We start from the raw sequence: 71,082 nt of genomic DNA on the forward strand, positions 1-71,082 counted from the left end.
TATATATGCTTCCTATATAGCAATAATATTATATATATATATATATATATATATATATATATATATATATATATATATAAATAACTCTTTTCTAAAAATATTGGCATATAATTGAATTAAGATAACATATATATTGAGTAAGTATCTCTATTGAATTAACCATAACGGTTAATAAAATATAATGACATAAATTTCACCTAATTGTAGCAAGTATCTCTGTTGAAAATATTTGTTAATTATTATCGTGTATAGTTAGTGTATGTGTGTATATATATAAAGAGTAATAGTGAATTGTTACAATTATTTATCATTTTGAAAATTCGTACCTCAGATATAGATCTTCTTCTGTTTATTATTTTTTATACTTAATGGTTACTAACTACGATTCTAAGTGCTAATAGCCTTTATATTTGATTTGTTTTGTAGTGTGATAATAACCAATATATTTGTTGGTGGATTTAACTATTACTATATTATTTATGATCACATTCAGTATATATGTCTGATTTATTGAAAAAAATATATCATTAAAATCGATTAATAACTATTTTAGAGTTAATACAATTAACACTAGATTAAAAAAAACAAATAATACATAACATGTTACTTTTTTATTAATCAAATTATTATAATTCAAAGTAATTTTAAAAAAATAATTATAAATTATAATTTCAATCTTATCACGTGCATGGCACGGGTAATTACTCTTGTTATTAGTTATTTAGTCCATGTCAATGGTAGATATTTCCCTTTTGACCAATGAAGAACGCACTAGAAAAAATATATAGCGAAGGAAAACAGTTGTATTATTTGTGGTGTATTTCTTAAATTTTTGTTTTTTGTGTTTTGTGATTGTAAGGTGGTGTGAGACACGTGAATGAGCATTAGTAATAGTTTATTTTTTAGTAACTTTTTTTTTGGGACTTGATTTTTAGATAATTTATCTATCAAATTTTTTTATTAAGAGTAATTTTGGTCTTTCCTTTTATTATTATGATGAATTTTTTATGGTGTTGGCAGAATAAATTTGTTTTTAAAGTTGATGATATTATTAAGAAGGAGAAGATTGCTTTTTTTTTGTTATTTAGCAAAGAATTTTTAGTATGTTCAAACTGAAATGGATCGAGTTAAAAACGTAGTTAGCCATTATATAATTAAGAGACAGATTAAATTTTTTTTTGTTAAGTTAAACACAAACAATTTAGTTCTACATAATAAAAGAATAATTTGTAGAAAAATTATTATAGACATGAATAGAAGGTTTTTAGCTGATTTTTTCAACAGAATTTTAAAGAATTTTAATAGGTATAAATTATGCTGTAAATCTTGAGTATAATTTTGTGCAAATAAAATGATTAATTATGATCATAATTTATTTTTTGATTGTCATGTAATATTATTTAATTTACCTTCTTATATTTCTTTTTATTTTCATGCTGATTCTATCAACATTTTATTTTTAAAAATTGTTGTTTTTTAGTTTATTTTTTTTTTAATTTTAAACCCGGTTATTAAAAAAAATCTTTACAAATGAAAAAATAATTTTTGGACTTTAATTTGATTTTCGTAGTGGATATACTTCTAACAAATATGCATTGATTGTGAAAAATCTACACAACAATGATGATTATTTTTAAATTAATAATTTTTTTTTAAATTTTAGTCTATTTATCTCAAATTTAATTATATTTATTTTTTAATATAAAAAATACTCATTTAATTTAATTTGTAAGTATTATATTCTATAATTATTTTTTAATGATGAAAAAGAATATAAGTTAGTATTGTTTGAAAAGATAGAAGAACACCTATTTAACATAAAATTTTTCATAATAACAATTGAAAATATATATGCAAAACTAAAAACACATATGAAGGCAACACTTTAAAACTTGCATGCAATGAGAATCAAATTTTTTCTTAAGTCAAATTTACAAGTTTTAGTCAACTATACAATTAGTGTCGATCATTTATAAAATTTTAATTTGAAGTTCTTGATACTTTACAATATTTAAAAAAAAATATCTTGACAAATCTAAATATTTTGTTTAGTTTTTGAGATCTCCTAATTGTAATATTGAACAAAATAGATTTATAATTATTATTATTTGTGCTACCATGGTTACTTAATTAGCAATTATGTTAAGAAAAATATTTTTTTAATTTAAAAATATTTTTTTAAATTTATTTAGTATCAATATCTTAGGAGTTTAGATATATAAATAATGATCTTTATATATAATACAATAATCTCTTAGATTTAATTGTTATTATTATTATAGTTCTTACATCCCTTCAATATAGGTAAGTTAATTAAATAATATTATTTTTTAATATATATTTTTTTGTTTTTTTGTATTTTTATTAATATTTTTAAATAATATTTTATTATTCTGATTAATAAATATATTTTAAGTCATTGACATTTGAAAAATATTTAAAATATTTGAAGGGATTATTTTGTAATTTTAAAATTATTTTAGGGTTTGTTTTGAAAATTTTTAGCCCTTCTTTTTATTACTACGATGAATTTTTTATGGTATCGATAGAATAAATTTGTTTTGATGTTGATGATATTATTGAAGAGGAAAAGATTGTCCCCTTATTGTTTATCTAACAAAAAAATTTTAGTATGCTTTGACTGAACTGGATCGAATTAAAAAAAGTAGTTGGTTATTATATATGTTGAGAGGCACATTAAATGACACTTCCAAAACTTTCTTTTATTAAGCTAAACACAAACGATTTAATTTTACATAATGAAAAAGTAACTTGTGGAGATATTATTATAGACATGAATATAAAGTTTTTAGCTGGTTTTAATACAAACTTAGTTTTTACCTCGATTACTTCGATAGAACTTTGAAAAAATTTAATAGGTGTAGATCTTGCTGTAAACTTTGGGCATAATCATGTGGTTGTGGAAGTGGACTTAATTGTTATAGTAATATGGAGAGTGCCAGAAACAATGAAAATTTTGAACAATATGAACAACCACCAATTAAATAAAAATATACTATATCCTAATTTAATACTACTAATTAAATTTACTCTTTTAACCCTATTAGTTCACATTATTTATACATTGTTCAAAAATCTTGTTGATTACCTATACTTTTCCTAGCAATATTTATTTTTTATGACGATATTGATTTACATTCTTCTCAAACTCTTATTTTAGCAATTAGAGAGAGGTACAGCAGGCTAATCAACTAAAGAATATAATATTAATTTCGAAAAACAAACTTTTGTGAAGATAGAATGACTAATTATGATCATATAAATCTTTTAGTTATCATGCAATGTTATTTAATTTATCTTTTTATATCTCTCTTTATCTTTATGCTGATTTTATTGGCATCTTATTTTTAAGAATGATTGTTTTTTAATTTATTTTTTGTTAGACTTTAAACCCAATTATTAATAAAAAAATATCTTTGCAAATGGAAAAGATTAGCTTTGGACTTGTGATTTTCGTGGTGCATATACTTCTAACAAATATAAAATATGCATTGATGATGAAAAATCTACACAATAATGATTATTATTTTAAAATTAATAATTTTTCTTTAAAAATTTTGGTCTATTTATCTCAAATTTAATTATATATATATTTTCTATATATTTTTGAAACAAATTATAAATTAATTTTAAAAATATATTATTTAAAAAATTAATTTAAATAAAATGAATTTATATTTATTTTAATCATTAAAATATTTATGCAAAACTATAAACACTTATGAAGACAACACTTTAAAACTTGCATGTAATGAAAATAAAATATTTTTTGAAGTCAAATTTACAAGTTTTAGTCAACCATACAATTAGTGTGCATCATTTACAAAATTTCAGTTTGAAATTCTTAATACTTTACAACATTTCAAAAAAAAAATATCTTGACAAAAATCTAAATATTTTGTTCAGTTTTTGAAATCTCCTAGTTACAATATTAAACAAAGTAGACTTATAGTTATTACTATTTGTGTTGCCATGGTTACTTAATTAGCAACTATGCTAAGAAAGAATTGATTTTTTTAATTTAAAAATATTTTCTAAATTTGTTAGTATCAATATCTTAGGAGTTTAGGTATATAAATAAGAGAGAAAAAGACAAATAGGTCCCTGACCTTTTGTCCCGCGGACATTTTCGTCCCTGACCATTGAAAAATACTTTTAAGTCCCTGACCTTCACAAAATTTGGACGGATCAGTCCCTCCGTTCAAATGCCTCCGTCAGGGACTGATCCGTCCAAATACCTCCTTCAAGGACTGATCCGTCCAAATTTTGTGAAGGTCAGGAACTTAAAAGTATTTTTCAATGGTCAGGGACGAAAATGTCCGAAGGACAAAAAGTCAGGGACCTATTTGTCCTTTTCTCTAAATAAGAATACTACTACACAGATACAAGTTTTTTTGACATACAGGTCATACAAGTTAACCTAAATCCAACAAAATTTACGCATGCGTGAAAATTACGTTCCTCTTTGTATCTCGCGTTCTTCCTCCTCCTCCTCTTCTTCCTTCTTCTTCTTCTTTGCGTTTCTCATCATTTTTCTTCGCGTGTTTCATTTTCATCGTCGTTTTTTTTATTATTGTTGCTGTTGCTGTATTTTTTTCCTCCTCTCTTTTTATTGATTTTGCAACATTATGTATTTTTTCTTCTTTGTTTAATTTTTTCCTGCCAAGAAGAATTATAAGAATATGAAATAAGAAGATGATGAAGAAGAAGCAGCAGAAGATGAGGAGGAGGAAGATGAACAATTTTGAATTATGCAGAACTTATCAGCACACATACACCGAAAATTCTTAAACAATACACTCAAATATCTTCGTGTTACACCTAAATTTACTGCAAATACAGAAAAATATTTTCTCTAATACTGCATTTTTTTTCTTTTTTTTTCTTATTTCTTTCTTTCTTTTAGTTGAATGAATGTAAGTTCATCATCTTTCAAGTAATTTTGCAGCATTATGTGTTTCTTTTTCTTCTTTGTTTATTTTTTTTATTTTTATTCTTGTTAAGAGAGTAAAACAAGAAGAAACTTGAAAAGGTAAAGCAAAAAGAAAAAGATGAATAAGAAAAAAAGAAGAAGAAGATGGTGATGATGATGAAAAAAAGAAGAAGAGCAGAATATGAAGAGGGAGAAGAAGAAGAGTTTTGAATTATGCATAACTTATCGATCAGCACACATACACCGAAAATTCTTAAATAATACACTCAAATATCTTCGTGTTACACCCAAATATCTTCATGTATACCCAATTTTGCAGCAAATATAGAAAAATGTTTCTTCTAATGCTACATTTCTTCTTCTTTTTTTTCCTATTTCTTTCTTTCTTTTAGTTGAATGAATGTAAGTTCATCCTCTTCCAAGTAATAATTTTGTACCATTATGTGTTTCTTCTTCTTTTTTGTTTGAAATTTTTTTGTTTTTATTCTTGTTAAGAGTAAAATAAGAAGAAACTTGAGAAGATAAAATAAAAAAAAAAAGATAAATAAGAAAAAAAAAGAAGATGACAATGATGATGATGAAAAAGAAGAAGAAGAAGTACCAGAAGATGAGGAGGAGGGAGAAGAAGAGTTTTGAATTATACAGAACTTATCAGCACACATACACCGAAAATTCTTAAACAATATACTCAAATATCTTCGTGTTACACCCAAATATCTTCATGTTATTACACCTAAATTTGCTGCAAATACAGAAAAATATATTTCCTCTAACGTAGAACTTTTATATTACATTCAATTCAAACCATCAACGATGAACAACAATTTTCACAAGCAAAAACAATAATTCAAAATAATAATCAATTTTGCTCTAGTTCAATTGATAATCTGAACTTGAATTATTCATTATCTTCAAGAACGAGATAACTGATGATGGAGGAGAAAGAGAAAAAGAAAGGTGGAGAAGAAATTCCAATGAAAAAAGAATGAGGAAGAGGAGGAGGAGGAGGATCGGAGGAGGAGGAGGTGGTGTTGGTGACGACGATAACGAAAGAGAATAAATACATGCAGTAACGAGACAAAGAAAAATGTGCGCGCGTGAATATAAATGATTTATATAGACTTATATAGAAAAATAATTTGTACGTAGAGAATAATACTATAAATAATGGTCTTTATATATAATGCAATGACCTCTTAAATTTAGTTGTTATTATTATAGTTTCTACATTACTTTAATATAGATAAGTTAATAATTAAATAATATTATTTTTTATGATATTTTAGTATTAATAAATACAATTATTTTTTAATACATATTTTTTTGTTTTTTGTATTTTTTATTATATATTTTTTAAATTTTATTATTCTGATTAATAAATATATTATAAGTCATTGACATTTGAAAAATATTTAAAATATTTCTTGTAATTTCAAAATTATTTCAGGGTTTGTTTTGAAATTTTTTAAATTTAAAAAAAAAATTGTATTTCACTCTAATGATTAATTTGTCTAGCTCACATATATAAATATTTGATGGTCCTGTATTAACTAACAAAAATAAATGTTAGAAACCGTTTTAATTTGGATATTTTAAAATTTAAAAGACTTAAATATCCAATTTAAAAAAATTTAGCTTAACTTAAATAATTACTATAAGTTTATTTTAAGTAAAAAAAATAAATAACAAAATATTAACCAAAAGGAGATGGGTATTGACCACACGTTGGTGGGCTGGTGTAGAGACATTTTTAGGATTCGATATTGGGAGCACATAATATTCACCCAAAAAAAAAATATATTACTACATGCTTGCTCTTGTACATATTGCAAGCCTATATAGATTATGTTGACATTCTTTACGTATCCAAATAAGATTATCCTATTCATTGATTTTGCTTACTTGATGTAAAATGTTTGTAGAAATAAAACAAAAAATTATACAAAAGATAAAAAAAAAAAAAAAAAACTAAAAAGACACAAGAAATAATTTGTATCATAAATTTTATGATAGCACAAAACGTTTCTGAAGAAAAAAATAGATGCAAATCACTGAAAATAGTTTTTTAAATATCGATGGAAGGATGACACAAAGATAATAAATATGAATTAGTATTTCATTGTATTCAATTTCAAATTTTTTGAATTATTGCTAAATATGCTAAATTGATTGTGATAGTAAAAAAAATTCTATCAAAAATACCTTTATCTTATGCTTTTTTTTTTTTTTTCCGAAACGATACATGACTATTTCATAGACCTCTCTCACATTGTATTAATTTATCACATGTACATTTATGTTTGTTTTTTGTTTATAGGAGAAGTGCAAAAAAAAAAATGCTATAAATCATTTAAGGGAACGTTACACACATATTGAGAGTTTTAAAATATTGGCCAAACGAAAATACGAAGAAGTAATCAATTTAAATTCAATTTTATATTTTTGCTTTGTTTTTTGTAATATAGTATTGTTTGTTATATGGTTGTGTCTACATAAATGTTATAGAAACAAAGATAAAAAAAGCGTATTGGTAGAGGAGAGATATGAACTATGACTCATAAAAAAAGAATGGCTCGTATATAAATGACGATGTACATATTGTTTGTGTAAGACATGTTTTTTATTTTTCACTTTTCTTTTTGAATTTACAATAGTGGATTTAAAATTAGTATAACTCCGAATCTCCTATGTCTACAAGAAGCAATTGCACATATTGAGGGCTAAGACACATCCAACAAGAAGCTTTTATAAAATGATTCCCTTGCACAAGTTCTTGAAAAGGAGCACTCAAGAGGAGTTCGTGGACTAGGTTTCAGACCATGTCCCACTCGGTGTTTTCATAATAATATTGCACAGCAGTCGGACTCCGATGTGCAAATTGAGGAGTATCAAAAGGAGATTGTAGAACTTAAGGCAGAGGTAGCAGAACTAAAAGTAGAGGCAACAGAGGAGAAGCAAAGAGACAGATAATGGAGAGTTTGTTAAGATACCTAATCCAGCAATAAGGAGATAATTTACCACCTACGTAGCTGCAGATCTGAATTCTTTGGGAAGTGCACCGACCTTTTCCCGCGCAAGATCATTTTCTAGCACTAATGATCTGCATGATAAATCATGAGTTTGAGTCAACAAAAATAAATACACTTGAATCTGATCACTTTTTAATTATTCACTGTTTAATTACTTTTGAGTTACTTATTTCTACTTTATAGTCATTGATGTACTTAGGACAAATTACTATTATATATTAACTTTTGCATATATATTTTTGTTCTGTTTTTTGTTTTTTAGTTTGATTGGTTGTTGTGTATTTTACTAAATTAAAGCAAATTACGTAGTGTAAGAATGTAAAAGAAATTAGCGAATTGATCACATATTTAAAAATTTGGCTAAAAAAAATTATAATACGTTATTTGATAGTGGTTACGAATCCGCCGTTATAATTGAAACAAATAATTTTGGCATTATATATGTATACTATATCTAAATTTATTTTAAGAATATATGTTAAAAATAAGACTGGACACGCGGACACGTGATGGTATTTAGGTGTGTCCAAACGTGTCCGGAGAAGAATTTTTTTTTTTTATTAAGACACGGTTGGACACAGCAAACACGCGTGTCGGACGAGTGTCGGTGAGTGTCGTATCCGAAATGTGTCCGACACGTGGACACGATAACTCAGCGAAGTGTCCGTGCTTCATAGCCGCTATCCCATTTCATAACCGCCGCTAACTGCCAGATATGGTGTAGTGATAGAAATATAAAGAGAAATTAACATGTGAATTTTTTTTGTAATTAATTTTATATTTATTATTTGGTATCTAATTTTTTAATTTATTTTTTATAATAAATATTTAACAATTATTTATTTCTATATTTTTAAATTAAATATAATTTTTAATTCTTTTTGATAAATTAAACATTACTTTTTAATACTATATCAATCAATATTTTTTCCCAATAAATATCCTTTATATCCTATGCACTCTTTTGATATATATATATATATATATATATATAGTGAGTATTTTCCTACCAACCACTAACACATATACAACTGATACGTTGCTGTCACATGTTACAGCACATTTTTACGGTGTTCAGAGAGCTAAACTTGAAAGTTGCAATGCTACATGTTTCTTTGGTTATATTTTCTGTTTTATTTTTATTATTGATTAGTTACGCTGGCAACTGTTTAGGAGAAAACTGAATGCAAAATGTTCACCCCAAAGATAGATAAATTTCTAAATTTGGTAGAATCCAAAACAAAAGTTAGCAGAACACAATCTCCATTAATAGAGATGCATACAACTGCTTTAGCATAATACAGAATCCTGATATTCACTATTTAATAGAGAAGAGTTGGAGGTTAGAGAACGAAAATCACAAAGAAGAAGAACAATAGAAACAATGATTATCACGAAGAGAGCTACGATATATACACTTGTTCTTATTATTACTCTCTTTGCATTATCATGTTATGAAGCAAATGCGGGACCGATCAAGACAAGAAGCAAGCCGATAGGTGGTCCTGATATTCATGCGGGACAAGACGTAGAACGTGATCATCACGTGCTTCTTCCGGGCGAGAAAATACACAATGTTATGGATTTCGGAGCCGTACCCGATGGCGAAACGGACTCCACTCAGGCTTTCATGGATGCATGGGCGGCAACTCGGGAGTCCACGGTGAAGAGCAGGTTTCTTGTTCCTCCTGGGAGATTCCTGATTGGGGAAATGTTTCTGAATGGGCCATGCAAGTTTAATGGGCCGATAGTAATGCAGATTGATGGCACTGTCTTGGCTTCCACGGATATTTCTGAGTATATGAACGAACATTGGCTCAGGATCGAGGATCACTTTGACCTCAAGATTACCGGTGTAGGTACATTTGATGGCCAGGGCCATAGCTCTTGGAAAATAGTGGAGGACTGCGACAAAAAAACTCAAGGCTCATGCGTCAAGAATCCTGCTGTAAGTTATTATTAACTAGAGATATAATTATTTATGTGTCTTTTTTTTTCAGCAAAATAAATTATTCTATGGCTACAGAGGTATAGAATGCCATACTTTCATCTAACTTTTCCTTGTATGGGATTGCAGAACTTATACTTCAGCAACGTAACCAACGTGATTGTGCATGGCGTTAAGTCGGTAAATCCCAAAGGCTCTCACATTTTCGTAACTAGCAGCGCAAACTTCAGGATCACCAATGTTCAAATCACTGCACCAGAAAATAGCCCAAACACCGATGGCATTCATATTAGCCACTCCGATAATGTCATCGTTTCTAAAACTTTCATTGGAACAGGTGATGATTGTATCGGTATGATACAAGGATCCTCAAACATTGTCGTTGAGGACGTAACATGTGGCCCTGGACATGGAATTAGGTAATTAATTAATCAAATATTTTAGAACAAAAAAGTTTAAGATGTTGGTTGAGAGAGTAAATATCTTTACTTATTTATATGCATGCATGACAGCATTGGTAGCCTTGGAAAGGAAGAGGGAGAAGCTGAGGTGAAAGGCGTCCATGTTAGGAACAGCAGACTTGTTAGGACAACGAATGGCCTTAGAATCAAAGCATGGCCAGGTCACAAATTTCCGGGTGCAGCTTCAGATGTATTTTTCAGTAACATCACCATGGAAGATGTTAGGAATGCTATCATCATTGACCAAGAGTATTTGTGCCCTAAAGACTGCACAAAACAGGTGGGTTTAATTTGCTTAATAACATTCTTATCTTTTTAATCTTTTGGAAGAGCTAGTTATGCTAAATATATATACTCATTCTATGTGTGCAGCCATCACTTGTGAAGATAAAGAATGTACATTTTATAAATATAAGGGGAACTACAACTTCAGCAACTCCAGTGAACATGAAGTGCAGCAAGCTGAATCCATGTGAAGGAATTATATTTCGTGACATTAATTTTCAGTTTGGAAACACGCTTAAAAAGCTGACGATTCCGCAATTAAACTCATCATGCATCAATGTTAAACCTATTTTCGAAGGAATACAAATTCCACCACCTTGCCTAGATTTACCATTAATGCCTAAATTACCAACAGTGCCGGTGAGATTGCCATTGCCAGTGCCAGTGCCAGTGCCAACAAAGCCAAACTTGCCAACAGTGCCAGCGAAATTGCCAGCACTAAAAAAGTCCACGTTGCCAAAAGCAGGAACAACACTAAAGATGATAAAAACTTCAGTAGCAACAAAATTGCGAGCACCCAAAAAGCCGACACCACAAGTACCCACAAAGTCAAAATTGCCATCGGTGCATGTGGCATTGAAAAAAGCACCAAAGAAGCTAAAACTGCAAAATTCAAAAGTAAAGAAGGGGGGACAGAAGGCCAAAAATATGCGTAATATCAGAAAAAAACGTCAACACTAATAGGCCTATATCATTAGATAGGCATTCATATGTGTTCCAAGAACAACGTGTCATATATTTTTATTCATCTCCCTAACATTTTCTTTCTTTAAATATGTGTCCTTCTTTAATTCTCGCTATGTAACAACTAAACTATATACAATCTATTATATCATTTCTATTTTAACCTATTTAATGTTATGAATATTTATTTATATTTTTTAAATATTTTATGTTCTTTCATGTATATATCTTTCTTGCTTTATCGAGTCATATTAAGCTTATATTTCCAAAATTATACTTTTTAATATAAAAAATAAAAATAGCTTTCCTAATCTTAATTATATTTTTTAAACAAGTATAATAATTCGTGTCATACACGCGATAAAATTGAAATTATAATTTTAAATTATTCTATTAAAATTAATTTGAATTGTAATAATTTAATTAATAAATAAATAATATGATATGCATTGGTTGTGTTTTTTTAAATATAGTATTAAATATATTAACTCAAATGTAGTTATTAAGTGTATAAAAATTATGTTTGAATTATGAATTCTCTAAATGAAATTATCCCGTTTAAAATATTTAAATTATGATTTCAATCATAAATTATAATTATGATTTAAAAAAATTTTTTTGATATAATATTATATTTTTTTCTCCACTTTACTATTAATATATTGATATTGCAATAATTATAATACTAAAAATATATCAATAATTTCAAAATTTTACTAATAATACTAACAGTTTAAAGATAATTTTACTATAGTTATAATAAATTTAGTTATTACTCTAAATAAATAAAATATATAATATATTTGAAAACTAAAGAAAAAAGATTAACGATAATTATGTTTAGAATATTCTCATTTTTTTAAAATTTTTTTGCTTGTCATTCTTTCACTGCAATGTTAGATCAAGGAAACTTTAAATTTGAAATATAATAATAAAAAAATAATAAACTAAAATGAATATATATATATATAGAGAGAGAGTCAATACACAAAGATATGTTATCGTAATAAAATATCACACTATAAATAATTATATTTGTCAAGTAAATTTATTTATACTCTATATTTATTATATTATTTTATGTAAAATTAAAATCTACTCTTCTAATTTAATATTTTATATATATTTGCTTCTGACATTGTCCAAAATTAAATTGGGATTATGTCTAAAGTCTTAACATGGTAAACGAAATATAATTAATATCTAATATTTTAATAATTAAATACTTAAAATAAGTTAATAAATAATAATAATTAATATCTAAAATATCATATATATATATATTGTCTAAAATTAAATTGAAATTATATTCAAAGTCTTAATACCGTAATTGAGGTATAATTAATACCTAAATTTAATAAGTAAATACTTAAAATATTGAAAAGAAATTTTTAAAAAATGTGAGAAATAAAAATAAAAAAATTAATAAATAATATTAGTGTTTAAATGAAAAAGTGATAAAGAATAATAATTATAAGTAAAAATACTATTTTTATTTTGGAAAAAATACATGAAAAATTATTTAATAATCCTTGCCATGTACATGATAATAAATTGTTCAATAATTCGTACTATGCACGTGATAAGATTTTTTTTTTTTTTTTAACAAAAGATAGGAGACTCGAACCTGTAACCCATTAATTGAGTATAGGGAGACTATGCCATTTGAGCTATACCTCGTTGGCGATAAGGTTGAAATCATAATTTTAAATTATTTTATTGAAATTAATTTGAATTGTAGTAATTTAATTAATAAAAAAGTAACATGTTATGTGTTTATTTTTTCTTAATCTAGTGTTATGTGTATCAACTCTAATATAGTTATTAATCGTTTTTGTTAATCTACTTTTTTTTTAAATGTATGATTTAAAATAAATATTATAAATATTAATAACTAAACAAATTATTATATTATAATTATTTACGTTTTATTCCCAAAATTGAAAACATACTATTTTTTTTATTTAATAATTTTTTATTTATACTAACAATATATATTAATCGATTAGTCAATGATTTTTTATTCGTAGGATATATTTATTTATTTTGTTTAAATAATTTTAAATCTTTCCTTATTTAAGTATATATATATATTAAGTCACATATATTAATTATTTTTTGATTTTTTTATTATAAATATTTTTTTAGCCTACAATCATTCAATGATTTTTTTATTCCATTAATACCATCAGACGCGTAATAATATTCATAAATCATACTAATTTCCGTATTTATTTATATGTATATATATCAATTGTTTAGTTAATAATTTTTTTATTTTTAGAATATATTTATTTTGTTAAATGATTCTAAATACTTCTTTATATATATATATATATATATATATATATATATATATATATATATATATATATTAATTGTATGTAAATATATTTAAATCGCATATATTAATTATTTTTTATCATGATTAATTTTTTTTGAGCCTACAATCATTCAATAATTTTTTTATTCTTTATTATTAATATCATCATATGTGTAATTTTCATAAATTATAACAATTTTTTTATTTATCTATACATATATATTAATTTTGTTAAATAATTCTAAATATTTGTTTATATATATATATATATGATCATTTTTTATTCTACAATCGAATAATAATTTTTTATATTTTATATCCATGTATATTCTCCAATCTCTTTTCATATGTATGATTAACAATTTTTTTTTTAATGGTGATATTTTAATTTTTTTTCTTTCACATATTTTTTTATATATTAGCAAGAAAGTAAAACTATGTATTGTGACTCTTTTTTCTTTTTCACGCCTTAATCTTAATTAATCAATCTTGTGTCCACACAATATAATTAAACTTTTAATCATTCTAATTTATTAATGAATTACATTTCTCTTAATAATTGCATCACTAATCTGAAATACAAAAAAAGGTGATACATATATCCAAAAAAAAACTTAAAAATAAAAAAAAAATCATATTAAAAAGTTAAAAAATAACATATCCAAAAAGAATAGTCATAATATATAAATTGAGACAACAATTTAAATTTCTCTAAAACTAATTTAATCAATTACAATATTATAACTAATATATTCTAATCCTTAGATACGTATAGATTAGAATCATTCTCGTAACAACCAACCGAAATAACATCATAAAATCGAACACTTAGAATCTGTACAAATTCAGACTATCATCTTGTTAAAATTGTTAAATTAAATTGACTTTTATTCTCCTTAACGGCATTACATTAATGCACCAGAAAGCTGGTAGTTTATGAAAAAAATCATAATATGTTATAAAATTATTTTTAATACAAAAAGCTTAAGAGACGAAAATTTAAATATAGTACCAATATTTGAATTGCATCTTCAAGGTTGGCACGAATTTTTCAAAACTGAACCTAAATTGAAGAAATTCAATCTCATTATATGCTCTACTTCGAATATTTTTGGACAAACGTAGAAAACGTGGAGGAGATGTGACTTGAACTTGACCTACAAAGCTCCTTAGAAACAATTGCCCAATCAAAGAAGAATAACAGATTAGAAAAAAAGAATGCTTTGATTCTTAGATTTAAACTCACTAACCACAAAGAAATACTATATATAGCCTTTAGTAGTACAAAAATAATTATAGAAATTAATTATTGTAATATCAATTTACCACTACGAACGTTAGTATCATATTTATAGCAATTAGAATTATAAATTTATGTTTAATTTTTTATATAATTATAATTAAGATATTTTTTTAAAATTAGTATAATTATGCATTATTCATTAAATGCTAATTGTAATATAATTCTAATAAAGATATTTTTTAAAATAAATTTAGAAGAGAGAATAATACTTTTATTTTGAAAAGAAAATAAATTGATGAGGAATTGACACCTTACTTTTATTAGTCGGGGAAAAATCCAATTTTAGTATATTAAATAAATTATTTTATATAATTATAATAAAGATATTTTTCTAAATTAGTATAATCATGCACTATTCATTAAATGTTAATTGTAATATAATTATAATAAAGATATTTTTTAAAAATAATTTTAGAAGAGAGAATAGTGCTTTCATTACATGAGAATAGTACTTTCTAAAAATAAAGATATTTTCCTAAATTACTATAATTATGCATTATTACTTAAATGCTAATTATAGTATAATTATAATAAAGATATTTTTATAAAATAAACTTAGAAGAGAACATAGTACATTCATTTTGACGGAAAAATAGATTCATGAGAAATCGACACCTCACTTTCATTAGTTGGGGGAAAACCCAGTTTTAGTATATTAAGTAGATTAAAATCATTACTTAATATAATTTTGATAAGCGAAATAGTATATCGGTATACAAATATTTAAGAGTAAAAAAACTGTGTTATTTATTTATAGTATTTACTTTGGTACGATAATAAATTCGTACCTATCATTACGTTTAAAATATGGACAAATTAAATAACAATAAGTCGTATAAAATTTATTTTTCATGTTAGCACCTATTTTTTAAAAAAAATATATATTATATTACTACTTTTATTAAAATATTCTTATAATTTAATAAAAATAAAAATTAATTTTTTTATTTAATTTTTTAAAATACTTAATTTTTTTTGTATATGTTAAACAAAAATGATCTTTTTAAATTAATCAAATTGTTTATTTTACAGTTTTAAAATTTAAATAATTAAAAAACAAAAACAAAAATACATTTAATTATTTATCTTTACTAAAAAAATTATTTCAATCTTATTAACATCCTCCATGAACTCTAATAATCATGCATACCAAAAAAAATTCTAAAAAATATTTAAAAAAATATCATTTGTTCTTTATTTTTCTGGGTTTCTCACCCAACCTTCATATTTGATTATTTCGTCTCTGTGTTAGTGTCTCCTTCTCTTCTCTTCAAACTCGTCTCTTCTCTCCGACAAAGAAAACGAAGAAGCTTCCTCCACGGCGCCCTACCAAGGTCACTGCATCATTCGTTGCACGCCTCACCTAGCTGAGGAGAACGCCGTCGCGTCTAAGAGCATCTATATCTTCTTCGTTTTAGAGAGCACTGCCGTCTTCCTCATTCTTCATCACCGTCGTCAGCTTCTCCCTTCTGATAACTCTCATTCCGTAATTTCTATGATTTTAATTATTATAACATTGTTGTGATTTTTGTAATTAATATAATTTGGTTTAATTTCTATAATTTTATATTAGTTGTTGTTAATTTTGACAAAATAAAAACTTAAGAAAATTGTATTTCTCAATTCGTTTTTCGGAATCCTTCATATGCTAATAAAAAAAATTTGTTATAAGATCCTGTAATTGAGAGTTTCATCGTTTTTTATGTGACTCGGACTTATAACCTAATGGGTGGATGCGGTAATCGATAATTGAGAGCTTCATCGTTTTTTATATGACTCGGACTTATAACCTAATGGATGGATGCGGTAATCGACAAACAATGATACTATGATAGACGATGCAGCCACTTTAGTGCTTTAGTGGGTTTTTTTTTTTTTTCAAAAATTAAAATTTTTTATTTCACACACACATATTTGATAAAGAAACTATCAATCTATATCAAAACAATAATCAATAATGATCATAAAATTCTACTAACTACAAATTTTTTCAGATCTTTTTTTTCTCTTTTGTGGAATTTTACCAATTTTCAATGGAAGTAATCTCATAACTATTCGTTTGTTTTGTTGAATTTTGATCAAAATTTATGTTTTTTTTCTTCTTTTTTAATTTATGTTTTAAAGATTAATAATTTAATTACACTGAATTCATTCCAATTGCATCCTTACATAATTCCTTTACGTGAAGAACTTCTATACTATATCTGTGGTGTACTTGGGATCTATTAAATTTTAATTGTTACTTTATCCTAAGTGCATAATACCCGAGATCTTGCTTTAATTAGTTTTGGATATTAGTCCTTCAGATGTGATACATTACACAAAATGATAAAATATTCTATGTGTTACACATTTTCAAAAATAAAATATTTAAATAACTTAAAAATAAAAAATCCTTGTTTTTTGTCATAATATTTATATTAGTTCGATATTTAAAATGAATAATTACCCAAATCAGTCTCCAAAGATTTTAAAAACGAAAATTTTAATCTTTAAAATAAATTAATACACAAATCAATCTCCAATATTTTTTTATCAGACATAACAGTTCTAATCTCCATCCATTTTCCAGCATGATTCACTAACGAAAAATACTGAGTTAGCACGCAAACTCTCATACATGACAATTAAGTGTCCACGTGTGCGACGAGAATAAAACAGTCCTTGATCTTCTAATAAAAAACCTTAAACCCTCCATCACCTTCCTCTATCTCCCTTCAGTCACACTCTTCGCTGATATCCACCTCCATATCCTCTGCATTAAACTCTCTCGCCGTAAAAACCAGAACCTCCACTCCATTTCCAAAACCTTAAACATGAAAGCCATTGTTTTGGACATCATAAACTCCATCGTCACCACGCAAGTCACCAACAAATTCAAAATCCTGGAATACCTAAAATTTCCATCGATGATTACCCCGATGCAATAAAGGATCGTGAGAGTAGTATTTATCAAGTTTTCCTTGACATGTCCAGGATCATGAGAGACAGCACTAGGATCATCGTGAACACCTGTAGCAACAACAATACCTTCAATCATGGACGGTGTCTCCAATAGCAATAGCTGGATCGGAGTAGCAGAGAGGTAGAACAACATGAATCGGCGACTCTAGAGGTAAAGCCAATTGCGTCAAAGATTAACCCTAGACTGTCAGAGATCATGAAGACGGGAAATTTGATGAGCTTTCATGCCAATCCAGGAAGAGAAGGAAGAGAGAACAGGGGTGAGGGTTGCAATGAGACTGAGTGATTAGCAGTGATGGCAAGGAATAGAAAGGGAGGCAACAACAAGCAATGAGGGCGAGCAACAAGACTGCGGGGTGCCACAGAGGGGTGGCAAGAGGCACCGTGACACAAAGAGGCCGGCTAGCAGCGCGACAATGAGATGGAGGTCGGTGAGAGGCGCCGATAGAGAATGTTGAGGCTTTGAACTTTGCCTCTGCTGTGAGTGTGAGAGACTAAGTTGGAGGGAAGGAGAGAGAGCGACGCGGCACCGAGACGGAGGTCGGCAAAAGGTGGCGGTAGAGATGATTGAGACTTTGAGTGCTTGAGAACTGAAACTTTGAGTGTTGCGAGCTTCTGAATGTGAGAGAGAAAGTTGGGGAAGAGACTTCTAAAGCCGTAGGATTTTTTTTTATAAATACAAAATGACGTCGTATTACTGATAAGAATAGGAACTTATTTTTCTATGTGTTTCCCCAACACGTTATGTCATATGTGCCACTTCATTATTTTCCATTGAGTATATAAACGAAGAAGCATGTCATAGATTGATTTGTCAACGAAAAAAAATTCTGGAGATGTTTTTATTTTTTGGAAACTAAAGTATCCGCTTTTAAAATCTTAAGGAATTAATTTAGATAATTACTCCAAAAAAAAATCCTTATAGAGAAAGTAAGAAATAAAAAGCATCGGTTTCGATTTCTTCATCAGCACCATAATTATCAAACCCAACTCGACTCGGCCGGTTCGATTGGAAACTCGATCACCTGGCTGGGCTGAGTCATCATGCAGACTGCTCAAGTATCGGACCAGAGAAATCCGGTTTGACCCGTACGGGCATAATAAAAACCGGTGACGTTGCCAGTGCAAAAAATCCGGTCCAGGTCACTTTGATTTTTTTTTTCATTAGCTTGAAACGACGTCGTTTGGTCCCCCTCCACCCAAATGCCCTAATGACGTAATCTGATGGTGATGAACGTCCCTATTCTCTCTTCAGTCTTTCTTCTTCTCCTCACCGTCGCACTCACTGACGTCTCCAAGATTACGCCGGTCCGACTCTCCGATCTCGCTCGCTCACTTAGTGTGTCGCACTCAAGGTCGCCGTCGCGCGCTGTGTCGTCATTGCGGTCTAACTGTGTCGCCGTCGCCCTCCTTGCCATCGTCCTTGCCGGCGTCAGAAGCAAAGGGAACCAGTCAACCAGCGTCTGAGGTCGTCGTCGTCTTCTACTCTTCTTGTTGCCGTCGTCAGTTGGTCAGCTTCTTCCTTGTTCTTTCTTTTTTTTTTTTTCAATTTCATTGAATCATTGCTGTAAATCATCAATTCACTGATTTGTAGCAGTGTTCTAAAAACCGGACCGGACCGACCGCTCGAACCGATTCAACCGAAAACCGGCAAAAAAAGGTTCGGTCCAGTATAAAGAACCGGTCAATTTAAAGCCGCTCGAGAACCGCTAAATCGGCTGGTAACCGGTCAGTCAGACCGGACCGGAAGCCGGCCGGTTTACAAAAACGACGTCTTTTCCTTTGTTGAAAGGGAAAAGATTGCACGCCTTATCCACTTATCCCCCACTTCTCCAACTCCTTCCTGCAGCAAATGCCCTAGCCTCCACCAAAGAAAGCAAACCCAAGCAGCCTCCACCAATCGTCGTCGCCGTCTGTCGGAGTGGGAGATTGCTGCCGCCGTCCGTCGCACTCAAGAACTACCGTCTTCATGCTTTCGGGCCTCTCGCCGGATCCTCCGCGTCGTGTGCTCGCATCTCGCCTCTCTCCTCTGTGCTCGGCTGCTCGCGCCTCCCTCCGCCAGTGAGTGCTCGAGCTGTGCGCGTTGGTTGCTGCTCGTCGTCCGTGGTTGTCTCTGCTCGATTCTGCCTCCCAGTGTCACTCGAGTCTCGTCTCAGTCACTGGCATCTCGTGGTTCGCCTGTCTCGTCGCCGGCGGCAGAAGCAACTCGTGGGGTTGTCTCTTGCTTCGTCGCCTTCCGTGGTGTGGTCGCTGACTCGCCGTCGACCGTTGGTGAGTCCCTGCACCATCGCTTCCCTGTTCTCTCTTCTCCATATTTCCCTTCTCCCTGTATTTTTGCATTTTGCTGAAAAAATTGCTAATCAATAAATTTGCCTTGTTGCTGATCTAAATGTTGCTGTAAATCGGGACTTTACTAAGATTTGCTAAATTTGTTGCTGTAACTTGAATTTGTTGCTTCCTAGTCACAGAATCATAACTGATTGGCTTTGCTCACTGATTGTATTTGATGATAGATTTTAAATTGATAACTTTTAAATTTTAAATTTGCACTGCCCATATTACTGATTCACTGTTCCTTCAGTGTTTTTTGTTGTTGTTAATCATTGTGATGAGCTTTGTTAAAATTGGGTTGAAAAATGTTAATCTTTCTTCATTTTTCATTGTTCTTAACTTCTGTTCTTATTAAAAAAAATTGCAATTGGTGATCTTTTGATTTATTATATGCTTCATGTTTTTAATTTCACTCTGCTTCTAGGCTTTGAAATCAGTTTATGATAACTGTGATGCAATTATTTAGTTGGATAACTGATGTAATTATTGAGTTTAAGAGATTGAGTTTTTTGTTCTCATTATTAGTAAGACATGGATAGTTTAGAATTTTCTATTTCTTTCCCTTACTTCTGAAGTTCGTCATTTCGTGTTGGCTTCAACTTTCAAATGGGAATTAGGAGCTGGTGAGTGGTGAAGATAACATCTTCTGGAACTGAGTCTGTTGTTTCACTGCCTGATGGGAAAGTAAGATATGATCTAGAATTACGATAGTACACAGTGATGTTTTTTCCATTTGGCTGGACTCAGTGAGACAACTGGGAAATATTCTTGTTTGGTTTGATTAACCAACTTCAATATTTAACCTTGTTAATCATATCTTGTACCATTCAGAAAAAAGTAGGGCCTATTTTGGTTGCCATAAATTCCTTCAAGAAAGTTTCTCTGAATGATAATGATTATATTAATGATTATATTAAAGCCTACAAGCATAAAAGAATTAAAAGAGCCTGTTTTGTTTTACTTTTTGACTCAATTACGTTAAGGTAATATTGTCTATCTTTAACTTGTGCACTGCAATTATTTTGCATACTGTGATGATTAATTACATTTAGTTGGTGATAGTTTGTGTAGGGATTTAAATTTGAAAGATATTTTATGATGTTTATTTTAATTTACTTAATTATTTTATCATGAAACGGTTTTTCCGGTTGAACCACGGTTAGACCGGTTGGACCAATAAACCAGTAAACCAGTAAATAGTGCAGTTTGATGACCGATCTGGTTTTCAGAACCTTGATTTGTAGTTACTGGTCGTTGAATTTGTTGCTCTGTTGCTGAAATAATAACTTCCTCAATTTTTTTGTTGCTGTATACCTGTATTGATTGATTTGATTCTTACATAGATTTGGTATAATTAGTTGAATTTAGTTTTTAATTAGGCTTCAATTACCTTGTTGACAATGGATACAGTATGTTTTCGCACTTTCTTTGCTTTGTGTTTGTGTTGCTATGCGTCATACAGAGATTATTATTTCAGATTCTTGTTATTGATTTTGGATTTGATGATGATTATAAGATATGAGATGTGTGATCTTGTTGCTTTCGATTGTTGTCACTGTGAATGAAATGAATATTTTGTTAGACTAACGATAGGGTTTAAAGAGATTCTTCCTTTAATTATTTGGGTTGACAAAGTGGCCCAACGTCCCAAGGGTCCAAGAGAACAAAAAAGAGGAATAAAAAAAAAACATCACCCCTTCCTTAGGCTGGAGCAAGGAACAGCAACACCCGCCGTGTCACGGATCAGGTTACTGGAGGCAAATGGCGTACTGGAATGCCCGGCGCATCCTAGCATCTACGCTCTCACGAGCTCTCTCTTCGTCTTCCTCTGCACCTGCAACCATTTCTCGACCTCGTTCTCGCTTGCCTTTTGCTCTGTGTGCCGCCAAACAAACCCTACCGGTTCCTGATTGTGCGAGGCTCCACCGGGTTCGGACCAAATCGTCGGGTTCGGGTTACTCGCCGCTGAACGATCCCTCTCCCAATTGGAGCAACCGTCCTCCCAAGGAGACTATTCTTCTCGATGGCTGCGACTACGAGCACTGGCTCATCGTCATGGAGTTCCCCGAGAATCCCAAACCCTCCGAACAACAAATGGTTGATGCCTATGTCAAAACACTAGCTCAAGTTCTTGGAAGGTCCTTCTTTCTCAATCTCAATGCCTAATTTGCTTCTTTTTTTTCTTTCCTCCTGTTTTGATTTTTGAGTTTTCTGCTAACTATGTAGTGAGGAAGAGGCTAAGAAGAAGATATACTCTGTTTCCACTACTACATATACTGGTTTTGGTGCCCTCATTTCCGAAGAGCTTTCTTACAAAGTTAAAGGTAGGTTTTTACCGCTACGTTCTTTCTGATTCCTCTTCCCATCAGTTCTTGTCTTTCATTAATGTCGAAGCTTATTAGATTTGTTTTCATTGCTTGCATGTGTTAAATTCTGATTTGCAAAGCATTTTTGATATCATAATTGCTTTGTATTTAAAAGACTCCTCAAATTATTTCTGTGATGTTTAAATTTAAATACCTTTTGGAGTTAGGGCACAAGTATCATACTATATCTGTATCTGTCACCAAAAAAATACTATATCTGTATCTGTTCTCTCTCTATATATTTTTTTGGATAATCAGAATTGGTGTTTCACATTTATTTGCCTGTCATTCATTCTGTATAATTGTGTGTTGTTTCATATGCTTAACTATTGCTATTTTTCCTGCCTTAATAGAGTTACCTGGAGTTCTTTGGGTGCTGCCGGATTCATATCTTGATGTTCCCAACAAGGACTATGGAGGTGAGTTTTGGACCCTGACATAATCAACATGTGATTTGATTGTTTGATCATTCTTTCTTTCTTTCTTTTTTTAATTGATATTGGTTGTTTTGATCATGTAACATGAATTTTCAGGTGACTTATTTGTTGATGGGAAAGTGATTCCAAGGCCACAGTATAGATATTCTGAGAGGCAACCAACTAGGAGCAGACCTCGGCCACGGCATGACAGGCGTCGTGAAACAATGCAGGTTGAAAGGAGAGACCCTGTTCAAAGACAGGACTGGAACCAAAGTCAAGGAGGACCTATGCAGCAATCGAGTCCAATGAACAGTCAAAACTCTCCGTCTGGTGGACCAAAATGTTAAACATGATCTCTGCTTGACAAATTTCCCCCATATAACTAAGAGAACTTAAGTAGTTGTAGGGGAGAATTCTGATTTAAGTTCTGAATCTGAAGGCATGTTGTATGTCCATGGTTTTTTATTTGGAAATGACTCTGCCTGAACTTGGACATCATATGATTAGAATCTTTAGTATCATTATGATGATGTGATATCCAATTCAGATTGTACTTATCTTAGTATTCAAATTCTCGCAGTATGGATCCTTAGTAATCTGGTTATTTTTTTGCCAGAGCCAAAGCAGTTCGCCTTTTGGGATACTGATTGTTTTACATATTTGTGTCTGTAGCCTTTTTATCTGGTCAAGTGTGAAATCCAAGTGTATATGTATCTTGGTGAGTTTTGATTATGACTAAGAGGAGTTCTTTGTTTATTTTGTTTCAGGTTTTGTTACTAGCAGCTGGCCAAGTCTATAACCAACAATTAAGCACCATTAGATAATACCGGAGCCAAGGGATTGCTCAGATATTTGCTTCAATAATTTTCTCCGACCTTGGGCTTGGAATGACGTAATTGAAGATTGTTTATTTCGAATGTACTACGGTAAAATGACTAGCAAAACAAGTTGAAGAAGTGTCAGTTCAAATTGGGATTTATTTTGAGACTGGAGAGACGCAAGCGGCATTCTGAATTTTGTAAATCTCTGCTCTAAACTGAAAAACGGAAATATATTGTAAATCCCATTGACATCCAATATTTAGAAAATAAAATAAAATATCAAAATCAATTGAATTACTGAATAGGCAATGTTATTTATCCAATCTGTTGTCATGTTATTTGAGACCAAGCATAGATACGGTTTTGGGGCAAGTTTGGGCCATTGTGTATTTGTGTGTGTATCATAGGATCATATCACATTAACGGATGTCTGAAAATAATATAAAGATAAAAAATAATACAAAAAAGGGTGTGTTAATCTGATCTTACAAACAATAAAACGGATCTATCTCCTTAGAGTAATATTAAAACTCAAAAGAGGAAGCGAGTTCAGACAAGCGTTTGATCATCATAACGATAATTCAACAAACAACCGCAACCTGCTCTATCTTGAAATCAAAAACAACAAAAAGAAGGGTCTCCTTCTCTCACTCAATCATCAGATCAGATCCCAACAACGCAGATATGAATTCCAACCAAAACAAATCATCCCCTCTTTCACTCAACAACTACAATTTCGATTTCGATCTCGGCATCGGATCCAATCGCCCCAAATCCCTCAACGACCAGAAAACCCCCAATTCCTCCGCCCCTTCTTACTCCTCCTATTCTTATTCCTCCACCGCCACTTCCTCTTCCCAACCGAGGCCCTCCTGGCAACCCAACAAACCTGCATGGTCCCACAAGCCCGCCTCCGCTCCTGCCACTCAAACTGGGTTGCCCGGTGGTCCCCCTTCCATGGTCGGTGACATCTTCGGCAAGTCATGGGGTTCCACCCAACCTTCCGCTTCTGCCTCCGCCTCCGCCTCCACCGTCGGCATAGCTAACAAAAACCCTAACCTTTTCGGAGACCTGGTCACCTCTGCGCTTGGCCAAGGTCCCAGGAGCTCTTCCAATGTTCCTCTCAAAAACGCAACCCCTGCTTCCAAGCCTTCAGCTCCCGCCACTTCCACCTTTTCCATGGGAAAAATGGAAGATTCTTTGCCCAAAACTGCTAACACCGCACAGAGTAGTACAAATTGGGGATCTTCTGCCAATTTAGGGGGTTCTAGTACCGGGTATGGTGGTACCAGTATGAATTCCAACAAAAGCCCGAATCTTGGGGGTCCTTCATTAAGCACTATGGGTGTTGGTGGTTCAGCTGGTAGTGGATTCAGTTCCAGTAACAATGATCCGTTTAGTTCTCTGTCTGGTATTGGATCAAAGCAATCTGGTGCTGCCAGTCTTAATTCAGCTGCTAAATCCCAAAAGAATGATTTGGGGGATGATGGTTTTGGAGATTTTCAGAATGCTTACAAGCCGACCTCTGCAGCTTCTGGTAATGTTGGAATTGACATTGATTTTGGTGGATCTGCCACCTCGAATCAGACCCCAGTCCAGGGATCTGCTGGTGGTGCTGATCCAATGGACATGTTTTTCTCATCTTCCTCAGCATCTGCCGGAGGCACTGCTGCGGCTACGTCTCAAGGATTTGGAGGACAGGCATCTGCAGAAGTGGAAGATTGGGGTCTGGATTCTGAGTTTGGTGGAGGAGGGCATGATGTGGGTGGCACAACCACTGAGCTTGAAGGGCTTCCCCCACCTCCTGCCGGGGTGTCTGGTGCCGCTGCCAAAAACAAGGGGATGGACAATTACAAGCAGGGCCAGTTTGCTGATGCTATCAAGTGGCTTTCCTGGGCCGTCATCCTTCTGGAGAAAGCCGGGGATAACGCAGGCTCTGTGGAGGTTTTGTCATGCAGGGCTTCCTGTTACAAAGAAGTTGGGGAGTATAAGAAGGCAGTGGCAGATTGTACAAAGGTATACTTTGGCCTGTAGTATTACTTTGTGTTTAGAGTTTGAATTATATAGTATATAGTAGTTGTGAGATCTATAAATGTAGCTTTTTGAATCACTAATAGTGTGTTTAGTTTCCCTTCCCATATGGAATTCCAAACCATTAGTTTAGCTGAACTGCAAAAGACAAGCTTTAGTCCAAGTAATTCTCCAAATCGCAAACTACATGCTAAGTATTTGTTGACTTATGTAATTGAATGTTGTTTCTTGTTGGAGAAATGAATTAGCCGCCACAATATGGTATGGTATGCTATTGGCAAACTTATTTGCTAATGAAAAGAATGTCTCATTAGATCTATTTGGCTTACAATATGAGATCTTTTCCTGGCTTATAATGTCATATCTTTGTTGAGATCATAGGTAGCATGTGTATTGAGTTCAGCTATTGACTGTTGTAGTTGGGAGAGGTTAGGATTTCCCTGTACATTTAGGTTGGCTCCACGATGAATTGCTGCTATGAGCCTATGACTTCTAGGATGAATCAAACCACACCAATTTTTTCATCACCATTTATTTTCAAGTAAGTGTTTTCATCTTTATGTTGTTTTGTTTGCAGGTTCTAGAAAATGATGAGAAAAATGTGTCCGTCCTTGTACAGCGTGCTCTCTTGTATGAGAGTATGGAGAAGTACAGACTTGGTGCTGAAGACCTGAGGACTGTGCTAAAGATTGATCCTGGGAACAGAGTTGCCAGAAGTACTGTTCACCGATTGGCTAAGATGGCCGATTAGTGATTATTTTTTCTCCTTTCATCCAATTTTTACAATATATAGGTCCATACCTACACCCTTACCCCCGGTAGCCATGATTGTCAGGGGGTTCATACGTATGAACTGCTTTTTTGATTTATGGTTAGCCTTCATATGCATTTCTCTGTGTCCTTTATTTCATTCTGGCTATCTCACGAGATTAATTTTCTCGTTTTCTTCAGAGACATAACAGCTAAACGTAATGTGAGTTTCCATATTCTTTTCCTATTTATGTTGTCCCAAGTGTTTAGATTGTTTGCATGTTATGAAAGTGTTTATTGGTTGCACTTTCGTTATTGAGTACCCTTGACGAATTCTTTTGGATATAAAGAATCAACCTTACGCCATGCTCCTCTTGAAGTCATCTATGGACATGAGATTTGTTCTGGGTTGTTATATGTAAAGGATTTTTTGGGTCTAGAAGTTCATGAGAATTTTATATAGACTTCGTTATTGTTCTGCAGCATTCTTTCTTTTCTATACGTGATGTATGCGCACTAATCAGTAAGCACATCAATTCTCTATTCCCTTCTCCAAAGAATATTTATACAAATAAATATCCAATTCAATCTCTATCTATGGTCTCAACGGATACTACTATCTCTGAATAAAATAATGACAATGCATTTCATAATCGTTCATACTAGAAAATAAATTGGTCTTTCATCCTGTAAATGGTTTGAGACCACTTTTGTCATTTTTCATTTGGTAAAATACCACGTTGTTTTTTAAGATAATATGTTATTTAGGTTGTATTTGTTTCGCAGAACAAGACACTGAAAACAAGATATAAAAGACAGAAATACAAAATTTTGTATTCTTGTATCCTGTTTGGTGATAAACTAGAACAAATTATGAAAATTTAATTTATTCTCATTTTTTTTATTCAAAAAATTTAAGATGAAAAATATAATAATAAAAAAAATATAATTATAAAATATTAACAAGAATAATTAAAAAAAATGAAAAATAAGTTGTGTTTCTTGTTAGTGTTTTCATGTCCTTCTTTTAGATAGACACAAAATACACTAATTCAATGTTCTTAGACATTATTTCTATCCATATCTCTTCTGTCAAACATGATTATGTGTCTTTGTGTTTCTATCTTAGTGTCCTGTCTCTATAAACAAACGCACGCATATTATCATATGCAACTGACTTTTCTTCAATAAGGTTACTGGTTTTTCAATTCATCATACCGAACGCTAAAACTGGACGGTAAGAAAAATCCCTAATAGGCTAATACGCAACGGAAAAGTCCCTACCAAAACAATTCTAGTTACCATTGTTACTGTTTATATCAATCTTTGCATACAAAGAGTATGTAATCCTCCCAATTGCAAGTAAATTCCCATTTTAGACTTTTAGTCTTTCAAATTCGCACGATTATTTATTTTGGTTCTCAAAATTCAAAATTTTTATAGTAGTCAAATGCAGGCATCAATTTGGTCTCTCAATCCTTTCTGATGATGAGTAAGCAAACCGAGTGCAAAAATGACAAAATCTTGTCATGTTGGACTTTCCAACAATTAGGTGACATGACTATATTTGATTTTAGACCCTATTTAGTCTCTAGAACCCTAAAATTTTCTTCCTTCTCCTCCTACTTTGCGCCGTCCTTCTCCTCTCGCTTCCCCTTTTCTACTTCCTTGTCTTCCACCCGATCTTTTTCCCATAGTAATATGATTCTTGCTTGCTGCAGCACCTTCTTTCCTTGCTTAGTGCATTTCATTTGTCTTATTTTTAGGTGGAACTAGCTTATTTCGATAATGGAGACATTCTTCGGTACGTAATAAAGAATCTCATCAAATAGTGAAGTCATTGTTAATGGAAAATTCTAAAGCCGGTTGCTGTTGCACGCTTTTCAGTTTTCATGTTGTAAAACGTGTGATAATAAGTTTTCAATAAATCGGAAAACATCCCTTTTTTTACTTCCTTGAGTTCCTTCTCAAGTGTTTATTAGTTATTTGGCTTATAAACAGTTACTGTATTGAGTTTAATGTCTTAATTTTTGTGTCATAACTTCGCCCATTGAAAAAAAAGAATGGGGGATAATCATATTCAGTAAAGCAAAATAAATAGAAATTTGAATTTTTTGCTAATAATTTTTAAAGATATCTACTTTTGACTGAATTATCGTAGTTATAGACACTCCTTCTATTTCAATAACCTCTTTTAAAATTGATAAAAAATCCCACCAAAAAAATGAAATGATCAACAAAAGTATATTGCTATGGGAAAAGGAGAGATCATGTCAGAAAAAGGGAAAGAGCACGGCGGAGAAGGCGAAAGCAAAGAGGAAGTCAAGGAGAAAAGAATGAGTCGGGTGAGAGACAAGGAAGTAGAAAAGAAAGAACGAGAGGAGAAGGACGACGCAGAATAGGAGGAAGAAGAAGAAGAAAAAAAAGTTAGGGTTCCGGGGACCAAATGAGATCCAAAATCAAATGTTGTCATGTCATCTAATCGTTGGAGAGTCCAACGTGTCAAGATTTTGTTACCTCAGCACTCTATTTACTGACTCATCGTCAGAAAGGATCGAAAAACCAAATTAGTACCCGAACCTAAATCTGAAAGACCACTATAAAAAATTTTGAATTTTGAAGACTAAAATGGATAATCATGCAAATCTCAAGAACCAAAATGAAAATTTACTCTTTGGTGTTCCAGTTATAATAAGCCACTATTCTATTACTCCAATCCAAAACGCGTTCCTTTCTCTTGCTACGCCGTGACTCACTTCCACTACTTAACTATGATTCTATTAATTACCGATGGGTCATGGGCTCATGGCATGATTAAAAAATCAAAGTGTGCAAATATGAAAAAAAAAAAAAAAACAAAAAACAAACAAACATCAAGATCAATTTTTCCAATAAACTATTGGTAATAATAACGTAACCTAGTTTGTAATGTACAAGGCAATGGAATGTCCCTCAACCTCCTCGGAAAAGATATAAACCTTACAAAACAACAAACCAAAGAAGCAAAAAAATGACAAAGATTAGAATCGGGTTGCCACTTTCTTGACACAATTCGAGAAGAAACATATAGGAGTAGGGGTGGCAATCGGGTGGGTAGGAACCGGTTTTTGCTCTACCCAACCACGTCCCGCCGTACAACAACCGGCATAGAACCCGCCCCGCTTCTACCCGCAGGTAATAAAACGTTGAACTCTAATCTGCCCCTGCGGGTACCTGTCCCGCTCCTACTCGCCCCTATAATTATTAAAATTTAATAAATAAAATAAAATTTCAAAATTTATATAACCATCATCACATACATAACATAAATTAAAGTAAAAATTTAAATATGATACAATATTATTAATCATTTACTAATTATTTTACATATATTATACATATTATATATTAAAATTATATATATTATATATATAGCGGGGCGGGTAGGGACGGATATTACCTCCACCCGACCCCGCCCGCCCCCCCCTCCCAAGAACCCACCCCGGTGCGGGGAGGATAATTACCCGCCCTGAGCGGGTAGGGGCGGGATGGGTACCCGCGGGTTCGGGTGGTATTGCCATCGCTATATATGGGAGCAAGCAAAGAAACACACATACCCGGCCTTCATTTTAAGAAAGACTACTATTCAGCTAACAATAAATCATATCGTAAACACCGAACCCAACTTATACAAACAAGCATACGAATAAGTTACCACACAGAAGTTGAATGGTCATCGTGCTTTTGATCATGTAAAAATTCCTTATTCTATTAGCAATGAATCATACTCTGAGGTTGAGGCAATTTCGAACAAACAAGCCAACCAAACTACTGAAATCAAAAGAGCTCAAAAAGATTAAACACTTCAACTCCGGTAGGTTCAAACTTTAAACAACCAATCAATCCTACAGCATACACTGTACAAGTACAATGATGGCAGTAATAAGAGGGGGGGGAAATGTTCAAGAGTAATGTGATCATGATTCCTCGATTTTGGAATAAAGACAGTAATAATCAAGCATCTGCTATCTCTACATGGCATTCCAATTCAATAAGAACTATCATCATATCTGGCAAATATTAAATTGAAAATAAAATCAGTCCAAGAAGTATGAACTAGCAAATCAACAAATTGGGGTTAATCTAGCTGGAACTTTTTCCCTATCACCAGAATCCACAATCGCGCCATCCGCAAGGATTTGAACGATCCTCTTGAACGCGAAATGGATGCAATTCGAAAGCATGATCCAAGACAGCACCTGGTACACGAAATCGAACGCAGGGTCCGGAATCGAATGTTCATCCCAATCATTATGCCCGTCCCCAAACCTATTGAAATTCCAACCTCCGCCGCTTCCTCCGAACCCTCCGCCGCCGCCGCCTCCGAAAACACCATCGTCTCCGTCGCCAAAGAAAAAGCCCTCGTTTCCCTTGTCCCCGGCGCCATCGCCGGACAACTTGCGCTTCGTTCGTCGTTTTTTCCGAAGAAGCGTCCGACGCGGCACCCTGTACGATCTAGGCTTCACTGGCGGCGGCGCCACCGCGTCGTAAGGCTGAAGGATGGCCGAGATCTGGTCGGCGAGGGAATCGGTGACGGAAACGTTGCAGGTGGAATGGCAGCTACGGAGGACGCATAGGCCTTTCGCAGCGGTGACTGCGACGGTGTCAGCCGCAACGAGAATGTCCGCAATCATCGCCATGATCTCTCGCCGAACAGGGAATGAATGAATCTGTCAAAAGTGGAATTGAATTTTGACTTTGAGAGAAGAGAAAGAAAAAGAGGGGAAGCAAAATAAGAATCGGAATAGGTTTGCTTTGAGGAATGTGAAGACTGCAAGTTTGGCCAAAACGCTAACGTGTCAGTTGGACTGTGACAGCGTCCTCTGTCGTTTTTAGGAAATCTCGTTATGTGGTCACAGGTCAACTGAGGTCCAATGGATCTGAATTGATTTTTTCAGTCATGGGTTAGGATTTTGGGCCAGCCCAATTACACTAAACAATGTGGTCATTACTCATTACCATCTGATCTGATTATTGCTTACCATTTTTTACCATGGGTGTATGTGTTTGTTTGAGCGCGTTAAATTAATAAATTTATTTTTTATTTTTTAAAATATTTAGTAAATTTTTAATAGTAAAAATAAAAATATTAAAAAAATATTTTTTTAAAAAGTTATTATTTATATTTTTTTAAAAAATTTAAAAAAAAAAAAATTTTTATATAATAAATGAACAAAAAAATATTTTTATCTTATTTTATCCAAATAATTAATAGATAAAAATTTTTTTTAAACATAAAATCACTTTTACTTTTATAAAAGATCTTTTAAAAAAATATCATTTAAAAAGGATTTTTCTCGAGAACGGCGCCCAAACAAATATTATATCTTTTATAATTTTACAATACCAAAAAATGTAGAATTTTTTTATTTAAATTAAATAAATATATATTATGAAAATATATGAAATATGAAGTAATTACGTAAATACGTAACTATACACATCTCGAACGCTGAGGAGTGAGACAAGAAATGAGCATATCTCGATGTTTGAGATTCCGTTCTGTGATTGGGCCGTACCGTGACATATCTTGAGTGCACCCAAGATATGTTTTAGGGGGTCTCAGTACCTGAAATACGTTTAAGATGTCTAATTGGAGCCTCAACATTCGAAATATGGTTGAGGAATGGGCTCTATAAATAGAGTTATTCTCCAAGATATCTTGGGTGCAGAGATACCTAAACCATAATACATATATTCGGGTGCTGAGAGTCAAATTACACGTTTAACCATATCTCGGATGTTAAGTCCCAAATTAGGGATGTTGCACGTATCTCGGGTGCTGAGATTCCATTCTAAAATTAAACATATTTTGGGTGCTCAGTACCCGATCTCCCATGTAAAATATATACCGAGTGCAGCTAGGATATGTCACGGCGTTGCTCGGTCATAGAATGAGATCTAAGACGCTGAAATATGCTCATTTTTAATCTTACTCTTCAGCATTCGAAATGTGCATGATTATGTATTTACATAATTACTTTATATTTTATGTATTTACATAATTTATATATTTATTTAATTTAAATAAAAAAATTTAAATATATATATATTTTTAATATAAAAGTAACCATATATATAATTGTTCCGGGAGTTACCTGAAACGTTGATTTGGGCCTGAACGTGAGGTTCAGGTCTCTTAGTGTGGTAGCGTCCGTCCTCTTTAATGCCGATGTGCTGTTTGTCCGAATTCTTCGTGAAGAGGTTGAGGGTGGTACCTGTAAGGAACTCTAATGTTTAAGTGAGTAAGTATTTTAGATAGATTTTTAGTAGAGTAAAACGTAAGTTATACCTCAGGATACAGTATATTTATAGTAGAGTTTGATGACCTTTCTAGTGACAGTAGTTCTATCTTATCTTATATCTTAAGAGTTTGTTGAGATATAGACATAGTAAAAGAGATTTGGAGAGACAATTACTTATATTTAAATAAGTATAAATCGATGCAGTGTCCGACCTTCCAAAAAAGCGAGTATCCAATAGAGGCCATTCTTTAAGGTAAACCTTGTATTTTTATTGGACCTAGTTTTATAATTTAGATCGAGGTATCAACGCTAATATTTGTGTTGAGTCTTTTAATTAGCAAACCAAACACGCTGGGAAATACTAATTGCACACGAGCTATATTTTTTCGTCCATATCTAACAGAGGGGAATTAATTTATTTAATTTCTTGAAAAAAATTACAGTTTTGTGGAAAATATACTACTATGCTAGTAAAGATATAATATTTGAATGTATAAACTATAAACTGTATACAAATATACAGATACCAAAAAGTAGACATCATTAAGTTAATATTCTATTTTAATTATAAATATAAATTTAGTAATGAAAATCCTAAATGCGTTTTACATTCTTAATTCATCAAAAATTAAAATTTATAATTAGATTCTATCAAAGTTAATCCCATTGTTAATCCACTAAAAATTGTAACTAAATATGCAAAATAATAAAATTGCTATTGGCTTTTTGTGTGTAAAAGATTTGTCCATTTCAGTGGAAAAGAAGGTGGAAAGGGCAAAGCGAAGAAAGAAAAGAAAGAAGCGAAGCGAAGCCATGCACATGTCGAACCTCGACGTTCAAGCTGCCGTACCCGTCTACTTCTAATCAATCAAAATTAAACATAAATAAAGAAATAAATCTGTACGTGGATCGGATTCGAATCCACCCAAACACAGTTCATGGAATCGCGAATTGCCGGTGGCAGCAGCAGCAGCCACCAGTACCACCAAATTCAGCCGGAGGCTTCGACGTCGTCGTTCTGGCAACCGCCGGAGCCTAGTCGGATCTTCGATGAGTTGCCGGAAGCCACCATTATATCGGTGTCTCGGCCAGAGGCCGCCGACATTACCCCCGCTCTCCTATCTTACACCATTCTTTTTCGCTACAGACAGGTACGTCTTTCTCCCGTCTCCATTTCTTCTCAATTACGCGATCCCGAGATCACGTGACATAACTGCCGCACATGCCAGCTTCATGTTGAACAATGTTCACTATTATTTATTTATTTATTTATTTATTTACTTATTAATGTTCATTCCATCATCATCAGTTCAAGTGGCAGCTGGTGAAGAAAGCTTCCCAAGTGTTTTATTTACATTTTATGTTAAAGAAGCGCGCCTTTATTGAGGAAATTCATGAGAAGCAAGAGCATGTATGTCTTTAATCAGTTCTAATTTTCTATTGGAAGCTAAGTGCTTTTGTAGATTATTTATAATGTGATCCTGATTGATTACACCTTGCAAAAATTTGGATTTTAATGTAATCTTTGCTCAAATATTATATTAAAGGTTAAAGACTGGCTTCAAAATCTAGGAATAGGAGACCTTGCAGCTATGGTGCACATTGATGATGAAGCTGACGATGAAGTCATGCCTTTAAATAATCATCATGATGAAAGTGTTAAAGAAAGGTGATCACCCTCAACACCAGGATCTTAGAACTGCATCTATGATATCCTGTGTGGCTGGAATCGCTCATCAGTTGCTTTTTGTTCCAGAGATGTTCCATCTAGTGCTGCTCTACCAATTCTGCGGCCAGCTTTAGGAACACAAGAGACTACAGCAGACAGGGCAAAGATTGCGATGCAGGGGTATCTCAATCACTTTTTGGGAAATATAACTATTGTTAACTCGAGAGAGGTATGTGCTGTGCATTCACTTTGGAATTTCAAGGACTGTGCTTTAGTTTGTTAGTGTAACATGTGAAATGAAGGCAATTTGCTTCCATCTGAGGATGACCGAGGCACCCAGCTAGTATTAACTCATTTGCATGGACATCATAGCCAGATATAAGTATAATAACTAGGTATATCGCAAATACAAACTGATGAAAATTTAACACTGAGGCTTCATTCACTTCTTGCATGCTTATTCTTTTATTCTTCAATTTAACTTCATATCATATTTGACAGCCTTAATAAAAGAAAGCTTAAAAAAAGGCCAAACAGGGGGAGAAAAAAAAAAAAGAAAAGGAAGGGGGGAAGAGAGGGGGGGGGGGAGAGATAGAAAATTAAAAGTTTATCAGTTTTATTGAAATATTGATTGACCAAAAAGTAATTAAATTTCCAAGATACACATCCTTGTGTGTGAAGTTCAAGTAAAACCAAGTGTGCACCCTACAAAAATACCACTCAAGTTGTTGGAAACCTCCTTCTAACCTTCTTATTTTGACTGTTGCTTCTGTTAGGCTCAAAGTTACTTTGATGTTTAGCTACCATATTTGGTATGTCATACATCTCATATGATATGGACCTTGTTACCTCTAAATCTGTAATAAATTTTGTTTTCATTCAATGTTCATGCCGATTTACCATTTGTTATTGAAGAATCAATTGTTTGACTGGTCTGTAATTTCTTGTTGCATTCTTGCTGTAGGTTTGCAAGTTTCTGGGGGTATCAAAGTTATCCTTTTTACCTGAATATGGTTCCAAGCTACATGAAGATTATGTGATGGTGATGCATCTCCCAAAATTTTCAAAGGATGATAATTCCAGAAAGTGTTGTTTGTCTGATTGTTTTAGTTGTTGTAATGATAACTGGCAAAAGGTAACAAAATCCTGCTTTTGAGACTAGGCAATATGCTTCATTCATCTTGATCTGTTTTGAAGAATGTTAGACAAAGTAGGTTGCATCTTGCATAGTAACAATAATACATTGGAACTACTGAAGTAATCAGAAAATCTTGTTAGGACTGTTAAGTTACTGGTACTTTTGTCCTCATATATTTATTTCCATAATTAAAACGATACAATATTTGTTAATTGTTACGAATCATCTCTCTAAAAGTTTAAGTTTTTTAGGTGAAAACATGTGCATGACTTCATACTTAAACCAGGCTTTCAGGAATACCAGAATGCAGAAATTTGAGACTGATATGATAAGGGACAATGTTCTGTCTATATATAATACTACAGTAATACAAATATCAAATGTTGAGATAAACTTAAATTGTAAGAACGTTCTGTTTTTATGGTAGATCAATTGATTTTTGATGTTTATGTCATGAAGCATTGATGTTATTATTTTCACTATTGTTTCATGAAGTTTGTTGAGTAACACTATTATATTTGGTTTAACTTTACCATGTATCAGCTTCCTGTCTTGTTCTGTGCAGGTTTGGGCAGTACTGAAACCTGGGTTCTTAGCACTGCTAGCAGATCCTTTTGATGTACAACCTTTGGACATTATTGCTTTTGATGTACTACCTTCCTCCGATGGGAATGTGGATCATCGTCAATCACTGGCACAAGAAATGAAGGATCGAAATCCCTTGCGCCATTCGTTTAAGGTCAGAAAGGTGCTCTTGTATTTTTGTTGTTGCCTCATTGTCTTACTCTTGTCACTTATGACTTAAGAGGATATAATGCTAAATTGGCAGCTCATATTCTCTTGCTGTGCTTATAACTCTTACCGGTTATTAGCTGATTAGTATGTGTAATATCCATGTTAAACCTTTATTGAGGACGATGGTATTCTAATACAGAACTTAGCAAACTGTAGGTAACTTGTGGAAACCGGTGTATTAGAGTTAGAGTAAAAAGTAGTGCTAAAGTTAAAGATTGGGTCACTGCAATTAATGATGCTGGACTCAAGCCCCCTGAAGGATGGTGTCATCCCCACCGCTATGGTTCTTATGCTCCTCCAAGAGGCTTGATCAAAGATGGAAGTCAGGCCCAATGGTTTGTAGATGGTCGTGCCGCATTTGAGGCAATTGCTTCTTCAATCAAGGATGCAAAATCAGAGGTTTGTATAGTCTAGTACCAGAACATTTGAGGCCACTTATTGCATAATTTTTTTATCACAAGAAGGAAAATAATGATCAATTTTGAGTTCTGTTCAATGATCGAGAAATTCATGCAGATATTTATTTGTGGCTGGTGGTTGTGCCCAGAACTGTATCTAAAGCGCCCTTTTCATGCTCATGCTTCATCAAGGCTTGATAATTTGCTGGAAGCAAGAGCTAAGCAAGGGGTCCAGGTAACTGTTAATGTGAATCCTATCAGCCATCTGCTTTGCAACTTACTGATTAGTTTTGAAGGTTTCTGAGAATGTTGGCTTTCATTTATTTTATTTGCATTTGTTTCACTTGTGATAATATTTCCTTAGTTGGAGTTGCTACTCATCAGCTATTTAGTCATGATTTTTTCTCCCCAAAGACATGTTGAGATCTTCATGATTCTTTTTATTTTTCCAAACATGCAGATTTTCGTTCTTATCTACAAAGAGGTAGCCCTTGCTTTGAAAATCAATAGTTCTTATAGCAGGAGAAAGCTTCTTAGCATTCACGAGAATGTGAGGGTATTACGCTATCCTGACCACTTTTCTACTGGTGTTTACCTGTGGTATGCAAACTTAATTTCCTAAGCTTAGTTGTATATCTTGTTATACTATTATTATTATTATTATTTTGTGAAGAAAGAATATTTTCTAAGTTTGTATTTGCAAGTATAGAATATCAAAAATGTTATTCGTATACCAAAATCAGCTACTAAAATCAGCCACAAATATATTTGTGTATAAATATATATATATAGTTTAATTTATTTTCAATGTGTATTTGTGTTCCAATATGTATTTTATACTAGTGACTGATTTTGGTGTAGACATAGCATAGTCAATAAAATATGTTACAGATTTATGGTTTCTTATATGGGTTCATGATAATATATAGGTCGCATCATGAGAAACTTGTGATTGTTGACCACCAGATTTGCTTTATTGGAGGACTGGATTTGTGCTTTGGTCGTTATGACACCCCTGAACATAAAGTTGGGGATCTCCCTCCTATTATCTGGCCAGGAAAGGACTATTATAATCCAAGGTAACTTTTGTGCGTAATCGGAAAATAAGATCACAAGAAACTTTTTATAGGTTTCTTTTTATTGGTAATTCATCACACTGCAGTTCTATACTAGCCATTAATGTTGTTTAATGAGTTTTCAGAGTAGTTTAGTTGCCTATTCAAATTCACTTGGATACTTAATATAAAACTTCTGGCTTTTGCACTAGGCGTGTATTAAGATATTACCCATCATTACTTGATCAAATATTAACTTTATGTTGTTAATGCATGGATTTGTTTTCAATTTTGGCAGGGAATCTGAACCAAATTCATGGGAAGATATGATGAAAGATGAATTGGACCGTGGAAAATACCCGCGTATGCCTTGGCATGATGTTCATTGTGCACTTTGGGGGCCCCCTTGTCGTGACATAGCGAGGCACTTTGTTCAGAGATGGAATTTTGCCAAGGTAGACTTTTTCTGCTATTGTGTTGAAGTATCCATGCATTCTAGTGCTAAATACTCAATAGGACAGAAATAATGTCCTTTTTTCTCCCCTCAGAGGAACAAAGCTCCAAATGAGCAAGCGATACCATTACTTATGCCTCGGCATCATATGGTTATTCCACATTACTTGGGAAAGGACACAGAGGTGAAGATTGAATACAAGAATAATGACAACAACAGAACCATGATGAGGGAAGACTCCTTTAGCTCAGCAACTGATGATATTCCTTTACTATTGCCTCGGGAGTCTGGTGGGCTCAATACTTCTGAAGAAGACCCCAAAAGTGGGTCAAGCTCATTTTCATATCTGCGTGACCAGACTGCTAGTAGGCTCAGCAGCGGTCTTTCTTTCTCTTTATGGAAGACCAGAGTTGAACCACTTAGTTCTGATACACCAATGAAGGGATTTGTAGACAATCTTGATGGTGTGCAAGTGCGTCATCAAAGGAAAATGTCTCTAGATAGAGTATCTCTTGGTGATGTCCAGAATTCAGATCAAGAGTGGTGGAAAACACCAGGACCTGGTGAGCATGGAGGTTTTGCAGAAGACTCTGGACAAGTTGGCCCTCGTGTTTCGTGTCGTTGTCAGGTGTGGTGTTCTCTTTTGTGCACTGACCACACCTTAAACAAATTGTGCCAATGAATTATGGCATTGTGCAATTTCTTTCCTGTGTGTATGGAGATGCGACATCATCTGATTCATCTCATTAAAGTTTCAATGAAATATAATTATTCTATTTTCAGCATCAAATATGATTGTTAAGAGAAGACGGGTATTTGTTGGTAGCATCTAAACTATCTCTCTTTTTATGCAACATAAAAACTAAATCCATTGGACATCAATGATATTTCTGATTCTCTGACAATTTTATTTTATTAAGGATGTAACATATCTTATTCCTATACTATTCGGTATATATAATTCAATTTGTCATTGTATTTTCTACTATTAAAACATCATCTAATTGATAGGTTATTAGGAGTGTCACTCAATGGTCAGCTGGAACAAGCCAAACCGAAGAAAGCATCCACAAGGCATATTGCTCTCTAATTGAGAAGGCAGAATATTTCATCTACATTGAGGTATCAAATTTTACAATTCTTTTATCATATCAATACTGCATGGTAAATAATTTGAAATACGATGGCTTTGCGTATGATCATGCCAAAACTAATTTTGCTTATTAATGATAAAATCTGTCTAGAAGCTCATGATTGTACTGAAATAACATCTAGTGGATATGGGTAGCAATTACATTAAATGGCATACTAATATTTCCTACAGAATATCTGTCCTCTCAGAATATCTTTAGACGGTTGTTTATCAGGATTATAGCAGTATGTGTTGACTTGCATGTTGTTTATGCTATGTTGACATTTTTAGAGTAATGTCTATTCTAAAGCAGTAATCAGTTCTTGTTTCATTGATATATCTTGCATTTATCATCTCTTTTATGTAAGCTGATTGTAGAAATTCCATAGTGTCTGCTGCTATGACTTTATTTCCCAGTTTCCAAATGCTTCTCTCCTGGTTTTCTCAAAGAGATAATTAGTTCCTTTTGACACCTTGATGGCTTCCAATTTTTCAACTTTCACTTTCTAATTTTGATTGTGATGCCTTCTTTTTCTCTTCCAAAGTCTGTTCAAGGACATAGTTCTGATTGTTCTGTTTTGTCCTGGGCAACTTGTCCAGAATCAATTTTTTATCTCAGGTCTTTCACGGGATGATGTAATACGAAATCGTGTATCAGAAGCTTTATATCAACGCATTAGGCGAGCTTACGACGATAAGAAAACTTTCAGGGTTATAATTGTCATACCTCTCCTTCCTGGCTTCCAGGTTGGTTCCTTTATTTCCTCTTCAACACTGAAAGAATGTGTGAGCGTGTGTGTTGTGTGTGAATGGTTTTCTCACTTCTTTATTGTGTAGGGGGGCCTGGACGACAGTGGTGCAGCCTCTGTGAGAGCCATAATGCATTGGCAGTATAGAACTATCTGCCGAGGACAGAATTCTATATTACATAATTTGTATGAACTTCTTGGTTCAAAAATGCATGACTATATCTCTTTCTTCGGCCTCAGGGCACATGGTAGACTTTGTGAAAGTGTTCCCTTGGTAACCAGCCAGGTACTCTTTCGCCATTATGGTCTTATACCAAAGTTGTTACAGTCAGCTTAGTCATATATGCATACTTCAAAGATTTAATCATTTGTGGATATTTCAGATCTATGTTCACAGCAAAATCATGATTATTGATGATTGTACATGTTTGATTGGATCTGCTAATATTAATGATAGGAGTTTACTTGGCTCCAGAGATTCTGAGGTACATTCCAAACGTTTGTTTCACCCATCTTAGGCATTCCAAATTTGTTAGGTTATTCGAAATTTTTTCTTTGCTGATTCATCTCACTCCCCTCTAGAACTATATCAAGTGTAGCTGATGTTTCATTCCAGCCAATGTAATTTTTATACTTTCGGACTGATGTAGTCAACATCTTGCAACAATTTTTTCTTACTCTGTATTGTTTTTTTCTTGTAACAAGCTATTCCACATTTAAGAGTTATAGTTTTAAGTTTTAACATAACTGAATTTCCTAGTCCAAATTGTCAATTTGATGCATATTTCAAAAATTGTTAGGTAACAGATTTAGCCTACAAAATGCAACTGAAATGAAGACAGAATAATTTTCATCAGACTTGCGAATCAATATAAGTTCTTTGTTTTATCATAGGACTCTCGATTAATTATTATCTCACCCTTAAAATCTTCAGGAATTGGTCTGTTGATTGTCATTTGAAAAACTTTACTTGGGCTTTCAAGTTGTTTATCAGAGCATAATTTTTGCATCACCTTGTGTCCTCTTAATTCTCCCACATATGCATTTCAGATTGGTGTAGTTATAGAAGACAGAGAACTGATTGATTCCTATATGGATGGAAAGCCTTGGAAGGCAGGAAAATTCTCCTTGACTCTCCGATTGTCACTATGGTCTGAGCATTTAGGTCTTGGAGCAGGAGAGGTTAGTAAATTTCAATTCTCTGGAGAGCGTTCATTTCGCACGGCCTATTTGTAACCAGTGACGAATCTAGAACATTTTAATAGTGGGGACAAAGTATATATAACATTAAATAAAATAAGAGAGACAGAGTAGTCAAATTTAATAACATAACGAGGACAATTATACATAATTCTTATGTACTACTTAGAACATTTTTAAATTTTAGTGAGGGCACTTACCCCCACAATTATATAAGTGTATCTGTCCCTGTTTGTAATGCAAATTTCCATCTCTTTCCTCAGGCCAATCAAATAATGGATCCAGTTGTTGAGTCTACCTACAATGACATTTGGTTGGCAAGAGCAAAGGTAATTAGAAACATGTGTATGCATACAAAAAAAATAACAGAGATGGTTTAGACAAAAGTTATGCATGGTTGGTTATTATGTGAACAACAGTGAACATGTATACCAATGTAATAATAACTTAGTAACATTGCTGATCATTGTTCATGGTTGCATTTTGCAGGAAAATACTAAAATTTACCAGGATGTCTTTTCTTGTGTTCCTAATGATGTGATACACAACAGGTAGGAGAGTGGGTGAATGAGTCATGCTCCGTCCTCTTTTGTCTCTTGTTCTTACATGCTTTGTATTATGTATGCAGATATGCTTTCCGACAAAGCGTTGCTTTTTGGAAAGACAAGATAGGTCACAGTACTATTGATCTAGGGATAGCTCCAAAAAAGTTAGAAAATCATCATGACGGAGTTACTGAGAGCATTGATCCCATGGAGAGGTTAGCGTCAGTGAAAGGTCACCTTGTTAGTTTCCCCCTGGAGTTCATGAGCTTAGAAAATCTAAGACCTGCTTTCAATGAAGGCGAGTTCTATGCTGCCCAAGTTTTCCATTGACTATCATGTCTCAGCAAGAGATATGTTTCACCATTACACACACCTTTTTTTTTTTTTACGTGAGGTTTTGTAAGTTATTGTTTGCAGAGATTTTTCTATTGCAACTCTGCAAGAGAGAGAGAGAGAGAGAGAACCCCTGGCGAGGGGCACTTGAGTTACAATATCAAGAAAAAAATATGTATTAGAATGTTTATGAAATTCGTCATTTTTTTCATAAATGAAAATAACATCAATTTTCATATATACTGTTATTTGCTTTTTGTTATTTTATTTGCCGTTAATTTCAACTAATATATCAACTTTCATTTTTTCTTTTTCACTCTATCCCTATTAATTATTATTATATGAATTTAATTTTGATACACTGTCAATATAAAGTAGTTTTACACGTGCATCTAATTACACAATATCACATTAATTAAAATAATTACTTTTTATATTAATTATGTGAATAGTCATCCAAAATAATAGATATTATAAAACGTTTCATACTATTTGTTCATACACTGGCCCAACACTAAGGCCCAGGTCCAAATACACCAAAAGGCCCAATCTAAAGATTGGCCTTCGTTATTCACCGACCTCTTTAGAAGAGGTCGGACTCAACACAGACTTCTTTCCAAAGAAGTCGGGTTCAAGAGATAGCTGGCAGATAACACTTATTCAAATAAGTAACTGCCCCTAAAATCTCTCAACCCACTTCTAGAAGCCATATCCCAACTGACGTGTGCACCCTCCCAGTACTGTAACCGACCTAAGATCTCGGCATCGATCACTCCTGGCTGAGTCAGCTTTATCCTCCAACCGAAACCCACCACAACAGGATACGCTAAGAAGAAGCACGTGACGATTCCTCGGAACTAAAAAGATACTAACAAACAATCCCGGTCATTTGTATCGCAACTAACTCACACCTCACTTATAAAACAGAAACCACAATCCCTGGAGGACACAGTATTCTCTTCCCTTACTTAATACACTTTCTTCTTTGATAAATACACATTCTAACTTAAGCATCGGAGTGCTTTTGCAGGTACTCCCACCGCCGTGTTTCAGAGACATCCGAGGACCCTTGCCACGCTGACCCTAGCGGACGTGTAAGCTCGTCCAGACCTAACAAGCTCCCAAGGCCCAGCTTACTCCTCGGATCACCCAAACGGAACATTTGGCGCCCACCGTGGGGCCGATAACACTAACCCCACGATTTCCTGTTATATTTCTACCTCTTGAGTTTCTCTTTGCAGGATAGCGCGAGCCCCAGTCATGGCTGACAACGGAGTCCCTCAATTCACACAGGCTGAGCTCATGGCCCAAATGGCGGAACTTCAAGCAGAAGTCAAAAGACTAGCCGAACTATCAGCACGAAATAACGCCAACCAGATAGGCGAGGGAAATTCCAAAAGATCTTCCCAGGGCACATCTGACCTGCTGATCGCTGACCCACCAAAAGAGAGACTAACCTCGGACAACCCTTTTTCCGAAGAAATCACAAATTTTCAAATGCCAAAACATTTCACACTCCCCTCCTCACTTGAGCCGTATAAGGGGATTGGTGACCCCCGGGCTCACATTAAGAAATTTCAATCTATGATGTTTTTTAACGGTCCTAACAATGAACCTGTACTTTGCAGAGCCTTCCCGACGTATCTTGACGGAGCAGCTTTGCTTTGGTTTTCGAAACTACCTGCAGGTTCAATCTCTTCTTTTGAAGAGCTGGCGAAGTCTTTCATTGATTACTTCGCCGCAGCGAGAATATACGTCCATGGATCGGATTACCTCGGCACGATCCGCCAAGGTCCACAGGAAAGCCTAAAGGGTTACCTGACCAGGTTTGCAGAGGCGACCATGGAAATACCCGACCTAGATCCGGCTGTCCACCTCCATGCACTTAAGGCCGGCCTCCGACCTGGCAAATTCAGAGAAACGATCGCCATCACCAAACCGAAGACACTGGAGGAGTTCAGGGAAAGGGCAGCCGGACAAATGGAAATCGAAGAACTACGCGAGGCCAACAAAATGGAAAGGAAACCCATAAGGGAGGAGGAACGATCAATGAGATCGACCCCCAACAAGGAGGTCGGCAAAACATTTAAGCTCACTCCGAAATTTGACAATTACACCAGATTCAACACAAGAAGGGAAAAGATAATCAAGGAAATACTCAATGCCAAGATTATAAAACCCCCAGTAAGGGCAGGCAGTTACCAAGACCAGAGGTTCGTAGACAAAAGCAAACATTGCGCTTTCCACCAAAAATACGGACACACCACCGACGAATGCATAATAGCCAAAGACCTTTTGGAAAGGCTTGCACGGCAAGGCCTATTAGATAAGTACATTGAAGGGAGGAAGCATAAGGAAGACGACCAAGGCAAGGAGGAAAGGCAACCGACCTCAGTAAACAAGGAAAAATGGCCGAGCAATAACCTACCCAAGGCAGTCATAAACTGCATCTCCGGAGGATTCGCTAGAGGCGGCGAAACAACATCGGCCAGGAAATGGAGTTACCGAGCCATGCTAGCCATAGAAGGAACCTCACCTCCAAACAAGAGCGACGCACCAGATTTAGAAATCACCTTCAATAAAGCGGATATGTGCTCGGCCGCCCCACACCTGGACGACCCGGTCGTAATTTCTATCCAGACAGGCGACCTACTGGTAAGAAAGGTCCTTTTGGACCCAGGTAGCAGCGCAGACGTACTCTTTTATTCTACCTTTTTAAAGATGAACTTATCTGAAAAACTCATACAACCCTCCTCCGGAGAACTGGTAGGATTCTCCGGAGAAAGGGTACCAATAAAAGGTTATATATGGCTTAAAACGACAATAGGTGAAAACGCATCATCCCGAACACTTGATATACAATACCTGATTGTCGATTGCAATAGTCCTTATAACATTATCCTCGGGAGACCCGCTCTGAACATGTTCAGAGCAGTAATATCAACTTTCCACCTATGTGTTAAGTTTCAGGCACAGGACGGAAGAATAGCAACGATTCACTCAGACCGCCAACAAGCTCGGCAGTGTTATAACTCTTGCCTAAAAAGGTCGGATAACAGAGAAAGACAACACGAGATCAAAGCGGTACAAACCAGAGAGGAAGTCCTTTCCCTAGCCAAACTCGACCCCAGGGGAGACACACAGGAGAGACCACAACCAACTGACGAACTCCAGAAAATTCAACTGACATCCAAACCAGAGCAAGTAACATACATCGGTCAAGCACTACAAGGACAAGAAAGGTCGGATCTCGTAAAGCTACTAAGAGCCAACGCAGACTTATTCGCCTGGACCCCAGCAGATATGCCGGGCATAAGTCCGGACATCATCTGTCACAAACTCGCCACCAATCTTTCGAGCCGACCCATAGCTCAGAAGAAAAGAAACCTAGGAACAGAGAAATCAAAGGCAGCCCTGGAAGAGACCAGTAAACTCTTACAAGACGACTTCATCAGAGAAATCCGCTTCACCACATGGCTCTCGAATGTGGTAATGGTAAGAAAAAACTCAGGTAAATGGCGCATGTGCGTCGATTTTACAGATTTAAACAAAGCATGTCCTAAAGATGCCTACCCTTTACCATGCATTGATAAGCTTGTAGACAACGCTTCAGGTTTCGAAAGCTTAAGCTTCATGGATGCATACTCGGGGTATAATCAAATACTCATGCATCCTGAAGATCAAAGCAAGACAGCATTCATAACCGAACATGGAAACTTTTGTTATCGTGTAATGCCATTTGGCTTAAAGAATGCAGGTGCGACCTATCAACGCTTGATGGACAAGGTCTTCCATCACCAAATAGGACGCAACATGGAGATATATGTGGACGATATGGTCGCGAAAACCAAGAAAGAAAAATCACACTGTGAAGACCTCAGGAAAATATTTGGACAACTCCGAATTTACAATATGAGATTGAACCCAGAGAAGTGTGCCTTCGGTGTAAAGGGAGGAAAGTTTCTCGGATTCATGCTCACATCGCGAGGAATCGAGGCGAACCCTGAAAAATGTTCAGCAATACTCAACATGGAAAGCCCTAAAACGATAAAAGAGGTACAACAACTTGCAGGAAGGATAGCTGCGCTATCCCGATTCCTACCCGCTGCATCAAGCCGAGCATATTACCTCTTCCAAACAATATCGAAGAACAAAAAATTTCATTGGACAGAGGAAGGCGAGAAAGCATTTTCCGAGCTCAAAACGATCTTATCAACACCACCCGTGCTACAAAGACCAGAAATCGGTAAACCTTTATATTTATACTTATCTGTTTCAAGTTATGCTATAAGCTCGGCCCTTGTTCTCGAAACAGGAAAAACGCAACAGCCAGTATACTTTGTCAGCAGAGTCATGCAACCAACCGAGCAACGATATCCGAAGATAGAACAACTCGCCCTTGCACTGATAACAACAGCAAGGAGACTTAGACACTACTTCCAAAGCCACACAATAGTAGTAAGAACGAATCACCCACTGAGACAAATATTAACAAAACCAGAACTGGCAGGACAGTTGACCAAATGGTCAATTGAACTCTCAGAGTTCGACATTCAGTTTCAGACTAGATCGGCCCTCAAGGCACAAGTTCTCACCGACTTCATCACGGAGATGACCCCATACGATCACATTGAAACATGGGAATTGCACGTGGATGGGGCGTCAAGTCGAGAAGGGAGTGGGGCTGGCATAATCTTAAAGGAGGGAAATAAGGTGGTAGCCGAGCAAGCCCTCCAATTTCACTTCTCGGCAAGCAACAATCAGGCCGAGTATGAAGCCCTCATAGCGGGACTAAAGCTCGCCCTAAGCCACAAAGTGACGAACTTAACGGCACATTGCGATTCCCTCCTGGTGGTCCAACAAATCCGAGGAGAATTCCAGGTAAAAGATCCCTTGCTAGAACAATACTGGCTCATAGCAAAGGATCTAATTTCAAATTCAGTTCGTTCACCATATTACATGTGCATAGAGAACAAAATGTCAGGGCAGACATACTATCTAAACTCGCCGCCACCAGGGCGGACACACAAACATCAACATTATCGCAGCACACACTCACAAAACCGAGCATTGAATTATTATGTATTGAAAACATTAACCACCTCCACGATTGGAGGAAACCTTTCCTTGAATACATATGTACAGGTGCATTACCCAGAGACGAGCTCCATCCTCAACAGTTCAAACGTAAGGCAAGCTTCTACACGAGAATATCAGGAGAGCTATACAGACGAGGTTTCTCACAACCATTACTAAGATGCCTAGACCAAGACCAGGCCAGAGAGGTAATGAATGAAGTCCATGAAGGAGTATGTGGGAACCACATAGGAGGACGAGCTCTCGCTGCAAAAATAATCCGAACAGGATATTATTGGCCGACCATGAAGAGAGATTGCATAGCAAAAGTCAAAACATGTGACAAATGCCAGAAACACGAGGCGATCTCAACCAAGCCAGCCAAAGTACTGCACAGCATGGAGGTAAGCTGGCCTTTCTACAGATGGGGACTTGACATCCTCGGCCCCTTCCCAACAGCACCAGGACAGGTAAAATTTCTTTTGGTATCTATAGACTACTTCTCAAAATGGATAGAAGCGCAACCCTTAGCAAAGATAACAGCTGAAAAGGTACGATCTTTTATTTGGAGAAATATAATATGCCGCTTTGGGATACCAAAAGAAATAATATCAGACAATGGTAGACAATTTACAGACAATAAGCTCGGGTTATTTCTAAAAAATTTCAATATTCAACATCGTTTTAGCTCGGTAGAACACCCACAAACTAATGGGCAAGCCGAAGCTGCTAACCGAGTTGTGTTGCAGGCAATAAAGAAGAAACTCGACAACGCAAAGGGAGAATGGGCCGAGCTCATTCCTGAAGTACTGTGGAGTTACAACACCACAATACATAACACTACAGGCGAAACACCCTTCAAGTTAGTCTATGGCTCAGAAGCCCTGATCCCCATTGAGGTCGGATTACCGACGTTAAGAACCGAGTTGTACGATGAACAACAAAACCTAAGGGCCAGGAGCGCCGAGCTTGACTTAGCCGAAGAGGACAGGGAAATCGCCGCTATCAAACAAAGGGCCCAGAAGAAAATAATAGAAAGAAAATACAACAGGAAGGTGATTCCGAGAATATTCAACAAAGGCGACCTTGTGCTCAGGCGAACAGAGGAAGCCAGAAGACCTCCAGCTCATGGCAAGCTCGCCGCAAATTGGGAAGGCCCCTTCCGTGTTACCCAAGTGCTCGGCAAGGGGGCATATCAACTCCAAACATTACAAGGCAATGCCATTCCAGGAAACTGGAACATCTCATCACTCAAAATGTATATGTCATAGTTTGTACAAAATGCGAATGAAGGTACTCTTTTTTCCCCCTTAGAGCTTTTTTCCCAACGAAAGGGTTTTGCCTAAGGAAGGGTTTTAATGAGGCCGGACGTCCCCCGAATCCAAATAAAAGCGTTAGATTCTTTTCAAATAAAGCCTGACAATGACAAAATATAACAAAGCAAAAACACTTACTATAAATATATTATATTATCAAACTGGCCTGAAACATCGGCCAAATACCACCACCTAATAGTCAAACCGGCCTAACGTCGGCCAAATGCCATACAAAGTCCAAAAAACTAACAGTCTAGAGCTCAGACAGTCAAAACAAAAGCCATAAATACAAACAAACTAAGAAGGAGCATTCTCGTCGTGCTCCTCCACAGTACCATCTACAACTAACTTTCCACCTACAACTATCTTTGTAATATCGAGCTTATCACAATCAAAATTAGGAGCTAACAGGGCAATCTGACTCACAGCACGATCAAAACCATAAGAGAACATCTCCATCCCAGCCTCCTCTAGCTCATGCACGCGGGAAGTAAGCCGACCTTTGGCCACGTCGTGCTCCATAACTTCAGCTTGCAACAAGCGGATTTGATCTCTTAAACGAACCACCTCATCCTCAGCTTCTTTCGCTCTAGCCACAGCACTGACAGCAACATCTTCCTTTTCCTTTACAACCTTCTCCAAACCAGCAATCCGAGCTGTATATGACTTCTCCATGGAAGAGACCTTGTTCACAGCTTCTTGCTGATCAGCACCAACACACTCAACAGTCCGACCAACGCAGAGTAAGCGAGAAGCAACCACCTACCCAGCATCCGTAATATGAGAACAATACAAAAGATTGAAAGAATAAGAAACACAAACAAAACATACCTGAACAAATTTACCAAGCGCTTCCATTCCAGCACGCCGCGTCATAAGCATGTCCCCAGGGTATTGAGAGGCCCGATCAGAAAGATCGGCAAAGTTAAACTGTTCGCTCCACAGAGAATGAGAGCTAGACCCCGCAATGAAGCCATGAAGTTTCTTCTGACGGTCAAATACAGGGTCCCCCTCACCACGGACTTCCTGGTCAGCCTCAGAGATAACCTCCAGAGAAACATCGTCCCTCTTCCTCTTGAACGAAGAGGCCGGACGACCAACAGAGGAAAAGGATTATTCGCCACCATCCTTATGCTCGGACGGACCGACAACCTTGTCCTTTTTCTTATTTAAAAAGGTTTGCAACTTTAAGGGATCCAGCAAGGGAACTCGTCCTCCTACAACATAGCCAACAAAAACGGTAAACAAAACAGAAAAATAGTAGTACGGACGAGAATTAAACAAAACCTTACCTATATATGTTTTCAAACCCTCAACATCACCCGAGTCATACAAACGCAATATATCGGAAATAGACATACACTCCCCAGCAGCAACGCTCTCAACCAAAAAATCCAACACAAATTCCTCCTCTTCACTCCGCTCAGAGGCCTCAAGAATCTGACTAGGCTCAGAACACCAATAAAGAGGAAATCTTTCACAAAGCTCATCGTCCAAGTAAAACGGGTATTCGGACTCAATGGACCGGACTTTGACAAAAAGGGACTTGAAATTTTTAAAAGAAGACTTATAAAGAAGGAATATGGAACGACCAGGGAAACTGCTAAAGCAAACCCACAAACCTTTTCGAGTACCTTTCGCCTGAAAGAGCGAGAAGAACAATGGCAGGGAACAGGGAAAAGACAGGTAATCCATCAAAATCTGGAAGGCGCGAAGGAACGCCCAGGAGTTAGGGTGTAACTGCGAGGGAGCGCAGTTCAGTTGGGTAAGGACATCGCATTCGAAGGGCGAAAACGGAAAATGCACGCCAAGCTCAAGCATGCAGGGAGTGTACATGTAAAAATATAACAAATCCCCTCTTCTCTCAAAAACCCTATCATCGCTAGAACATGGAAGGAACTCAACAGTAACCCCGGAACCCTTCCTCACGAAGTCCAACCCTTTCAACTCAGCAAGGGAGTCAACACTAGTAAAAGAAGACGACCGGGTCCTAACGTCCTCACTAACCCAGTGGTAAGGATCATCTTCCCTGACCTCCACAGCCTTTAGTTTCTCTTTCAATTTCTCCCCCATGAATGCCCAGAAACAGTAACAATAAAAGACAAAGAAAGAAAACACTAACCTTTCGAAGACATAGCAAGATAAAGTGAGAAGAAGAAGAAACGGCGAAGGCGTAAGTTCCGAAAGAAGTGATTATTGCAAAGCCCACTATTTTAGTGGGTAACTTAAATCCATACCCACTACGAAACATGGGGAACTAAAACGACATCAACGCGCAATAAAAGTGACACGAATCACTAAACATACAAACCAAAAACCAAGCCCACCAAAACGATTATCGCGCGCAAATGAAGACATGGACGATCAAAGCTCGGCCGACGTTTCTGAACACAACACCAGCCGAGCTTGGGGGCTATGACGTGTGCACCCTCCCAGTACTGTAACCGACCTAAGATCTCGGCATCGATCACTCCTGGCTGAGTCAGCTTTATCCTCCAACCGAAACCCACCACAACAGGATACGCTAAGAAAAAGCACGTGACGATTCCTCGGAACTAAAAAGATACTAACAAACAATCCCGGTCATTTGTATCCCAACTAACTCACACCTCACTTATAAAACAGAAACCACAATCCCTGGAGGGCACAGTATTCTCTTCCCTTACTTAATACACTTTCTTCTTTGATAAATACACATTCTGACTTAAGCATCGGAGTGCTTTTGCAGGTACTCCCACCGCCGTGTTTCAGAGACATCCGAGGACCCTTGCCACGCTGACCCTAGCGGACGTGTAAGCTCGTCCAGACCTAACAAGCTCCCAAGGCCCAGCTTACTCCTCGGATCACCCAAACGGAACACCAACAATCCTTAAATAAAGGGACGGTTATCCACCTAAAAAGGTGGCACTACTCCAACGGTGGTTATTGGATCACCAATATAAATACCTTGACACCCCTCAGGTATCTCTAAGTTCCAATACATTCTAAACCTGCTTAACCCCGTGCTGACTTAGGCATCGGAGTGTCTTTGCAGGTACCACCCCCCATCTCTTGGAACACACAACTCGGAGGCGGCTCCCAAACGTAAACCAAGTCGGAGACCACACTCCTCCTGTGCTTGGGCCTCACAAACAAGCCCAACCACCGTTCAGTTCTAGGTAAGCCCCGAAACATTGGCGCCGTTGCCGGGGACCTGGAGCTCAACTCTTGATAATGGCGGATGATTAACAACATAGTCAGACAACCACTCAACATGAATAAGATGCAAGCATGTTAAAAAGAAGCTGGAATACAGTTTCTATGGATACCAGAATATCAAATAGGGATGATGATTCTACTTCTACAGTTAAATTAGATTAAACAAAAGAGAAGAAAGCACCGTCCCAAGGCCATTGTAGAAAGCAAACCAAGACAAATGAATTTGAAAGCCAATTGAATAAAAGAATTTTCAATTCAGAAAATTCAATTGGCAAAAGAAGTTACGTGAAAAAAAAAAAGAGGAAAAGGGAACGTGACTAATCCCAACCTCTTCGTGAAATAGGATGGACAATGACATCTGTGCCAACTTACAATCTCGGAAAAATCCATGATACCCACTCATGGAATGGAGCAGTTGCATGTTCCAAATACATAGCATCAGCCAATTTGAATGCAACCCAATCCGACAATGGAGTGATGAATCCAGTTTTTTCTTCAGTGAATTCATATGTCAATTACAACAGAGCAGTGAATAACACAAAAAATTCTCATGGTACATCTTTCGTTGGTTGCTCACAAATTACATCACTGCCAATGAATATGGAAAGAAATATTCCTGTGGTAGAATTTGATGTTGTTTGCACACCAATAAAGATGGATGTCTTCCAGGAAGAAAACTGGAATCTGATCCAAAGAAAAAAGAAAGTCAGGGCGACAAAGGCCTAGTCTTCATTAGAGGGGATGATGGTCAGACTTTTCTTCAAAGGTCGGATAAGCTCGGAGCTCACAAAGAAAATTCGACATCTTTTAGAGAGCTCATGAAGTAAAGTCCGACCTCTTTTAAAGGTCAGACTTTATAACAAGGTCGGATGAGCTGGGAGCTCACAAAGAAAATCCGACCTCTTTTAGAGAGCTCATGAAGAAAAGTCCGACCTCTTTTAAAGGTCAGACTTTACAACAAGGTCAGATAAGCTCGGAGCTCACAAAGAAAATCCGACCTCTTTTAGAGAGCTCATGAAGTAAAAGTCCGACCTCTTTAAAGGTTAGACTCTACAAATGAGGTCTAAAACCTCATTTGCTCAGAAGAATCCGACCTCTTCAGAGCCGACAAGGGAAAAATCCGACCTCTTTTTGGGGTTTGTGAAAAAATTCGACCTCTTTCATGATCAACTCTACAATAAGGTCGAAAATCTCGAAGATTACCAGAAAGAAATTCCGACTTCTTTTAAAGATCAGAGTCTACAATGAGGTCGAAAACCTCCAAACTTAGAAAGAAAGTCCGACCTCTTTCCAAGCTTAAAAAGAAAAATCCGACCTCTTCTAAGGATCCAAGCTTATGAAGAAAATCTGACCTCTTCTGGGGATTCAAGTCTACAAATAAAAATCTGACTTCCTTTAAGAGCTTACGAAGAAAATCCGACCTCCTTTAGAGGTCAGACTACAATGAGGTCAAAATCTCTGAATTTATAAAGGAAAATCCGACCTCTTTTAGAGCTCACAAAGAAAAGTCCGACCTCTTTTAAAGGTCAGACTTTACAACAAGGTCAGAAAGGCTTAGAGCTTACAAAGAAAAGTCCGACTTCTTTCTTGAGATACAACTTTGAGAACCAGATCCCAAGCATAAATGGCCATGAGAAGGTCATACGAAGAAATTTCTCAACTGACAACCTCGTCTTGATCCAAAATGACATCGGACCAAAATCGGACGAAGAGAAGCCAACACCAAAATGAAAAGATCCAACAAAGTCACTTAAGACTTGAAAAAGAACTACTACAACATACTCGACTTACTCGAAAATAATCTACCTAGATTGTGCCATGTCTACAACAAAAGGGATACTACAGCTAGAAAAGCGCACCTTACTCCCTAATGCACACTTTTTCTGACTTGAAGTGACGAGATCCAAAGTGGTGTAAGAAGTTATCAATGCAAATCGTGGTCCGACCTCATTAAGCCACTTGTACTAAATCAAGCTGGCAAGGGGCAAACCTAAAACGAATTGCACAAATAACTTAAGGACAGCGTGATCATAATCAAACATCAACACGAAGAGGATGTAAACCCGACCTCACAACAATTTGTTTAAAACAAATTGAGAAAGGATGGCGATTTATAAGAATGCCTCCTCAAGCCAAGAGATAAGTATCCGACCTTACTAAGTTGACACAACAAGTATAAAACAAGTTATCCGACCTCCCAAAAAGAGAGTCCAAAATAACTTGTAAAAGTCACATAGCAACAAATAGTAAGATTCAAGAATGGCATGACTGAATACTCGAGTCCGACTTTATGAAGCTCGACCTCTAGTAGGGGCACTGGCTTATTATGAGAGCCAAGTCCAAAATTATTAGCCAAAGACAACATTCAACAATGATGCTAGAGCACGAAATAAGAACGTGACCCCCTTCCAAAAATCTGAGAGCAAACTCAAATAAGAAAAGAGCTCTTGAGACAAAGGATGGCTACGAGATTCGCCACAAAAGACCTCATCTTGATAAGAAAAAATATCAGGCTACTGAGTTCGGGCGAATGAAAGCTGACAACAAAAAGGATAGGACCCTACAAGATTACTGAGATCTTAGGAAAAGGTTATTATAAGGTGACCGACTTAAACGGCACCAAGTTACCAAGGTCGTGGCATGCTTGTAACATGAAAAGGTACTATAGTTAAAAGCGAATTCTACTCCCTGATGTACTCTTTTCCCAACTTCATGATTTTTTCCCAAAAGGAAAGGGTTTTTTTTGAAGGGGGGTTTTAACGAGGCATCACAGTAGAGACTAAGGGATCATAGATAGTGAAAAACCCTTAGTAGCAGTAAAAGTACCTTCGCAAATAAATAAAGATCTTTTATCTCTTATAAATTCCTTCTCGTTTTTCTTTCTTTCTACGAAACACGCCGACTTAAGCTCGACAAAGCGTGAAAATCCCATGAACCGACCTAGATGGTCATCAGGATAAAACGACGAGGTACAAGTCGGTGTAAAGAGGTTATAAAAGTCGATCGTAATAAACTCGGAAATTATCTGACTTACAAGTCGGAAAAACCGAGAAACAAGGAAACGCATCGCAAAAATAACCTAAATCATAAGAGCTCAATAAATCAAAATTGAGTATAAGGAATACTAAAAAGAGATCAGGAAACCTATTGAAAGCACTAAGGCAAAAGGCTGTCCCGAGTTGTTAAGGAAAACTTAACTTAAAGAAAGGGACAGTCAGCCAAGAAAAAAGTTTTTCAAAACAAAGATCAAAAAGGTTTTTTCGAAAACCTAAAACAGAAAAGCATGCGCACAACAAACAGAGAAAGGTGAATTCTTTCGAACAAGAGCTTCTTCCGAACAGAGGAGAGGAAGTGTGAAAGTTTTCAGAAACGAAGCAAGGAAAGAGAGGGAAAGTATTTATAAAAATGTTGGGGGCACAATGGTAAAAACGGAAGCCGTCATTTAAAGAGAGGCACCGTTCCCAATGTAACTGATCCTCGCGTATGAATACACAAATCCCTAACGGACGCGACATTTGATTAAACGCGACTGTTGAGAATTTTTAAAAACACGTCGGTTCTGAAACATCACGTCGGTTCCTTATCAGGCCGGCTACGGTCCTGAGTTAAATACTCGACCCCAACTCTTAAAAAGAAATTGGGCTCGAGTAGGGGCACTGTTCATACACTGGCCCAACACTAAGGCACAGGTCCAAATACACCAAAAGGCCCAATCCAAAGATTGGCCTTCGTTATTCACCGACCTCTTTAGAAGAGGTCGGACTCAACACAGACTTCTTTCCAAAGAAGTCGGGTTCAAGAGATAGCTGGCAGATAACACTTATTCAAATAAGTAACTGCCCCTAAAATCTCTCAACCCACTTCTAGAAGCCATATCCCAACAATCCCTAAATAAAGGGACGGTTATCCACCTAAAAAGGTGGCACTACTCCAACGGTAGTTATTGGATCACCACTATAAATACCCTGACACCCCTCAGGTATCTCTAAGTTCCAATACATTCTAAACCTGCTTAACCCCGTGTTGACTTAGGCATCGGAGTGTCTTTGTAGGTACCACCCCCTATCTCTTGGAACACACAATTCGGAGGCGGCTCCCAAACGTAAACCAAGTCGGAGACCACACTCCTCCTGTACTTGGGCCTCACAAATAAGCCCAACCACCGTCCGATTCTAGATAAGCCCCGAAACACTATTAATGTATCAAAATTAAATTCTTATTATATTATGGCAAGCTATAAACCATAATCAAAATTATTGTTGCTATTTTTACTACTAATTATAAAGAATAAGGCCTAGTATTCGTAATGTTTGCTAATGCAAATGTTAAAATGACAAAGTGAGTTTAAATTCCTCTTAGGAAAAATCTAGGAAACCTATGCTTTATGAATTTTCTAAATGCTTTCACCTAAGTCAACCGCAGCCATAAATGAAGATTTTTTGCCTCTGTCCATTGTCGTGATAAAATACTCCCTCGAAAATGCACTTATTTTGAGCCTCGACCTCGTGGGTCCCCCTAATACAACTGGCAAGTTGATAGCCTTGTTTTTGGTCAATTAGTGGGGTTGTGTTACTGGAAAATATATATCTCAATAGATTGTCTCATTATTGACGTGTTCACTTTGTTGAATTTGTTTTTAATCAAATTTAAAAAAAAAAGGTGAAGGACTGAAGATGATTTTATTTAAAGCCGACCAGTGACCACAATCTAAATTTCATCCACAGAAATAAGTTATTTATTTTTAAGGTACTTGTCAAGTCGTCATAGGCACAGTTGTTAAGTACCGACCCTGCATCACAAACAATCGCAATAGTGGTCCTTCAATTGTATTCTTTTGTTTTTAATTTGTATGTTTTTATTTGGTGTTGAGTCCTCAAACACTCTAATTTGTATCCAAATTCTGATAGGTATACTAAATTTGCCGTCTGATAAGTAATTATTAGAACAAAAGAAGTTGGGGTCGTTATTGGTAACTATGACATTTATTCATTTCTATTGTCCAAATTGCCCATGTGTTCCGTATCTAATGGCTGCCAAAGCAAGGATAGAATGGTAAATTAAACCAGCACAGCAGCAGCTACTACAAACTACAAAGTACAAAATTACAATCAAAATTGTGAACAAGTAAGTCACGTTGGTATATGACGGTTGCGCTTGTAACTTGGTTGGTCAATGGAAAGTGAATAACAGCAATAGTACATAGCTTCAGAGGAATCATATTAAGTTGCTCAGGTTCTTGCAGGTAGTTGGAAATCTCAGGCACACTCTTGTAACTGTCCCTTTTTCTCTATCAAATTCAGTTTCTTTTGATCTCATATTGTTTTTAGTACTTTCATTGTGAAATGGGAATCTATAAAACTATGAATCATGATATCATGAAAGAATTAGCTAGGATAATATGTAGAGTCACATGTGTGTAAATGTAAATAATCTGAGACTATGATTTGAATGCAGTGGTCGTCATGGTTCTTTTCCAATCGTTTGTGAATGAATTGGCACGAAGTGTGTCCATCAAGAAAGAAAAGAAGTGTCAGAAAGATGATGATGGAAGAAGAGCTGTGAAAGAAATGGCAAAGGCAGCAAGGAAGAATGATTTGTTATTGAAATCATCTGGAGTTGTAAAGTCCACAAAGGCCAACAGCTTTGCTTCTGTGTTCACAAATAAGGGCCAGAAAGGAGTCAATCAAGATCGTGTCCTTGTTTGGGAGGTATGCCTCCACTTTCTCTAAGAATTGGTTGCTTTTTGGAATCTTTAAGACTGAGAATATCAAATTAGAATGTAATGATTTGTTTTCTGATGGTAGGAATTTGGTTGCCAAGGGGACATGATGTTATGTGGAATTTTTGATGGACATGGCCTTTGGGGACACTTAGTAGCCAAGAGGGTGAGGAAACTAGTACCAGCTTTTCTGCTATGCAATTGGCAAAAAAGTGTGGCTGCAACATCATCACTTCACTTGGATTTTAAGATGGAATCAGATGAATATATTCATGGATTTGATTTATGGAAGCAATCCTACTTAAAGTCATATGCTGCCATTGATCAAGATCTAAAGCAGCACACTGGGATTGATTCCTTTCGAAGTGGTACCACAGCTTTGACAATTATCAAACAGGTTATTGATCTGTTATCTTGTTACATTTTCCATGCCCAAAATTTTAATTTGTTAGGAGGATGAAAACAAATCCTCACACCCCACTGCATATCAGAAATACTGACAAAAACATGCTTTAAGAGATTGTGCAATGAAAGATTTAGAATTAGAATTTCTAGTTTTTGGTAAATCATAGATGGAAAGCTTTTGGATATTATGGTTGATGAAACTCCATATATGATGAAAGTTGACCTTCTCATAGCTGAGAAGATAGGTATCAAAAATAGTATATGATATTATTAGAATAAAAAATGTTTGTCCTAATAATTGAGTGGGTCCTGAATTAAATATGGTTATATAGAAGTAGAGTAGGTGTGGTGCTTCGGTTAGCATACCTATCATTACTTATAATAGATAGCTGCTTTATAAATTCTATATGTTATCACCACTACTACTACAAAAATTCATTAGTGACAAGCTAAGATAGAAGTATTCAATATTAATTAATCAGAATAAAGTAGCCTAAAGTTTCTTTTCATTTTCAGGGAAATTATCTGATTACAGCAAATCTAGGTGATTCTAGAGCTGTGTTGGCAACAACTTCAGAGGATGGAAAATTGATTCCAATTCAGCTAACAACAGACTTGAAACCAAATTTACCAGGTGAGGATCTCTCTTGAGTAAGCCAAGTCATGCATGGCTTTCCTTTTTACTGAAGGTTGTAGAGTCATATATTATTTTTGTTGAATTTATAGAGGAGGCGAATCGGATAATGGAATCAGGAGGGGAAGTGTTTTGTATGGAAGATGAAAAAGGAGTGTACAGAGCATGGATGCCTAATGGTAGATCACCAGGGTTTGCAATTTCAAGAGCTTTTGGTGACCATTGCATGAAGGATTTTGGATTAATATCTGTCCCAGAAGTCACACACACAAAACTCACCAAAAGGGATCAATTTGTAATATTGGCTTCAGATGGGGTATGTATGCAAATCATGCAAAAACATGTTATGGTTATGCATGTGATAATATAACTATGGTAGAAACTCAGGTACAATTAATTTCATGTGAAATTGATATCTGAGACTAAGAGTCATTAAATAATTTGACATATTTGACTAAATTATCATCTAAAAGTTTGTAGCTATCAACCTTAGGTAAAGTGAGTTTTCACTTATAACTAATATGAATTCATTATTGTAGGTATGGGATGTTATGTCAAATGAGGAAGCAGTGAAGATTGTGTGTTCTTCAGGGGGAGAAAGAGCAGCAGAAAGGGTAGTGAAACGTGCAATCCATGAATGGAAACGCAAGAGAAGTAGCATTGCTATGGATGATATGTCTGTCATTTGCCTCTTCTTTCATTCTCACTCTCTCTCATCAGCTTCCTCCCACTAAGGCACTAACACTATAAACTTTTTCAATTACAATCACTCAAATCACACATAAGAGTTAAGACATAACACAAACAAACAGGACTACATGTATGTATAATAATAATAATAAATGTATTGATTAAGTTTATAAAGTTATAGAAGGGCATATATTTGTATCTGTATCATGTATTCAGGATCAATTTTTTTCCGGTGAATTAACTTGACTCGCTTTTTTATTATTGCACGGAGTTGTCAAATTAAAAAATGAAAGGTATTTGTCAATCATTCCGGCGGTATAGGGTTTTTTTTTTTTTTTCTTTTGAGATGTAATAACTATTTTTGGTAAATTAAAATAAAAATAATCTGTAATAACTACAAACTAAAAAATAAATTTTATAAAATTATTTTTGATATTTAAATAATTTTAATGAACATGAATATAATAAAAAAAATATATAAATATAAATATTTACTAATATATAAAATTATATTAGACATTTTAACTTAAAAGATAAAATGTTTTATATTTTTCCGAAACACAAATATCTCTCCAATGCATTTTACTATATCAGACTTCAATTTGACGTAGAAATAATTAAAAAAAAAATGGAGATCTTTTATAATATTTTTGAATATTTTAAAAGAATTATATAATGTATATACAAAAATCAGCAACTAAAATCAGCTATCAGTATAAAATACATGCTAGAATTTAAATATATATTGAAAATAAATTAAATCACACATGTATTTATACACAAATACATTAGTAGCTGATTTTAGTGACTAATTTTAGTATACAAGTAACATTTTTTATTTTAGAATTATTCAGAATATTCTCAAATATTCTAGAATACTATATAAACACTATTAAATAATAACAACTTAACCAATTTGGGTTAGTTAAATCGTCCTTTTGAAAATTCGAATCCCCTGCATGCAGTAATCAACAACAGACATTTAAATAGAGTTCAAATCTGCTGCGAATTAATTTTTAACCTACCAAATTTTGTGGACAGGATTTTTTTTAGAAATAAAATAAAAAAATTATATTTCTCCAAACACCATTTTTGAACTTTAATTCCCCAAATACGATTTTTTTTAGAGTAAGTTCGCTGCACCCGGCAACTCTATAAAAATTATAGAGTTCGCATTACCCTTGGCAAACTCCCTTCAACTTTTTTGAATCTCAAGTTTTTAATCCATTTTAATCCATTATCGTCATCTCTAAATAGTATATAGATCTACAAACAGTATATAGGAGTACACAAAAATACACAAATATGACTTCTTTAAGGATTTTTTTTAATTATAAATAAAAAAATAAGTCATATTTAACAAAGGTAAGTAGGTAACCATTATCATCGTCTCAAAAAATACACAGGTACACCGAAATAAATCATATTTAACAAGAATTTTTTTAATTATAAGTCGTATTTTATTTTGAAAAAATTTATTTATATTTTTTAAAATTTTTTCCAGAATAAAATACGACTTATAATTAAAAAAATCCTTGTTAAATATAGCTTATTACGGTATACATGTGTATTTCTACTTTTTGGAGATGATAATAATGATTGTCTTTGTTAAATATGACTTATTTTTTTAATTTATAATTAAAAAAATTCTTGAAGAAGCTATTTTTGTATATTTTTGTGTACTTCTTATACTATTTGAAGATATGATAATGGATTAAAAAGGTAGAAATTAAAAAAAAAGTCGAAAGAAGTGAGGAACTTGCCCGAAAAAAATTATATTTAAAGAATTAAAGTTTAAAAATAGTATCGAGAGAAATATGAATTGTTTTTATTTTATTTCTAAAAAAAATCCCTGTGAACCCCAAAAAAATATAACATCTTAAAATTTACAGTGGCATACAGAATAAAAACAAAAAGAAAAAAAGAGAAAAAAAAGTTGAGGTTCATGAATCATGCATAATTGGCAATAATTAAGTGGAAATTTATAATGGGCCTTCAGACCAGCTGATATGAAATCACGAAGATGATGGATGCATCGGGAAACGGATCAATGGCGCGCCACCAGATCACCTTTCCAACTGTCCACTGTCCACGTCACATCCTCAACCATACACTCGCTCAGTTTACGCGCGTTTCATGCACGCTCGCTCTTCTATTTATACACGAGTCACAAGCAGCGCCTTTTCAGGTGCGTATTCCTTCACTCGATGGCTCCGTCGTTCAATCTCCCATGCCAGTGCGTTAAGGAACTCAATGACGAGTCCGATTTCGAAGCGTTAGCTTCACCGGACGGTTACATCTCCATATGCGGCTTCGGTTCTCTCCTCTCCGGTACTTTGCAATTCTCACCTACACTCCTCTTTGCGTTGTCGTTTAATGCGTTTATGGATGCTAACTTGATGTCGTTTTGTGGCAGAGAAAAGTGCCAGAAGCACGTTCCCTGACCTTATTAACTTCAGGATAGCCAAGTTAACTGGCTTCCGCCGTGTCTTCACGATTGTCGGAGGTTTCTTCTTCACTCGCGGCATTGCCAATATCAAAACTCAGGTCCTTGTTAGTTATTACTTTCAGTTATTCTGGTTATACTATACTACTTAAATTGAAATAATTCAGCTTAAAAGAAAAAAGTATTTTAAGTCAGTTTAGCTAGAAATGTATGCATAGTAGTATGATTAACGAATAGTAGTATGTTTACTCAATTTAATTTAATTTAATTTATTGTTCGATTTGATTAAAATGAGCTCTGTTATTTGATGTGATGGTTGGGTTTTTTATGTATGGCAGGAAGTTGCAGCACTCTCCGTGGAGCCTTGTGAAAGCGAAACAATTATTGTCACTGTTTTTGAGATTAAAAAAACAGAGGTTCTGGCCCTGAACTGCTCGGATCTGAATTATTAGTTAGGAATATTTTTTTAAGGTCAACTTGTATTGCCTTGTGGCAGGGATTTATGAGATTAAAAATCTGGATTCTTCAATGTTTAAAATGAACATCAACATGAGCATGAGCTTGTCATGGTGTCATCTTTTGTTATGAGTTGTTTATAGTTGTAGCTTTTTATTCCTTTGAAGTAATTAATAATAATTTTGAATAGTATAAATTTTTATCACGAAAATGAATTTTACTGATGATTTTTCCTTTTTTCATGGATTCAGATACCAGCTTATATAGAAAGAGAAAGGGAATATCGATTTTTGGCTGTGAGTAGCTCCTTTTTTCCTTCTTCTTACTTGATTCGGTGACAAAATCCAACTTGTCAACTGTTAAATTATAATTTGATATATTTTTCCTCTGTCTCAGGTTTTTCCTGAATCACTGGATGGGGAGCCTTTTGCCAATCCAGCAGTACGTGACTCAAACTTTACATCTTTAGTAATCTTTTATCATCTTAAGTAACTATGGTTGTTTTTTACTATGCTAAAATTAAATATTCGATGGTTTTGTGGTGTCCTCAATATAGGTCCTTTGTGCCTCTTACACTGATGAGGAATTCTTTAAATTTAGATGCAAAGGTAATATGCTCAAGACTACTTTCAACTTGACATGTAAAGTGGGATTTTTCTTGGTCCGCATCAAGCATAAAAGCACCAATTTGCAAGCATATACATTCTTTTAATGTGCACGTGGTCTCAAGCTGCTCTTTTCTAGTTGTCAAAACAATTTATAATTTATCAACTATTCTAAGTATACACCAAAATCAACCACAAAAGTCAGCCACCAGTATAGTTGATTTTGGTGTACGAATAATATTTTTTATTATTTATATATCATCATCATCAATATGAGTGGGAAAGCTACCTTATAACATTTCAATTTCTTCTGCAGAGAGCAAGGAAGTATACTTTCAACAATATGGAGAATATGAAGTCCACAAAATTTGGCGGGATGATGTTTTCCCATGCCGTGTTTATCTTCGTCACTGGTACTTTTTTAATGTTACTAATTATTAAATAGTAAAGCTATTGACTTATGAGGGTTAACTTGGCTTATAAACTATACCATTTGGCAACATTACATTTGTGGACCATATTGTAATTCAAGCTAAGATACACGTTTTTGTCTGGAAAACTAACAGATGGTAATGAATGATGATTGCAGCTTGCTGGCCGCAAAAAGCCTTGGTGATGAAGCATACAATAATTTTCTGGACCACACATACCTGGCAGACCGTGAAACAAGCATACGCAAGTACTTTGAAAGAGTAGGTTCAAGCATCATGGATGAAGAGCCTCCTCAGTCTTTGAAAACTCGTTACGGTGGTTGATATGAAGACATGGGGCCGGGGAAGCAGGTTCAAGCCAACCAATGAATCGGAGACATTTGAAGTTTAAATATCAATTGATAAATTGATGGGAACAGCCACGTAGAGGCAGGCTCCACCTATATTATTGAAAATTGTTTAGATCTAGAACGTATATGTACATTTATTCCTTATGAAATAAAGACTGTAATTTTAATTTGGATCCTTCTGATATATTCATAGCGAGAGTCAAATAATTATAATAAAATAAGTATATAATAATAATTGAATAAGACCTTGAATATTTAAAAGTGTATTTATACATAACAAAAGAAAATAGTGGAAATGTTATTTATATCAGCAATGGTTTGGAAACCTGGCCGTTCGCGTTGTAGCATGTTGCATTTTGTTTGAGAGGTAAATAAGAAAGGGAAACTGATTTCACTATTTTGACCGAGGAAGAGAGATTTTATATCAAATCGAAAAAGTAAATTAAATATATAAAACATAAAATTTTAAGAGTTAAATTTAGATTTTAGCTATTATAATTTTGAGAATTTTTTTAATTTTATAAAGTAAAATTTACATACAAAATTATTATTTAACAGTTTTTAAATATCAATTTCACACAAAAAAAAATTATTAATAAATTTTTACCATTACCATTATATAAACTTTGTAGCATACATCCTCTTGTTCGTTACTGATAGTTTTCCCTCTTTCTAATTGGTTGTATTAGATTTTTATTCTTGGGAAATACCCATTTTGTATATGAGTAATTCTTGGCATACAAGCGATTAAGGCTTGTAAGCCTTACAAGTTCAATTAAAACTAACGCTCAAAACACGCTTCGAACCATTCTTTTTCCTCTTCGTCTTCTCCTTCTTCTTTTCTTTCGTTTCTTGCCTTCTCTTTCTCCTTCTTCTTCTTCTTCTTGCTGCACGTTCTTCTTCCTCTTGCTCTTCTTCTTCTCCTTTTCTTTCGTTTCTGCACGTTCTTCTTCATCGTCTTCCTCTTCTTCATTTACGTTCTTTCTCTCTGTTTTATCTTTTTTTTTTTCGATTTTTCATGGTGAAATCGTTTTTGAAGAAGAAGAAGCAGTAGAAGATGAGGAGGAGAAAGAGAAAGAGTTCTGAATTATGCATAAGATGTATTTTAACAAATTTTGGGTGTATTTCTTTAAATCCTTTGGGTGTATTTTCTGTAATCCTTTGGGTGTATTTCTATAATCGTTTGGGTAAATTCCTGTAACCGTTTGGGTATTTATGTAATTCTTTGGGTGTATTTCTGTAATCATTTTGGGTGTACTTCTGTAATCGTTTGGGTGTATTTCTGAAGTTCCATTATCTTTAAAAGGATTACAGAAATACACCCAAAGGATTACGAAAAATACACCCAAAAGTATTTAAGAAATACACCCAAAATTCGTTGCATAATTTAAAACTCTTTCTCTTTCTCCATCATCTTCTGCTGCTTCTTCTTCTTCAAAACGATTTCAAAGCTTGATTTCAGAAACTATGAAAATCGAAAAAAAAAACGAAGAGGAAGAGGAAGAGGAAGAGGAAGAGGAAGAGAAGAAGAAGAGGAGGAAGAGGAACCGTTCTGAGTGTAGCGCTTTGAAAATAGGAAACATTGAATAACGCATTAAAAGGCCTAGTAATTTGTAAGACTTGTAAGTCAAAAAGACTTGTATGTGTAGCACTCCTCTTTTACATAATGGATATCTTTTACATAATTGGATTATGATGAGACTTTTACATTTTAGATAGTGGTAAATGATAATGGATCAATACAATATTCATGTAAAATAAATGCAACAAATATTTTCAAAATAAAGATTAATATCTCTGGTCAGTTATAGATCTTAAGATCTACTTATTGCAAAATTATTGGCACGTAACCCACGGGAGAAATTCATTTCTAATTCACGGGTCGAGGAAAATAATCTGAGAATGGGAAGATTGATATCTTTCAAAATTCCTTTTTGGAACTATATAAACCCCACATCGGAGATTCTATAGAGGGAAGAGTAGAGAGCTGCATATAAAAGAAGGGAAGCAGCATGATAGACTCTTAACCTGTCCTGTCAGGGGGTGAAAGGCGACTTGTTAATGAACGTATAGTGACGACGGGTCGCGCCAACACCTATTAGTGCGAACACACTATTCTCCGACGAGTAAGACCTGCCCTACTTTGGCGGGGCTTGCCCGTCAATTTTTGGAAGCTTCTCCACTTAGGAGAGGCTACCCAAGCTTAATTCAATTCTTAATTGTTACGTTTGTTCCATCTATCTGTGTAATGGTATTCCTCTTCTATGCCAGTTAATTGAGAAACGGGTCCAATTAGACATTGAAGGTTAGATCAATAAATTATTATATAATTAGGCATTCCGCAATCATTAACATCCTTTGTGGCCATATTTGTTCTGTAGTATTGTATTTGCAATTGTATTTCACATTATCACGTCAAAGCTACTATCTTTCTCTAGTTCTCGAATTAGTAGTTCCATCATCCTCTTATACATGGGCATGTAATGATCATTTATCATCGTTTTTGAAAGCCTGAGCTTGCTATATAGCTCTCTGGGTGTTTCATATAAGCAGACCCGCTCCTCAACGGGTCCATTGGAATTTGAATTAGAATCACCAGATGAAGGTACAGGGACAATATGCATGATTCTTCCTGGGGGATAAAATCGTTGGTTATCCAAGTTGTCGGATGTGATCGAATTACTGCTTTCTGCTGCATCAACAAACTGATTCTCTTCTTCGATTATTTCTTTTGCTGCGGCTGCCTCTTCTTCCCGAGCCTGAATCTCGGTGATATTGTCCTTCTGCTGGAGCTCCTGCTCCAGTTGGGACCATAATTCGCCTTCAGTGATGCCATCCACAGTGGAAGTGGTAACGTACTGATTAGCAGGGAGGAGTTTTTCCTCTTCATCCGTGTCATCGTGGACAGATCCTCCACTTGATGAACTAGGTTCATCATTACTAAGCATATGATCTCTAACTACCTCTTCAGTAAAAAGAGATTCCGCAGTTCTCTTGGCTACTACAGAAGTTTCTGCTGAGTTCTCCAGTTTGGAGTTTGGTAGTGGGCCAACACTCCGACGACGTGCACTCATGCAGGACCATGATGACAATGATGAGCGAGTTCTGACTACAGCTTCAGCAACACTTTGTGCACGCTTCATCACAACCTGCGAGTATAAAATCCTTCTTTTGAGATGCTGTAATTAATATCGTTGAAACTGCTTGAACACCAGCCTTTATCAAGATCCATGGACTTGGATGATTGCAAGGGAAAAAACTTGGCAACATCCAAAAAATATGTATTTGGAAGAAATTGCATCTTTGAAGACTTTCAACATCAAATAGAGAAGGAAGGCTGATACAACCTGGGTGCTACTGGTTACTGGCTTCAAAAGCGCTCCTGCATCAGCTACTCTTGCTTTAGCGCTAGATATAGATGGCAACCGGGATCCAAGTGCAGTTGCAGAGCGGTAGACAACATTCAGGACCTTTGTATGCTCAACTTGATCTCGTAAATCATTCAACCATGATGATGCTGTGACCTAAATAAAACTAGAGTGAGTAGAGAAAGAATAACTTCCTTACACATAACATCAGAAATTCATTGACAACAATATTCCACAAAACCATATAAAGTAGGGAGAACTTAATAGAGCACCTCAGAACGAAGATCATCGACAGAGGAAGTTGAGAACGTAGGCACTAGATCTGAACCATTTATAACAGTGGTGATAAAGTGCTTCCCTGATTCAGCTAATTCCCATGTCATACAGGCAGCTGAAAAATGACAATTAAGAAGGAACTTAGAAATAATGATTATGAAGAGAAGGCAAAGTTTCCTTATTAGAGAAATCCAACCTCATAAAACATATGCAATAAGCAAAATATTCGGTTAGAATCATGAACAAAGATCACGTATACACTGAAACCAAAATAGACATTCCCACTGGGAAAACAAACTGAATCCTTTGGTCCCAAGTTATGACCAATATCAGACTACGTAGCTGAACACATCTCATGATTGGACGTCACAAATTTGAAATCGCACATCACCACCAAACTCATTACAATAGCACCATCTTATGGCCACTATGCAACTTATTATTGATCCATTATGAAAAGAGGAATTTCAAGTAACTTGCACAAATTAGTAAAAGATTATTTATTGAGTTTCACAATGCAAAATATACTGAATTAGCACAATACTCAATTCAAAATTAACTTCGGATATTAAGAATTCAGTAGAGCTACATACCTGGGGCAAATGTGACGCATGTGCTTGAAGAGAACTCTTTTTGTTCTCTAAGAATATAAGTTAACAGTGCAGCAGTACCACCACCAAGTGAGTGCCCAACAATCTATGACAACATAAAAGGGGATGTGTTGCACAATGAAATAATTCGTATGTTTTCAATTGGAAGAAAAAGAAGATCCTGAAAGAATATAGAGTCTAAAGTGATATAGTTTAAAATAACAAATAAATAAATGAAAGGAAAAAGAAGTACTCCAATATTTTTTTTATTATTGAGTGAGTTCTTAATTCAGCATACAGAGCTATAGCACTAATAATGTTCTTCCAAGCACAATGAAGAATAATACCTTGACTTTAAAGTCAGCACATTCACCAAGAGCCTTATGCAATGTCGGAGTGCAGAGCTTTGCAATCCAACGAGCTGCAGCCACCATACCACAGTGTGCATATCCTAAAACCAAGTTGCTCACCCCACCATCATTTAAAACAGAGTGGTGGAAAGGGACGACAGCACCCATTGCAGCTGTTAGAGTATCTTTTATGCTATGAGTTCCCCGGATCAATAGAAGAAAACATTTTGATTGTGTATCCCGTATAATTGTGAAAGCAGGCTTCAGAAGCTGTTATAACATTACAATGACATAAAATTGACGAGACTATGTTGAAACATTTTGCAGTTGAAAATAGCATAGAACCATAGGAAAGGTCCAAAGAGGCAAATACATATTATCTACCCCAAAAAAAAAAAAAAGAAAAAGGAGAGTTTTTTGTAAGATGCATCGAGTAACACATGGAAATAGATTAATTATGGAAAATAGAGTGGCAATAATAATTCAGAAGTAGAAGTGTAGAACACATGTTAACAACACTCGGCGCCCAGCAGCCATGTCTAAGGAACGCAAAACTGACGATTTAAAATTATAAAAAGCAACAATAATGACATCTAGCAATCTTCATGGCCTATTTTGCCATTACCCTACTGTGAGGATTTTTATCAAATCGTACAATAAGCACACAATGATTAAGAAAGATTTAAACAAAAAAATACTACGAAAATTATGTCCGATACAATAAAACTCTCCACCTACGGTTTATTTTCTGACACAAACACATTCTATATATATATATATATATATATATATATATATATATATATTAAGGCAGCATGAAATTCTGTTTTGGAAAATAAGTTTACATGCATGTAACTAATTTTAGTCCTAAAAAATATTGTATTTTATATTTCCTTAAAAAATATATATTTTTTTTAATTTTTTGTAGGATTGTTTATGGTTATTTTAGTTAGAAAGCAAGACGGAACCAAGCCCAAAAAATGTCACAAAATCTCAGCATGTGATTCAATTCATTAATGAACAGAGTATATAAATAACTGAGAAGGAGAGTGAAGAAGGAAGAAGAACGCACCCCAGCTTTGGGCTTCTGAAGGAGAACATGCTCCGGGGAGAATCCGGCGGAATCTAAGAACACCGGAAACGGCTTCTTTGAGAAGAGCATGCACATTGTCAGCAACCTCAACAGCTCACGCAGCTCCCCAACTATCTCACGCCCTTTCAATTCCACACAACCACTCCCTCCGTATACACTCGCGACTACTACATTACCCTGCAAAGTTCAAAACCCTTATAATTGAAGAGGAATTGAGAATTCCGAATTTGTAATTTGGAAATTGGAGATGAACCTGCTTGCGCATGAAGTAGTTGATGCCGAACGCCAAGTCTCCGATGGGCCACTTTCCGAGAGTCTCCGAGTACGTGAACCTCAAAGTCTCCGAGAGCGTCACGATCGACTCCAAGAGATTCGCCGGCGCCTGAGCTGGCCTCCGAGCAAACCTCCTCCTCACCGTTCTGCTCAGTCTCGACGAATCCATGCCTCCTCCTCCTCCTCCTCCTTCTTCTTCTTCTTCTTCCTTTCTAGAAAGGAGCTTCCTGCTGAGCACGAGGTACATGAGCACCGCAGCTCCGGCGGCGGTGGCCATTGTCCCGGCGGCCATGGATTCAGCTGGGAATGGCGATTGGAGAAGCCACTACGTAATGCGAATGGAATATCTAGCCTTCAAGAAATTAGGGATTTAGGATTGGGAATTGGAGAGGATTGAGTGTGAATTGGAAAAATTGAAACGTAGGTGAAAGGGTGAAGAACTGAGGACGTGCCTTTCTGGGAGGGAGATACTTGGTTCATTATGACCATAATGCCCTCGCTTGATTTTAGAGTGTTCTAGAAATCATGGTGGGTAAAACGGTCATTAGGTTTTGTGAAGTGTGGGAGAGTGGGCACGTCAACGTTATGGAATGATATGAAACAAATTGGGTCCCATGCACACGCGGGGTTTTCTAGCTAACAATATGCTCAACATCCAACATGACATTACAAATTGACACAACAATCTCATTTGGTTTGACTCCAACAATAATGAGATCAACAGAGATTCAGATTTGTATAAGCTATGGTGCACTGGATCTGGTAGGTTTAATTATACATTGATTGTTCAGCATTTAACAACTGTATTCCAATCCAATAATTGAGTTTATCCGTGTTGCCCTCTTGCATGGGTATTAAAAATCTCATTCGTATGATTAAGTGGGTTGGTATTTGTGAATATTTGACAATGATAACAACGTTGGCCTAATAGTTATTAGTGTAAGGATGGTCGGATTCTCATTGTGAAATACTGGTTGTGTTTATATATACAGATTTTAGTTAAAGATTTTGTTAGGTTATTATTGGTGAAAGTTGTAAAATCTTTTTATAAATGTATAATGAACGTATTAAAAATTTAAGTTTTGTATATTAGTTAAATCCTTAATTATATTACTACAAGAAAGGTACTAATAGCTACAGTATGTACTAAATTATACTATGGTTTCCAAATATAGATTGAAAGACCAAAAAGATGAGTCTAATTTTGATTTACTTTGAACTAAATTCATTATTTGTAATCAGTAATGACAATTCAACTAATAGATGTAAAATGTGACCTATTTGATTGATATGACAAAATAGGGCAAAAAACCATATTAAGCCACATGCAGAAAAGTTTAACCAAAATACGCCAAACAGAAATTTGTTTCAGCAATAAGCCAGGA

The 71,082-nt window shown here is 35.1% G+C and overlaps 9 protein-coding genes across 14 annotated transcripts; 7 read left to right on the plus strand and 2 right to left on the minus strand.

The window, feature by feature from the left end:
- Positions 1-9,333: 9,333 nt before the first annotated feature.
- LOC112723110 (exopolygalacturonase-like) lies at positions 9,334-11,528 on the plus strand. The gene is made up of 4 exons (XM_025774349.3): positions 9,334-9,931; positions 10,061-10,350; positions 10,444-10,672; positions 10,765-11,528. The coding sequence occupies exons 1-4, from the start codon at positions 9,368-9,370 to the stop codon at positions 11,356-11,358; spliced, it is 1,677 nt and encodes a 558-aa protein (XP_025630134.1). The 5' UTR covers positions 9,334-9,367; the 3' UTR covers positions 11,359-11,528.
- Positions 11,529-19,742: 8,214 nt separating this feature from the next.
- Positions 19,743-24,190, plus strand: LOC112723112 (multiple organellar RNA editing factor 3, mitochondrial). 6 transcript variants are annotated; one of them, XR_011868021.1, is made up of 6 exons: positions 19,743-20,222; positions 21,918-22,420; positions 22,509-22,606; positions 23,002-23,067; positions 23,182-23,506; positions 23,835-24,190. XR_011868021.1 is itself a non-coding variant. In XM_072207914.1 (6 exons), the coding sequence occupies exons 3-6, from the start codon at positions 22,044-22,046 to the stop codon at positions 23,412-23,414; spliced, it is 774 nt and encodes a 257-aa protein (XP_072064015.1). In that variant the 5' UTR covers positions 19,797-20,222; positions 20,900-20,966; positions 21,918-22,043; the 3' UTR covers positions 23,415-24,190. The 6 variants fall into 6 exon arrangements, 4 of the variants coding, with proteins under 4 accessions (XP_025630138.1, XP_025630136.1, XP_025630137.1 ...); XR_011868022.1 differs by having other exon boundaries at positions 19,749-20,222; positions 21,988-22,420; XM_072207914.1 differs by adding an exon at positions 20,900-20,966 and having other exon boundaries at positions 19,797-20,222; positions 23,182-24,190.
- A 45-nt stretch (positions 24,191-24,235) lies between these two features.
- On the plus strand, positions 24,236-27,154 carry LOC112723111 (uncharacterized). Its single transcript, XM_025774350.3, has 2 exons — positions 24,236-25,904; positions 26,497-27,154. Exons 1-2 carry the CDS (start codon positions 24,573-24,575, stop codon positions 26,668-26,670), a joined length of 1,506 nt encoding a protein of 501 aa, XP_025630135.1. The 5' UTR covers positions 24,236-24,572; the 3' UTR covers positions 26,671-27,154.
- Positions 27,155-30,607: 3,453 nt separating this feature from the next.
- LOC112723114 (uncharacterized) lies at positions 30,608-31,509 on the minus strand. Its single transcript, XM_025774354.3, has one exon. The coding sequence runs from the start codon at positions 31,346-31,348 to the stop codon at positions 30,773-30,775; it is 576 nt and encodes a 191-aa protein (XP_025630139.1). The 5' UTR covers positions 31,349-31,509; the 3' UTR covers positions 30,608-30,772.
- A 2,382-nt stretch (positions 31,510-33,891) lies between these two features.
- LOC112723115 (phospholipase D zeta 1) lies at positions 33,892-42,661 on the plus strand. The gene is given in 20 exon segments (XM_025774355.2): positions 33,892-34,188; positions 34,263-34,379; positions 34,501-34,622; positions 34,710-34,851; positions 35,587-35,757; positions 36,326-36,499; positions 36,712-36,954; positions 37,072-37,188; positions 37,414-37,553; positions 37,883-38,032; positions 38,307-38,463; positions 38,557-39,090; positions 39,474-39,584; positions 40,195-40,341; positions 40,432-40,629; positions 40,727-40,828; positions 41,394-41,525; positions 41,807-41,872; positions 42,033-42,094; positions 42,172-42,661. Coding segments are annotated over 20 exon segments (3,429 nt in total). The 3' UTR covers positions 42,419-42,661.
- Positions 42,662-43,681: 1,020 nt separating this feature from the next.
- Positions 43,682-47,677, plus strand: LOC140176259 (uncharacterized). Its single transcript, XM_072206199.1, has 2 exons — positions 43,682-45,916; positions 46,016-47,677. Exons 1-2 carry the CDS (start codon positions 43,682-43,684, stop codon positions 47,675-47,677), a joined length of 3,897 nt encoding a protein of 1,298 aa, XP_072062300.1.
- Positions 47,678-56,727: 9,050 nt separating this feature from the next.
- LOC112723116 (probable protein phosphatase 2C 41) lies at positions 56,728-59,720 on the plus strand. Its single transcript, XM_025774357.3, is given in 7 exon segments — positions 56,728-57,280; positions 57,466-57,719; positions 57,816-58,127; positions 58,652-58,769; positions 58,862-59,085; positions 59,309-59,478; positions 59,480-59,720. Coding segments are annotated over 6 exon segments (1,110 nt in total). The 5' UTR covers positions 56,728-57,280; positions 57,466-57,473; the 3' UTR covers positions 59,520-59,720.
- Positions 59,721-61,360: 1,640 nt separating this feature from the next.
- Positions 61,361-63,922, plus strand: LOC112723117 (uncharacterized). Its single transcript, XM_025774358.2, has 8 exons — positions 61,361-61,790; positions 61,876-62,006; positions 62,244-62,321; positions 62,613-62,657; positions 62,758-62,802; positions 62,918-62,969; positions 63,283-63,379; positions 63,556-63,922. Exons 1-8 carry the CDS (start codon positions 61,490-61,492, stop codon positions 63,719-63,721), a joined length of 915 nt encoding a protein of 304 aa, XP_025630143.2. The 5' UTR covers positions 61,361-61,489; the 3' UTR covers positions 63,722-63,922.
- Positions 63,923-66,053: 2,131 nt separating this feature from the next.
- LOC112723118 (uncharacterized) lies at positions 66,054-70,408 on the minus strand. The gene is made up of 7 exons (XM_025774359.3): positions 69,678-70,408; positions 69,404-69,601; positions 68,329-68,601; positions 67,985-68,087; positions 67,388-67,506; positions 67,095-67,271; positions 66,054-66,896 (listed from the first exon to the last, which is right to left on the minus strand). Exons 1-7 carry the CDS (start codon positions 69,987-69,989, stop codon positions 66,150-66,152), a joined length of 1,929 nt encoding a protein of 642 aa, XP_025630144.1. The 5' UTR covers positions 69,990-70,408; the 3' UTR covers positions 66,054-66,149.
- Positions 70,409-71,082: the final 674 nt, after the last annotated feature.

This window comes from Arachis hypogaea, chromosome 11 (assembly GCF_003086295.3).
Source record: "Arachis hypogaea cultivar Tifrunner chromosome 11, arahy.Tifrunner.gnm2.J5K5, whole genome shotgun sequence".
Lineage (NCBI taxonomy): Eukaryota > Viridiplantae > Streptophyta > Magnoliopsida > Fabales > Fabaceae > Arachis > Arachis hypogaea.

Coding starts and splice junctions, on each gene's coding strand:
- LOC112723110 (XM_025774349.3), top strand. CDS start 9,368: ATGATTATCACGAAGAGAGCTACGATATATACACTTGTTCTTATTATT. Junction 10,351..10,443: donor GGCCCTGGACATGGAATTAG/GTAATTAATTAA, acceptor CATGCATGACAG/CATTGGTAGCCTTGGAAAGG. Junction 10,673..10,764: donor CTAAAGACTGCACAAAACAG/GTGGGTTTAATT, acceptor CTATGTGTGCAG/CCATCACTTGTGAAGATAAA.
- LOC112723112 (XM_025774353.3), top strand. CDS start 22,044: ATGGCGTACTGGAATGCCCGGCGCATCCTAGCATCTACGCTCTCACGA. Junction 22,421..22,508: donor CTAGCTCAAGTTCTTGGAAG/GTCCTTCTTTCT, acceptor CTAACTATGTAG/TGAGGAAGAGGCTAAGAAGA. Junction 22,607..23,001: donor GCTTTCTTACAAAGTTAAAG/GTAGGTTTTTAC, acceptor CTGCCTTAATAG/AGTTACCTGGAGTTCTTTGG.
- LOC112723111 (XM_025774350.3), top strand. CDS start 24,573: ATGAATTCCAACCAAAACAAATCATCCCCTCTTTCACTCAACAACTAC. Junction 25,905..26,496: donor CAGTGGCAGATTGTACAAAG/GTATACTTTGGC, acceptor TTTTGTTTGCAG/GTTCTAGAAAATGATGAGAA.
- LOC112723114 (XM_025774354.3), bottom strand. CDS start 31,348: ATGGCGATGATTGCGGACATTCTCGTTGCGGCTGACACCGTCGCAGTC.
- LOC140176259 (XM_072206199.1), top strand. CDS start 43,682: ATGGCTGACAACGGAGTCCCTCAATTCACACAGGCTGAGCTCATGGCC. Junction 45,917..46,015: donor GGCTCTCGAATGTGGTAATG/GTAAGAAAAAAC, acceptor TGCATTGATAAG/CTTGTAGACAACGCTTCAGG.
- LOC112723117 (XM_025774358.2), top strand. CDS start 61,490: ATGCATCGGGAAACGGATCAATGGCGCGCCACCAGATCACCTTTCCAA. Junction 62,322..62,612: donor TTGAGATTAAAAAAACAGAG/GTTCTGGCCCTG, acceptor TCATGGATTCAG/ATACCAGCTTATATAGAAAG. Junction 62,970..63,282: donor CTTTAAATTTAGATGCAAAG/GTAATATGCTCA, acceptor TTTCTTCTGCAG/AGAGCAAGGAAGTATACTTT.
- LOC112723118 (XM_025774359.3), bottom strand. CDS start 69,989: ATGGCCGCCGGGACAATGGCCACCGCCGCCGGAGCTGCGGTGCTCATG. Junction 68,602..69,403: donor TTCAGAAGCCCAAAGCTGGG/GTGCGTTCTTCT, acceptor ATGTTATAACAG/CTTCTGAAGCCTGCTTTCAC. Junction 68,088..68,328: donor GTGCTGACTTTAAAGTCAAG/GTATTATTCTTC, acceptor ATGTTGTCATAG/ATTGTTGGGCACTCACTTGG.